The following is a 57,737-nucleotide window of genomic DNA, read 5'->3' as shown; positions in this document are numbered from 1 at the left end:
TCTCCCCCGGACAGGCTTCCCTGAGCTCCAGCCTCCGCCCCAAATGGACACACAGACAGGCTCACAGAGCCTGTGCACCTTTGTTCCACACGCCGAGCCACCCCAAGTGTTTTGGACCCGTTGTTCAGGGGTATGCTGAGCTCCACCACTGCCTTCCCCCAAAGACATAAACCTATAGTGAACACAGCACCGTCCTCCTGAGCCACGCCTCGGGATTGTGAGTCAAAAAGGGTTTAAAGTAGGCTCCAAGGAATGAATCTCTAATGTGAAATTCTGGCCTCACGGCAGGGCACCTCTCGGGAACTCACTGGCTCTTCTTCCTGGGCTGGAATAGTTCTCTTAGGCTACTAAGTGGCAGGATGCCACTGACAGTGACACATCTCCTTCTCCCGATGGCTGATCTTTTTTAGCATCGTCTTGTATTTGGCTTCTTAATGATAGCTGTCACATTCTAGGGGATGTTGCCTGGCATGGGGGCAGAAGATAAAGGGAAAGAGGCACCCAGCAGCCCTGGTGTATGCTTGTTGATGAGCAGACAGAGTGTGTGTTGACAGAGGAAATCCCACTGATGCTCCCTCCACCTTTCTGAGCTTACAGGAGGGAATGAAAGGTTCGTGGTGGGCCACGGGGCCACGGGTCTGGGGAGACAGTACAGGAGAGAGGCCAGGAGCCTTGGCAGAGCAGCAGACAGCCTGGTTAAAAGGAAAAACACATCGGAATTAGACAGCAACTGTGTGTCAAATCTTGATCATTGCGCTTCATTTTTCCTACAGAAGAGGAGAAAGAAATAATGTATCAGATTAAAAGTCTAGTAGCTCTGGAAAAAAGATCATTGACAGCCTTGGAAGAGCTTTAGGTAAACAGAACTTGGGACCGTCTTGGTGACAGATAAGTGTGGAGGACATCTGCTCCTGCTGGGACGTCCCCCACTGTGAAGAGAAGTAAACGGTCTGCTCCAGGGAACTGCTCTCTGGAGGGGCAGGTGACTCAGTCCCTGGGCAGACCGGCAGGGAGCCCCCGAAGGGGTTTCCTGTGTTGTCAGTGCGGGACTCCTGGCCCCCCCGAGTCCAAACCCGAGGAGTCACGGACCACGTCCTGGGTGCGTGGGGCTGCCGTCATACACCTTGCGGCCAGGCCCAGGAAAGTCCCCAAACCTCACTGCAGGCAGCCTCCCACCTGGGGCTGAGCCCCACACCCCCACACCTGGGGCTGACCTGCCTGATGGCGGTCAGGCACCCCTGACCTCCATCCCCTGACCCCCTGCCCTTTCAAGACCACTTCCTAGTTACTGAGGTTGGTCCACAAATTTCCCCCTAGTGGCTTCTGTCCAGGCCCCATGCTTCTCCCTGGAACTTTCCAGAACACCTCTGAGCCTCTTCTCCAGGCCAGTCGTCTCCTGTCTTCCCAGCCACTCCCAGGTAGACCCTGTAGTCACATAGATGGTTCAAATCAACACCTCCAGCCTTCTACCTACCCCACCCCCGTGGTGCACCCTAAGACCGGCTGGTTTTGGGGACGCATCACACCCTAATTTCAAGCTAGTGTTCATGAAGACTTGCAAGGATTTGTAAATGTGACCGCTAAGCCACACGCATCGGCTCCTTGTAGATCCAAGTAGATCCAGGACCAAACATTTAAACCTGGCCAGCTTCGTCCACCTTCACCTGGTGTTTACTGAGCACCTGCCATGGGCCGGGCACCATTCAGAGTTCTCGGGATTTCACACTGCAGACACAGACGGCCCTGCCCTCGCAGAGCCCACATGCCAGGGCACTGTTAGGTCATCTCTCTGCTCCAGCCTGTTGGGACCCTTCTGGGTCTCCCCTCTTTTGTCGCCTGTTCCTCCAAGCCCCCGATCATGCTCAATGCGGCCAGCCTGCCGTCTGGCCCTTTGTGTAAATGCCACAGCCAGGATGGAGTCCCAGACACGTCACTAGAGACCTCCCGGTTGTGAGAGTTGTCACCAAGCACAGCCAGGAGCCACTTGGACGCTGCGGGGCCAGAGCCAGCCCTGGGGCCTTGAAATCCCAGCCCCCCGTCCCCGGTCAGCACCTCCCCCCAGCAGGACTCCCCCCAGTAATCGGAGGCAGAAAGGGAGGTTAGTGTTTGCTCCGTTCACTGCAAATTCACCGACGTACTGACATCCAGCCAATTTCTGCTGCTTTAGGCAGACTTCGTGAGAGACTTCTCCAAACTCCCGGTTCCCTGGGACTGGAGAGTCCTGTCGTGAGAACAATAAAGTCTCCAATGGCTCCAGTGTCTAAGGCAGGGCCTTTCCACCTGATGAAGCCCCTGCAGGCTGGCCCTGGGCCTGGATGTCTGGGGGACGGGCAGCGGACACTCCTCGAGGGCCAGGGCTGGGGCCCCAGCAGTGCATGGACAGGAAGGACCAAGGTCCTTGACCTCCAGGAGCCCGACGTCACAGGAGTGGGTCCACAGCGGGTGCCCCCGAGGGCAGGAGCCCCCCCAGCCCAGCCAGCAGAGCTCGGAGGAGCCCCCACTGGGTCTGCGGGCAGAAGGCAGCGGCAGGGAGGCATTAAAGGGTGCAGGCTGCTCCCCCACCCCGTCCTCCTCTCTCTGTGACTGCCTCTGTGTGGGTCACGGCCTCATGCTCTCCCCAAGGTCCTGCCAGTTCTCTCCCCCACCTGGCTCACTGCCAACCTCACCCGAGAGCCCACACCTTCCCCTTCTCCCTCCGGCAAGGAACACTGCCCCGTCAGCCCTCACCTCTCCGGCTTCCGTCCTGTTCCCTACCACCCTCTGCGCGTCTGCAGGGTGATGTCCGTCATGCAAGCTCATCCCGCCCCCCCGCACCCCTGCCCAGGACCTTCTCTTCTCACGGCTCCTTTGGGAACTGAGGACACCGCCACTTGGTAAGCGGCTCATCCAGGTGCAGTACCAGAGGCCTAGGCTCACGGCCAGGGAGCTGGGTGGTGGCCTGACCCTCGTTCAGAACCCCACCTGACTCCCGACGAGCTGTGTCAACTCAGGGTGACCCTGAGCAGGTAACAGCACATCCTAAGCCTCAGCTTCTTCAACCTCAAAGTGCGTACTCAGAGCACCTGCCGGTGCTGGGGGCTGGATGAGGTGCCTGCACACATACCCACCCGCCTGGACCTGTGGGAGAAAAATAAAATAGAATCACTACTTTGTATAAAGAAGAATCACTTTATTCAAGGAGTGCCAAATAAAATGAACATATTTAAATACTAGGTTAGAGGCAATGTGGTTTTTAAACAACAATAACAAAGAAATGAAAATCTAATTGAGCCTGAAAAATATGAGTGTCCAAAGCTTTGTATTGCCTAACAGGATGAACTTTGAAGAAACATAACCTCAGAATCTATGTATCATCAGGATTTCCCCAGAGAAACAGCGCCAACAGGATACATATAAAACATAGAAAGAAATTCATTGTAAAGAATTGGCTTACACAATTATGGAGGCTGAGAAGCCTCAAGATCTGCAACCGGCGAGCTGGAGACCCAGGAAAAGCCCGTGTTTCCCATTTGCCCATGAAGGCAGGAGAAGACCGTGGTCCCAGTCGGAAGGCCATCTGGCAGGAGGAATCCCTCTCAGTCAGGGGAGGGTCAGGTTTTTGGTCTAGTTGGGCCTTCAGTGGATCAGATGTGGCCCACCCACAACAGGGAGGGCAATCTGCTTTACTCAGTGTACTCATTTAAGCGTTAATCTTGTCCAAAAATAAGAAACACCCAGAATAATGTTTGACAGAGTCTCTAGGCACCTCTAATGTTTGACCACACAAATATGTTTTCAATGTAAGTGACAGTGGAGTCAGCGTGCTGGGTCCCTGGACGATGGCCGAACCTCCCTTCCCTAGAGATCTGTTGTACGAAAAGGTACACACTTTGTGTTTCCTGCTGACTCTCAGAAAGCCAGGGCTGACATCCCACCTCAGCACAGCCAGGCTGTTCACAGCCAGCATCCAACCTTGAGGGCGGTTAAATATTTTGAATACCACCCCTGACGGAAACCAAGATCTCTACAGAGAAAAAAGTTTTCCGATCCTCAGGAAATGAACCAATCTCAAGTAATTTCAATGTGTTGAAATTGCGCTTTCTCAAAACGGAGTAGGTACGGCTCAGGGGGAATGGGAGTACTTCAGGAGCCGGCCCAGCCCGGGTACAGGTATTTTAGCTGAAGGACTTGACCCACCAGCCTGTTCCGGGAGGGCACCCGACCTGTCAGCAGCTGTCAGAGTCTCTTCCAAGGTCTTATATCCAAACTAGTTCTGGCTGCGGGCCAGCCCTACCCCGTTCAGTGTACTGTGGAGACCAGGCTGGAAAGTGCTATTTGGGTTAAAATGTCAGATTGCCCCATTGCTCCAGAAAGGCAGGTTTGGGGACGTTCATGAATCTTGTCTTAGAAACAACTCTGCTTCCTTTGTCCAGTCTTAACAGTGGGTTGGGGTTCTTCCTAAAACACCATTTTTAAAGGCCGTAGGGATCGAACTAAACTCCATTTTTTTGTAACCGCTGGCTGTCCGCTCTTGTCAAGAGAGACAGAACTCGGATCCTCTCTGTCCTGAGGTGAGTCAGCCGTAGTGTGGAGGCGGATTGGAATCAGGGCGTGTTTGTGCCGAGCAGGCTCTCCGAGAGCTTCTGTCCAACCCCGCGAGCCTGGGAACCGGAGGCAGAGAGAGGACACCCGACTCCCGAGTCGCCCAGTCGGCAGGCAGGACGCAGGTGCCCCTGATTTCTGAGCCTTTCCCTCTCCTGCACCACCTTTCTGCCCCCCTCCAGCAGTAAACGGATATCTCAGTGTTCTTGTTTTCTGGGTTTGACTCCTGCCTGACTAATTTGCTCAGTCTGCCGTAGCATCCTGCCAGACAGGGCGGCTTGGACAGCAGAAATTCAGTGTCTCACCGTTCTGGAGTCTGGAAGTCCAGGCTCACGGGCAGGGCTGGGGTCTCCGGAGGCCTGTCCCCTTGGCGTGCCGACAGCCGCCTTCTCCCCGTGCCCTTACATGATCTTTCCTCTGCGTCTGCACCCCCATCTCCTCTTCTTAGAGGACACCAATCAGAAAGGATGAGGTTCACCTCAGTGGCCTCATTTTAACATAATCACATCTTTAAGACTCTCTCTGCAAATACAGTCACATTCTGAGGAACTGAGGGTCAGTGCCTCAACATTTGGATTTTGAGGAGACACAATTCAGCCCAACATGCCTCTCAAGTATTCTTAGAGTTCTTTGTGATTTGTATGTCGTTCCCACGCACGAAATGCCAGTGTGCCCTCAGCTTGGGAGGGAGGTGTTCCCCTCCACGTGTCTCCACTCAGAGGAGTTGGGGGGCTTTCTCATCACTTACTGTCACACGGCCCCTGGTGGAGCCAGTCCTCTGGCAGGACTTCTAACCCAGACAACTATCACCGATGCAACCAGGATATACTGCTGGGCTCAACTTACACAGCAGCGCTGCCTGAGATAGGACAACATGTTGAAAAATTCCTTTCATTACTTTGCTATAGGTTGAACAGATATGCTTGAAATTCACCTCCCCTGTTCCACCTCTAAACTCCATAACATCTCTCATTATAGCAATTTTCAAAACCTGAAAGCGTAATGATTTAATATTGTGACCACACAAAAATGTTTTCAATCTAAGTTCAAGCATCCGGAACAGTGGAGTTGACATCCCGGGTCCCTGGCAGATAGTGGAACTTCCCTTCCCAGAGATGTATTGTACAGCAGTGGAAATATGCTCAACACGGCTGAACAATACATTACAAGTGGCTAAGATGGTAAATTCAATGTTACAGTTTTTCTAACCACAATAAAGATAACGGAATACCTTTAAACATATATCTACACCTACATCATGAAAAATGTGAAAAGAGAACCCACAAAATAAGAGAAATTCTTTGCAATCATATACCTGATAAGGGACTTGCATCCAGAATATAAAAAGATCTATTACAATTTAAAAATAGACAACCCAATAAAAATAGGCAGAGGATCTGAATATATGGTTCTCAGAGTAAGATCTATGAACTGCCAATAAGCATGTGAAAAGATGCTGAACATGATGAGCCATTGGAGAAATGCCCATCAAAATCATGAGATACCACTTCCCACCCGCTAGCAGAGGGAGATACTAGGTAATGACAAGTGTTGGTGAGCACGTGGAGAGCCTGGAGCCCTCAGGTTCTGCAGGTGCAATGAAAGACCGAGCTTCTGCTGGGAACGCAGCCGGACGGGTCCTCCAACTGCTAAACAGCACCTTCCTGCAGGAACCCGCAATCCCACGGCCAGGCTTATATCCGCACAACCATTTCTACACTTCTGTTAATAGTGGCATTATTCTCAATAACCAAAAAAGTAGAAACAACCCCGGGGCGCCTGGGTGGCTCAGTCGTTAAGTGTCTGCCTTCGGCTCAGGTCATGATCCCAGGGTCCTGGGATCGAGCCCCGCATCGGGCTCCCTGCTCCACCGGAGGCCTGCTTCTCCCTCTCCCCCTCCCCCCCTTGTGTTCCCTCTCTCGCTGTGTCTCTCTCTGTCAAATAAATAAAATCTTTAAAAAAAAAAGTAGAAACAACCCCAATGTCCATCAGCTGCTGGGTGGGCAAATAGGCATGCGTAAGATGCAACGCGTAGGATGCAACGTCACCCAGCCAAGAAGGGAAGAGGTCACTGGCGCGCCAAAGTGTGGACGAACCTTGTAACAGTCGCCAGACACAAAAGGCTGCAGAGTCTACGATTCCATCAATATGCAATGTGTAGAACAGGCAAATCCATGGAGACGGTCAGTTAGTGGTTGCCTGGGGCAGGGGGTGCCGGGGTGTTGAGGGGCGGGAGCTAAGCCATGTGGCATTTCTCTTGGGGGGGGGTCATTGAAATGCCCTAAAATCGCTTGTGGCGATGGCTGCAGCACTCTGAATAGACCGCGTTGTACACCTGAAGCCGGGGAGTTGGATGGTGTGAATGATCTCAACAATGTGGTTTTCTACAAGAAAACACGACAGCTGACATCATAGTCGATGTTGAAAGACAGAATACTGTCCCCCTAGAGTTGAAAGGCTCCAACCACCTGGAGAGTGTGGTGTTTGCGGAGGGGTAGACACGTGGAGAAGCGGCACAGAGAAGGAAGAAGCCAGGTACAGACTCACAGAAACGCCTTTGGACCGCAATGCAAGCAGTTCGGTGAAAGAAAGATGGGCTTTCGGCATGCAGCACAGAGCGGTCTCACAGCCGGGAGCGGCACCCTAACCGTGACCCACGTCGCCCACGGAGTGACACGTTACTTCACAGTGAGGGACGGATTTAGTTGTAAAATGGAAAATTATAAATCCTTCAGAAGAGAACACAGAAGAAAAGTCCTGAGGCCTCAAGGTGGGTGAAGGGCTCTTACCCACGGCACTGAAGCCGGGGAAGGGGTGAGGGGAGCTGCACCAAAACTTTCTCTACCAAATCCAGGACTTTGGGCTGTGACGCCCCCCGTGACAACGAGGGGAAGAAAAGCTGTGGACCAGGAGAAAAACTTAGCCAATGACATATCTGAAAAAAGTCCTATCTCGGAGCCGTGCATTCTCTTAATGTTCTTCGATGGTTACTCAGCGCTCACCGCACCGCTTTCTGACTCAGGATCTCAGTCTGGACGATGCAGAGGCGATAGGATGCTTAACCCCCACACCCGTCCCTACACTCTCCGCCCTTCTCCCCCGCCCACACCCCGTGGGCTGTCATCCAGAGGTGGAGGGGGCCGTGGACTTGAGAAAGGACCCCGTCCCCCGTGCTGGCTGGCCCTGCCCCATGCTCAGCGCCGCCAGCCCCCGCTGGGTTGCATCCCCCTGTCCGAGGGCAGGCCTCCAAACATGTGGCACCCGAGGTCAGGAGCCCGGTGAGGGCTGGTTCGTCCTGGCCGGGAGGGGAAGGCATGCCATCTTCCGAGGAATCGGTGAAGGCAGAGAGAAGGAAGACGCAGGAGTCTTGAGAAGGGCAGCGCCGTCCCATGTGGAACGCCAGGGACCCAGCCTCTGCCGCTTCATCCCTACCCATCCTCCGCAGAGTGCAGAGCCGCTCCTGGGGCTCCCATTCAGTCCTGGTGGACACTATGGTTTGAAGCTGCATGCGTCCCTCAGTTCTGCAAATTGAAATACATAATTGTCACGTGGGCTCTGGGTATGAGAGCTGTGGTTTGGGAAGTTGCACAACGCCTCACAAGTTCTATACAGCAGGCTCCTGGTGATAATCCCGAACTACCGCATGACTTCCCTTATTCCTTTCTGCTTCTGGGAAAAGTGAGAATTTGCAGCTTCCCAAGATGGCAGTCTTTCCTACTGCTACTTTAAACTGTTATTGTGGACAGAGGTCATCTAGTATTCGGGGGACAGGGAGTTAGTGGTGATCAATGAGATTTCCTCTTGGAACACAAACACGAAAGAGAGTGTGACAAGTGTATTATAAAGTGAATAAGACAGTGTGGATCAGGAACACCCAGAGCCTTGGCGGAATGGAGTGAGGTGGCCAGAAATTCAGAGAGTCGTGGTGCTGGGTACACACTACGTGGTCATTGAAGAGTTACATGGGAGGAGTGGGGACAGTGCATGAACCTCCTGGGAAAGCATGAAGTCAGCGCCTTAACCTACGCCACACAGGAGAACCAACAGAGATGAGTTAAAGATTTAAATATCAAGGATACCAGCGTCATGATGCCTGAAAGAAAATACAAGGGAATTGGGGCCAACCTGGGTCCAGTCAATAATGTAAACAGAGCAACTTGAACAGAAAGAGCGAGGACATGTGGTTGTGTGGTCGTGTGGTCGTGTGGTCGGGAGTAAGGGTGAGGAGGGAGAGGGAACAGGGAAGGGGCCCCAGGGCTGAGGGAGGTGCAGAAAGACAAACTCAGAGGGGCCTGTCCCTGAGACCAGGGTCCAGGCTCAGTGGGGAAGACAGCCAAAGCTGGCCCCCAGATGCAGGGCAGCAGCAAACAGTCCCTGGAAAGATGGTCCCGGGTGGGGCTGTGAGGGGCTGCCAGGCTTCCAGGTCCCCCTGCCTGTCCCCACCATCCTGCCACCACAGACCCTGCGGAGGGAGGAAGAAGGAGCAAACACAGCTCTCCCAGACCGGGAGGGGAAGCGTCCTCCTGCCACGCCCTCCAGCATCCCCTACTGCTGAGACTCGGTGCCCCGTCTACTATACCTGAGAAACGTCAGAACGTCCCGGGCGTTATGGCAGAGTGCATGCCAAAGCAGAAGCCCAGACACAACAAACTGATCACTAGTGCAGAAGTAGTTTATAATCTCAGCGGACTTCTCCTAGCATGACTCCGAGGACAGACACTATGAAGAAAAATAGGATGTCAGACTTGAGTCCATAAGACAGACAAGACTGGCGAAGCAAAGGAAGGTATTAACACCACTGTGACAACCTGTGACATAACAGAGTCAGTATTGTTAAATATAAAAGGTTCTTATAAATAAGCAACACATTTACAAATAATGCAAGCATACCAACTGGCAACTCTGCGGGAATGGATAACACATGGAACCCTAAAACACATAGACTCTCAGGAGCAGTCTCGTGAATAATTTCAGAATTGCAACCTAACAAGGGCACACAGCAGGTGCTTGGTACATACTTGCTGAATGAGTTATTTCTGCATATCAGATTTCCTAAGTTTAAAAATATGATTAATACCTGGTATTGGCCTAAAATGTGAGGAAAGAGGTAGTCTCCAAACATCACTGATGGGAGTGTAAATTAGCCCAAATTTTCTGTTTGGTAACTTGGAAACGTATGTAAAGCCATTAAACTGTGCCGAAAATTGACCCAGAAATTTCATCTCAGAAAACGAGGCACGTATGCCAAGAACTGTGTATAAATATGTTCACCGCAACATTGCTTCTAATTACGACGAGAAGACGCAGTCGGTCTATAAAGGGTGGGAGGATCAGTCATGCGTCAGGCGCACACTGGCAAACCACACAGCTGTGAGAAAGGACAGTGGACATGCCCACAGCCAGCATGGAAGCTTCCTAAAATTTTCGAGGGCTCCGGAGTGTCCAGTGTCTCTGTGGGTAGTATGTTTCCACTTGACCTGAAAATTGTGGGGAGATAATGTGTAACAATACTTAGATCTCTCTGTGTGTGTATAAACATACAGATCATGGGACCATCCTAGGGGCTTTCATCTCGCATCCTACATTATGGATTTCTCTAAGGTCTGGACTTTGTCATAAGAACCATTACTTCTATCCCCCACCCCTGCAAAAAAAAAAAAATGCTCATTTAAAAAGTCAAGTACTGGGATAATTGGGTGATGGGCATTAAGGAAGGCACATGATGTGATGGGCACTGGGTGTTAATATGCAACTAATGAATTGTTGAACACGACATCAAAAACTAATGATGTACTCTATATTGGCCAACTGAACATAATTAAAAATAAATACAAAATAAAAAGCATATCAGAAAAAAAGTCAAGTGCTATAGAAATATTAAAAAAAAATACATGTCCGCAACATCTCACCCCCCAGAAACTCACAGGGGAAAAGCCATTCCCCACATTTCTTTACAGGGAGATAGAAGCATAAACAGGTATAAGACTACGTGATAGTCACGTTAAACCGACAGGTGTACTCTTGGAGTCATATCCTATGCAAATTTAATTTACTTGCATTTAGTTCCTATCATTTCAACCGCACATACTTAGCAAAGAGGGAGGGAGGAAAGCAGAAAGAAAACCAGAGCGAGCAGCCCAGGATGCTGCCCTCACTGCCCGGGGGACGGAGCGCGGGCCCGCACTGGGACAGAACTCCTCACTCACCCATTTGCTCAGATGCTCTCATTCTCCTGAGGCTCTCAGAGCATTTTACTACCTACCAGTGAAGTCACTCTTCAAAGATACTCATTCCTTTCTTTAAAATGGGCCTTAGGTCAAGCCCAGCACTCAACCAAAGAAATTGCTGACATTTCCCCGGGGGCGGGGGGGAAACTACTTAATGTTGATGTATGGACAGATAATACATCAGCTTCCAACATGCCAAGCTGACCAAGAGAAATAAAATGCAAGAATTGCATATATAATTAAGATTTTTCCACTAACCACACTAAAAACAGTGAAATTAATTTGAATAATATATTTTATTTAACCTAATGTATCCAAAATATTACAAATCGAATATGCACACCATATTAAAAATCATTCATGAGCTACTTTACATTCTTTAATTCTTACTAAGGCTTGGCAATCCGGGTATGGCACATCCAGATTGGAGCACTAAATTTTCCCTGGGAATATTTGATCGGCATTTACATTTCACAGCAGTTAACAGCTGAAAGAGCAGCTACCCATGTTGTTTTTAAGTTGTTTAGACACACTTAAAATTTTGCCAATAATTGAGTCAGTATACGTTTTTAAATCCAAATATAAATAAGTTAAAATTAAATAAAGTATAAAATTCAGTTCCACAGTCTCACCAACCACATCCACATCCGTGCCGTTGGCTTTTCTTTAACCATCAGTGAAAAGGTATTGGCAGGTTCTAAGCCAGTGCTATTGCTGGATTTACATCTGAGGAGGATCCTCTGGTGGCTGGACAGAAAAAGCTGAGAAGAAGGCACAGTGGTTTAGGCAGGAGAGCGTGGCTGGGGTGGCAGGGTGGAATGGTGTGCGTGCACCAGAGAGCCACTGGGATCTGCCTGTGGGAGCAAGCACAGTGTTGGCCCCTGGGTGCTGGACTTGAGCCCCTGGGTCAAGACACTTCTGAGTCCTTCGCAGCAGCGGAGAGCAGGCGGGGGCAGTAAGTGGGAGTAACAGGTGTGGGGGTGACTCGGGAATTTTATTTGGGGTAAATGGAGATGCCTAGTAGAGATCCTAATGGAGATGAGGACTAAGCCTCTGGGTTTATGAGTCTGGGCTGCGAGAGAAGAGGTCAGGGCCAGAGACATGAATTTAGGAGTCATCAGCACATAAACGGTATTCGACGGCATGGGATTTGCTGTGATTGCCTGGGAAGAAAGTACAGAGAGCAGAGGGTCTAGGACCCAGGCTGGGGCCCTTGAGCATCCGGAGGTCGCATGGGACAGCTGCAGAGCCACAGAACAATGTGTCCCCAGGAGGAGCCAGCAGCCCAGCCGCTGCACACCCCCAAACACAAGACTAGCAGAGACTGTGGGCTGGCAAGCATGGAGGCTGCAATGAGCTTGCCAGGAGCTATTCCGAGGGAGTGCTGCGGACTCAAGCGTCAGCCCCGCAAAATGCCAGGCAACAACCACAGCTGATGCTTGAACCTGGAACCGCACCCGTGCCGGACACACGGGGCCTTTTACAGCTCACACTGTACATGTATTTCCTCTTCCTTAGGATTGTCTTAATCACATTTTCTTTTCACTGGCTTACTTTATTGTAAGAATAAAGTATATAATACATATGACATACAAAATCCCTGGTAATCGACTGTTCATGTTACTGGTTAAGCTTCTGATCAACAGTAGGTTGTTAGGAGTTAACTTTTGGGGGGAGTCAATGTTATATGTGAATTTTCGACTGTGATGACCAGCGTCCCAGACCCCAGCATTGTTCAAGGGTCAACCATATACAAATTCTTTGATGTTAGCCCAATGAAGGAAACAGAGAGATGTGCAGTAGCTGGAAAGAGAATTGTTGTCCTAAGGCAGGGCATCCCTGCAAATTTTTGCCCAATTGCAGGATTAATCCATCCAGTAGGACGGGAGAAATCACTGGCTACTAAGTGTCCTTCTTATTGGATATTTATATTTCCTTCCAGTGAATTGCCTGTTCATATCTTTGCCCATTTTTTGTTGTCTTTCATCTCTCTTGTTGATTTGGAGAAGTTCTTTGTATAAGCTGAATATGAATCTTTTCTTTGTTAAATGACTTACAGATTATTTCCTTTGGTCTGTAGCTTATCTTTCACTTTATTTCTGTTGCTTTTTGTCCAAATGAAGTTACTAATTGTAATATCAAATCTGTCGATTTGTTCTTTTATACTTGGGTTTCATGTGTCTTGTTCAGAAATCCTTCACTGCTCTAAGGTCATAAAGATGGCCCACATTTTGGCCCATGTTTCCTTCTAAATTTTTTTCACTCTTGTTTTCATATGTATGTTGAATCCACACAGAACAGATTTGTGAGTATGGTATGAGCTAGAGTGCTGATTTCTCTTTTCTTGCCCCTGCTCCAGGGAGGCAGGCAGGGAGTGGAGTGAGGCCAATCAGGTGAGTGACGAGAACAGCCCTTGGTCTCTGCTCCCTGGGCTGGTTCCCCGTTATTCTCTGTAGGGTGGCAAGTCCTTGCCAGTCTACCCAAACCTTTGGTAAGGTGACAGTCGGCTCTCTGCCGTGCTCTGAGGAATTAACAGGAAGGGGCCACCCTACATTTGGGATGAAGAGGCCAAGGGAGGGCAGTGTCTCCCGGCCACAGGTCAGCATTCCATTATACCAGCTGCCGTGTGGCCTGCAGCGCCTGAGGGGCCACGGGCCCCAGCAGCAGGGCCAGTTCCTGGGGATGCTCAGCAGCTGGTGTGCACTCTGAGTGGGCCAGTTCCTGACCACGCCCCTGGAGGCTTTAACGGCTATAATTTAGCCTCCAAGAGAAATAAAACATCTAACAGCAATACCTCATCCCCGGAAGAACTGGTAACTGAAATTTTTACAAATTGCTGGTTGCGGTAGGGGAGTGTGTGTGCGGGAAATAATAAAGGTACTTTGGAGAACAATTAGTACCTACATCTTCAAAATCTGCATCCGCAATCTCCTCTGACCCTGACGACGACCCTTTTGCCGAGCTGGGGGAACATCGTCTTCCTTTCATGAATGACGAGCTGAAGCCCGAGATGGAGAAATGGCCCCTCCAGCAAGAGAGACCCTAATGCTTCGTCCAGTCCCCAGAGATGGAGCAAGGGAGAAAGGGGGCATGATGCAGCAGTGCCCGGGCCCCCAACGCAGGAACTGCCTCTCCCTGAATGCCCCGCGGCCACTGGAGACATTGTTCCCACGTTACAAAGGCTGGGATCAGGGTGCAGGGTTCCAGCAAGAGCAATCAGAGAAGGCACTCACACCTCTGTCTTCCAGGCAGAGACCATATTGGGACCCAAGTGATGGGATCTTTTTCTCCCAGCTCACCTCCTGGTAGGCCTCTGCGTTCCTTGCCCCCAACCTGGCCTTTCCAGAAGGCTCAGCACTACGGGATTCCCTCACTTAAGGGTCTTGTCTGTTAGACAATGATGGGCGACAGTAGTTTTATGTTTTTGTAAGATTTTATTTATTTGAGAGAGAGAGCACAGAGGAGTGGGAGAGGAAGAAGCAGGTTCCCCGTGGAGCAGGGAGCCCGATGCGGGGCTCGATCCCAGGACCCTGGGATCATGACCTGAGCCGAAGGCAGACGCTTCGCTGACTGAGCCACCAGGCGCCCCTTGGCAACAGTAGTTTTAATTTGACAACCTATTCCTGTTACCTCATCAGATGGTTAGAATCAGGTTACTCTGTCAGACTTTCAGATCAGAGAGAGGTCACCTCTGAAGGCAAGGTCCTTTAATAAACTGGGAAGTGTTCCCTTGAGTTCTGTGAGCTGCTCTAGCAAATTAACCCAAGGAGGGGCTCGTGGGAGCCTCCAGCGGGTCAGTCAGAAGCACAGGAGACAACGGGGCTGGTGCCTGGTGTCGGAAGGGGCCGTGGGGGCGGGCTTGTGGGACTGAGTCCTTACCCTGTGGGGTCTGGTCCCATCTGCGGGTAGACGGTTATCAGACTTGGGTTGATTTGTAGGACCCCAGCTGGTGTCACGGAGAACTGCATGGGAAACACCTTCACACATTTAGTGACCACAAGTGTCAGAAGTGAAGTGTTCTCTGGAGGCAAAGGAGATATACAGGGAAGAAACACAGTGGGGAAGAACTGGGGTTTTTTTCTATGAAAAATCTGAGTTTTTCACTTTTTTCACAAGACACAAGATACAAGGCAACCGCTAAGATTCAGGAATCTTGATGCTCTCTATTTTTTTAAAAGATTTTTATTTATTTGAGAGAGAGAGTGAGCTAGAGAGAGAGCACAAGCAGGGGAAGGGCAGAGGGAGAAGCAGGCTCCCCGCTGAGCAGGGAGCCCCACGTGGGGCTCGATCCCGGGCCCCCAAGATCATGATCTGAGCCAAAGGCAGACGCTTAACGACTGAGCCCCCCAGGCGCCCCTTATGCTCTTTATAATTGAGATCCTCGGTCCATAGCAGGTCTCCCCTTTCTGAAGAGGGGCTACCAGCTGATCTGTCTAAGCCTCCAGTCTGGTGTGGCTCAACAAGTTTGTATCGTAGGCCCAGTATGGGTGGGACTCTGTCCTCCTGTGAGAGATACGGTGACAATGGAGAGTGAGAGACAAGGACAGAGATGGAGATACGGAGAGACAGACAGACAGACAGAGACAGAGACAGAAGTAGAGGGAGGGAGAGAGAAAGGCACCGTCTAGTGCTTTATTCAAGACAGCCCCTGTTTGCAGAGCAAGCTCTCGGCCCTGCCTGGGGGCTCCCTTTCAGATCAGAGAGAGGCCACCTCTGAAGACAAAGGCCCACCTCCCCACCTGGAGCCACCAGAAGCATGTTTGGGGCATGTTTCTACTTGTCAAGAGGTCTGCTGGACGTGAAGAGGCCACCTCAGGGCACACCTCTTCACAATCAAGGTTTTATGATTAAAAACGAGCAACATTTACTTGCCGGGCTTTTTGTTTCATTTAAGGGTGAAAGGAAACGAAAATGCTAGAAACCTGGGAACTCCTGGAGTGGAGGGGAAGGAAGCTTTGGCTGTCATCGGGCGGAGGCTTTGGGAAGGAGAAGCATGTGGAGTTGAGCGCATTCCTGGCAGTGTGGGCTGGGGGCCGTGGGGGAGCCTCCACAGCCCGGCCGAGCCAGTGTCCTGGGGATGCCATAACCAAGCCCAGCAAACGGGGCTGAGGCGGGTGGAATCTATGCTCTGGCTCTGGAGGCTAGGTGGAGGGAGGACCTGTTCCAGGCCTCCCCAGACTCTGCTGTTCCTGGCCGTCCTTGGTGTTCTTTGGCTTCTAAGCTGCACCAACCCCGTCTCTGCCTTCACCTTCCCGTGGTGTTCTCCCCACGCATGCCCCTGCGTCCAAACGTCCCTTCTTTGGAAGGACAGCAGTCACATTGGGTTAGGGCCTGTCCTGCCCATCACTAAGACCTCATCTTAACTAGTTACATCTACAATGACCCCCTTTCCAAAGAAGGTCACATTCCACAGCACTGAGGGGTTAGGGCTGTAACACATGAATGGAGGGGTGCATAACTCAGCTACAAGAGGGAAAGTGAGTGCTGGGGACAGGGTGGGAGAAGCCTCCAGCAGAAACATCCTCGGTTTCAAGGGCTGAGTGGACAGCCCGTTGGCAGGCCCTGGCGGCAGTGTATCAAGGGGCCAACGGACAGATCCGGGACTTGGCTCCCAGGGAACAATTTCCAAGGCACAGTGTAGCACCACCAACCATGGCAAGTGATTTGGAAAGCACGTGAACACGTGCTATTTTGTTGTGGATTTGTTTCAATGAGTAGTGAGAAAATGTAATTGGTACCATAAACTCATTGATGTTTTCTTCATCAAGAGAACATAAATAAAGCCAGTAATTTTAAAAAGTGAACTCATTTTAAGAACATTATTAATAGCACAGATCCTACATGGATACAAAAATCCACATAGATGTGGTGAAAATCCACGTGGGGGTGGTATCTGAATGTCGTTAGTCTGGGAAGTTGTTTGCTATGGACTGAATGTGTCTCCCCAAAATTCATACCGATGTGATGCTCTCTGGCGGTGAGGCCTTCGGGAGGTGATCAGGGTTGGATGAGGTCATGGGGGTGGAGACCCCATGATGGGATTAGTGACCCCAGGGGAAGAAACACCAGAGACGTGGCTCCCTCCGCACCAAGTGAGCACGTAGCAAGATGTCACCTGTGAGTCAGGAAGAGCCCCCCGCCACCGTACCCCCTGGAACCAACCTTGCTGGCTCCCTGATCTCAGACTTCCGGTCTCCAGAACTGCAAAAAATTCATTTTTGTTGTTTAAACCCACCAGTCTGTGGCACTATGTTTCGGAGGCCGGAACAGACCAAGACACTGCTCTCATGTCCAATTTTTAGTCACTTTGCCTTCTTAAAAGATGGATCTAGCCACGTGGAGGAAGGGAGATGGTGGGGGGGGCACAGATGAGAGAACAGTCAGGCTACTGTCCCGCGTGTCCTCCGGACTACCGGTCCCATCGGAGTGGGCTGCCCACGCAGAGCCAGCTGCACGTGGGACGTGGTCTTCCTCAGAGCCCTCACCCCTCAGCTGGCACCACAGCAAAGCTTCTCACCAGTCCCACGTGGTTCCTTAGCAGGGCGCATAGCCTGGGTCCTACCTTCTCCGATCTCATCTCCGGTGGCACAGCCTTGACTGTGTCCTGTTCCAAGTGTGAAAACAGCCCTACTGATGTCTACGCAACGTGTGGGCACTTCTGTGAGTCTCTGACTGGGACATGCCTGCACCCGAGCCCTGCCCCATTTGAGCAATTCCTCGCACAATGCAATCCTCAGGGCAGAGGGGTTTTGTTGTATTTCGCTTTGATACACTGAGTTTTGAGGCTTCCTGCTTCCATGTATCTGAATCATATCTTCAAATACCAAAGTTTGCCTATGTTAAAGAAAAAGATTATTATTCAAAAACATTGTTCAGGGGCGCCTGGGTGGCTCAGTAGGTTAAGTGTCTGCCTTTGGCTCAGGTCATGATCCCAGGGTCCTGGGATTAAGTCCCAGGACCCTGCACAAGGAGGAGCCTGCCTCTCCCTCTGCCTGCCACTCCCCCTGCTTGTGCACTCTCTCTCTCTCTGTCAAATAAATACAATCTTTAAAAACAAACAAACTGTTCAGTGAGACTTGTTAAAGCATAGTAAAGCAGACCATACTCGGGGACTGCGGCAGTGGGAGCAGGAACCCCACTTGTAGTAGGAAGAAAGATCGGACTCAGCTCTGAGTACAGCATGGGCAACTTCTTTACCCGGGTGGGCGACCGAGGGTGAAATGCTACTAGGACCAAACACCAGGGCCAGTGAACCAGCTAGCTCTGGCTAAACTGACCCAGCAGGATTCTTGCTGAAGGCAGGCAGGGGTGAGCTGACATCACCCAGGGGAGCCTGGGGGGTGAGGAACTTGATCAGATATCAGAGATGATCAGGTATGGGGGATGGGAATTGTAGCTAAACCAAGTTAGCAGGAGTCTTGCTAAAATTGGACAATGCAGAGACAAACACCCAAGTCCAAAGTTTAAACCTGGCTGAAATTCGGAGGAGCCCGAGTAGAGTTCGGTCAAGGAGAGAATGTTTTGTCACATATTTATGGTTGTTTTGTCAAATAAATCGAAGAACGTGTGATGAATCTAGTCCCCCCCCCTTCCCCCAGAATCCCGAAGAAAATATATAATTGGTAATACTAATGAGTTGGGCGGAACTTGGGACCCACCAACTAGAACGCTGGCATTTGGAAGCCCTTATAACTCTCATATCCACAATTATCACGCAGGGACGCATCATCATATCTGTGTTGATCTATTTCAGCTACTTAAACGTGTACACAGTCCTAGTAACTGAAAACCAGGAAGTCATGGCATCTATGTCTGGTGCCACTCTAACCTACTTTATTTTCCTAGGCCTTAAGGCTCTTAACGCAAAATAAATTCCAAGGGTAAAAAAACCTAACTGGTTTGGAAACTAGGTCTGGCTATTATGCTCAGCTCTGCCCCAGGCACCGGGTTTGTCCTTGTGCAAGTGCTCAGCTTCTCTGCGTCTGTTTTGTCAACCGCAGCAGGCACAGTAAAGAGGAGTAGTCCCTCCCCCTCGATATCACAGATGACAAGGCATGTTCACGTCCTTTGCAAAATGGGGTGCCTCTTTCCTAGGAAGGATGGAAGTCATTATCGGGGTATACACCTCACAGAGATAATTAGATTAAAATCAGCATGGTCTATGCAAAGAAAAATGGTTGACTTCTGGAGTGGACCGAGCTTGCCATGAGCTGACAGCATAGTTCCACCTTTCTGGTCCAAACAAGAAAGGTATTGCTTCAACTATTGAAATAGCCTTTCTTGCCTCATCTAATAGACTAGAAACCCCTTGAGAGAAGACAGAATCTGTCTCTCGTTCACATTTCCCATGCATTAGTAATTGCTCCCTGAATCGAACCTGCTGCTTTTCCTCACTTCCTGTATCTGGAGCATCTCCCCAAGTGCGGCATTCACATGTCATCAACACACTTGTATGAATAGAGGACTGTGTTGTACATGTACACCACAAATTAACAACTTCCCTTCGTTAGGCATTAGGGGCTCAACTTCTTGTTTTGTTAGCTAATGCTGCCAGGTGGTATCAATGCACCATTATTTTCCCAGACATCTGGTTCCCTACTTAAAGTTGAATTACTGGGATTCCGAATTCTGTGAAAGAAACAAGGAAAGCAATATATACGACGAAAAAGAATATATACAAATGAAACTATATGGTAAGAAAAGTACTGTAAGGAAATAAGCCATAAGCGTTGATAGTGGCTATTCCTCGATAGTAAATTACTGGTTTTCACGTATTACTCTTATCATTAGAAAATCTGTTAAGAAAACTGTGATTCTCGGTCGCTGACCGAGGATTTTCCAGTGTTTTGCTGGCTGCTCCTGCAGCTTGCCCGACAGGCGGGGGCCTCGTGAGGACGGAGCCCGGCGGGGCCTCGGGCCTGGCCGGCAGTGTCCCCGCGGGCCGGTCGGGACAGGGCGCGGCAGGGGTCTGGACCGGGCACGCGGCCGAGAGCCGACCCCACCCGCCGGCCCCGGCCCGCCTCTGCCCTCCCGACTCCCGGAACTCCCCGGGCTCCGGCCCCCGCCTCCTGCCCCGGGCCCCGCCTCCTGCCCCGGGCCCCGCCTCCTGCCCCCCGGGCCCCGCCTCCTGCTCCGGGCGTTCGTCGCATCCCCGCCCAGCTAGGCTCGGTCCCAGGCCCAGGCCCCGCCTCCTGCTCCAGGCGCCGGCCCCCAGGCCCCACCCCGCTAGGCCCCGCCTCTGGCCCAAGCCCCGCCCCCTGCTTCCCGCGTCAGCGCCAGCTCCCCGGCCCAGACCCCGCCCCCCGCTCCCTGCCCTCCTGCTGCTCCAGGCGCCGGCCCCAACCAAGGCCTCACCAGGGCCCGCCCCCCGGCGCTCCATGCCCCGCCTCCAGCCCCCGGCGTCCGCGGGCGCCGGCCTCCGACCGGCCCGCGGCAGGCCCCGCCCCCGCCCCGCCCCCTGTGCGCGCTCCGCTCCGCTCCGCTCTGCAGCCGGCGGGACGAGGCGGCGACGCTCGCGCTCCTTTGTGCTCAGGCGGCGGCCTCTCGGGTCCTCACCGCGCGTCCTCTCGGTCGGCTAGCCCGAGCTCTCCGGTGACGGACCATGTCGACGGCAGGAGCGGGCGCAGGCGTGGAGGCGGGCTTCTCCAGCGAGGAGCTGCTGTCGCTCCGCTTCCCGCTGCACCGCGCCTGCCGCGACGGAGACCTGGCCGCGCTCTGCTCGCTGTTGCAGCAGACGCCGCGCGCCCACCTGGCCGCCGAGGACTCCTTCTACGGCTGGACGCCCGTGCACTGGGCCGCGCACTTCGGCAAGGTGGGCGCGGGCGCTTTAAGGCGCCATCTTCCGCGGCTCTCCAGGGGTGGGCCGGGGAGGGTGGGGGCTGAGGCGCGGGGGGCGCGGGGAGTGCCGGGAGCGCGGGGCGGAAGCGGGGTCGACGGCCCTGGCGCCCCGAGCGAGGGGTCCGAGGCGCATGTGCGGCGGTGCGGGCGGCCCGGGGCCCCGCGGGGGGCGCGGGGAGTGCCGGGAGCGCGGGGCGGAAACGGGCCCTGCGGCGACGTGCCCCGAGGGGCCCGGGGCGCATGTGCGGCGGCGCAAGTTTGAAACGGCGCCGGCTTCGCGGGCGCGCCGCCCCTAGCGGAGGCAGTGGGCGCCTGCGGCGGCCCGGGCTCCGGGGCGGAGGCGCTGCGCCTTGCGGCGGCCGCGGGCCCGCGAGGCCGGGCGCTGCGGGCGGGGGAGTGGCCGCGGCGCGGCGACTCGCCCGCGGCTGGAGTCGGGGTCGCCCTCCGGTGCAGGCTGCGTCCCGCGTGCACCGCGTCGCAGGAGTGCCGGACGTCTGGGACCGCCCGGGCGCCCCCGTCCATTTCCCGAGCATTCGGGAGCGCGCTCCTCGTCGGTCTTAGGTCGAGGTCCCCGCCGCACGTCACAGCCGACACTCTGGCTCCGATTTGTGGACGTTGAACAGTGCCCTCCCTGGGAAGCCGTACGGCCGCGGCTGAGGAGAGCCGGGGTCTCGCAGCGCCGCGTGCCGTGTCTCTCCGGGCACAGGTTGCTCTTGCTGCATTCAGCACAGTCGGAGCACGATTCAGCTCCGGTGTATCTCGGGAAGCGTGCACGCTCCAGAGAGAGGGAGAGCCCCGTTCGTGGCCGTGGAGGCCGGGGGAGGGAGGCGGACCCGCGGCTGGACCCCGCTCTCCCGCCTCCGCTGGGCCTCGCCCGGGGCAGTCGTGCGCGGAGCTCCGCGTCCCTGTCCGGTGCGCCTGGCTCCGGGGTTTTTGTCCCTTAAATCGTGGGTAACTCAGAGCTCGGGTCCTCACCATCTTCGGTCCCCACGTGCTTTGGGGACAGCTGTTTTTGCAAAGGCTTCCCTGTAGGTTGATCCTCCAGTTGAGCGTGACCCAGTATCGTAGGACAGCCCGGTACATCCTGTCCAGCGCTTAAAACCTCATTACGGTGTCCATTCGGGGTATTTACCAACCCAGGGTGCCTCCGGGCACCCCTGCGGATCGGAAGGAGCTGGGACGGGCTTCACCACGCTTACCGTAGTACCCCTCGGGTTGTGTACGTTCTACGAACAGTAAGAAGCAAAACCCCCTGAATTCACTTTCTGGAAGTCTGTGAAACAGACGGAGTAGGTCCGCCTTGGGCACCAGGTGTAACCAGGGGCTGTTCGTTCCTTCAGGGTTGGGGCGGAAGTTCGGCCAGGAGTGGGGCTCCGAGCTCTCCGTTCAACCCCTCCCCGCCCCCGGCCAGCGGCTCCCCCGCTTTTGTCTGCATGTGAGCCTGCCCTGTGCCGGGGCCTGGGCAAGAGCCAGGTTGGCATTTAACGCATTATGAACTCTTCCCATCTTTCAGGCTGGTGTTCCGAGAAATGTGCCCGCTCTGCACGTTACCTGACCTTTCATGAGGCGTATTTTTCCTTGAGAACTAAACATTATTTAAAATCTCTAGTTATACTTGGCTTTTACAAGCTGTCATATGGAACGGTATCGCTCCCAGTTTCCTAAAGTGAACCCACAGGTAACAGATTTAAGTCCAGGGAGCTCTTGCTTGATCTTAGTAAGTAACAGCTTTTGGCATGCCCGCTGGTTTTGGTCCTTGTTTCTTTTTTTTTGGGGGGGGGGGGGATTTGAAACCTGTTGGCCTTCCCACTACCACTGGCACTTTCATTGTCCCCCAGTACGTTAACAACGGCGTTACACAAAAGTGCACCAAAGGTGTGTCTCTTTATCAGCCGTCACTCCCAGATTCTAGTTCCTGGAAGCCCGAGACGCTGTTAAATCTGTGCGCCCCAGCGTGAGAGTCCCTCTCCCACAAATGTGGATTGCAGTGACCTGTCCTTTGCAAGTAAAGGCTTAAATTGCTGACAGAGGATAAGAGATGCGGGGTCACATCGGGCTGTGGCCGCCTGTTCTTCCTCCGAGCTCTGTCCTCTGGAAGAGGATCGTTGGCGCTCAGAGCTTTTCCACTAACTCTGCCCTGTGCCTCGAGGGGAAACGGGCCGAGCAGGATCTGAGGACATGTGGGTGGAGCAGTGTAAGTCTGCGGACAACGGGCCTTGTGGGACCGCGCCTGGCTAGCGGTGGGCACTTGTGGGCTGTGTGTGCAGTGTGTCGAGCCTCCTGCAGCCAGAGGCTGGGATGATATTGGTGCCCCGCTGCAAAGTGTGGTCTTGGCACGTGCGTGGTCCTCGTTCAGCCCCCTGGGAGGCCAGAGCTTGGATGTGCCCTAGGTCTTTTCCTTCCTGGGGGGAGGGGGGGCGTTGGAGGGGCGTGCACAGTGTGAACACTCACTCTGCACATCAGGACTGGAGGCAGGCCTCGGATGAGCTTTCCTCGAATGCGGCCTGTGTGAGGGTGCACAGGGTGCCCTCGTGCAGAGCAGAAAATGCTCTATGAAGCGTTTACTGTGGCTGCACCTCTTTTCAACAACCAGTCACTGATTTTGTTCTGTACCATGGCGTGTGAAAGTGGCAAGACCCAGCCGCGATAGAAGTCTTTGAATATCGCAGTCTTTACTGATTTTGGCTTTTTCAGTTGTAGGAAAAACAGAATGTTTAAATTTGTGTGGCGTCAATGTTTTTGACTTTGTATTCCCGTGTAACAGATTTTTTTTAAAACCAGGATAAGGAAAAATACTCTTTAAGCTTTTTAATTTTTATTTTAAAGATTTTATTTGACAGAGAGAGACACAGCGAGAGAGGGAACACAAGCAGGGGGAGAGGGAGAGGGAGAAGCAGGCTTCCCGCCGAGCAGGGAGCCCGATGCGGGGCTCGATCCCAGGACCCTGGGACCATGACCTGAGCCGAAGGCAGATAGATGTTCAATGACTGAGCCACCCAGGCACCCCTCTTTTTAAGCTTTTTTAAAATTTGTATTGTGAAGGAATGACTTCTGTTGTTCCCTTAAACAGAAAAAAATCTGGGCAACAAAAAATGCCACTTATCTACGTCATAGAATTGAAATTGTTTGTGTAACACGTAAAAGCATATGACACTTACACGTGTGTCATTCCCCTTTGGCCGTTTTCAAAGTTGGAGTGCCTCATCCAGTTGGTGAGAGCTGGAGCCACGCTGGACGTCTCCACTACACGCTACGCACAGACCCCAGCCCACATCGCTGCTTTCGGGGGCCACCCCCAGTGCCTCATCTGGTTGATTCAAGCAGGAGCCAGCATTAACAAACCGGTAAGGGAGTGCCGATGATTTAACTTGGTTTTTATTTTCTTTTTCCAGCTATAATTACATGGTGTTGGGTTTTAAATGGAGGCCTTAATTAGAGTTTGATAGGTTAACCTCGGGGCTGACTGGGATTTACCTGTATGGAGTTATTTGTGGATAATAGGCCCTTCACGGAGCGGTGCGTTCTGTTTAGAGAGCGCTTTCACCTGTTACGTGACTTACCGAGCTCCACGGCGATCCGAGGTGGTTTGCCCACGTCACAGCTGGTAACTGAAGGAGTCTGGCCTGGAGCCCAGATTTCCCGGCTCCCCTGCCCACAGCGGCCTCGGCTTCCTTGCCACACAAAGCCCTGAGACACATCCGTGTTAGCAGAAAGACAGCTGTGGCATCGTCCGCACCGCTGAGGCAGCTCTGCAGCACTAGCAGGCTGGCCTCCGACTGATGGCCCATGAGGAGCCGGGGGAGGAGGGGGCAGCCTCTCGGGGTGTTTTCACTGTTCCTTTCACTTCCTCGAAGAAAACCTCAGGGAGAGAGTTTCGATTCCTGGGGACTTGTGTGTGGGTGTAGAGGACTCGGGGTAGTCTGGCCAGAGGGGTCCCGGGGCGGAGACCCTGCCCTGAGGGTGGGTGCCTCTAGGGGCTTGTTCCTGGGGCTCTGTAGGGAGGCCTTTATGCCTTCCCTCTTTCCTCTTTCCCCTTTTTTCTGTTTTTATTTGCTTTTTCTATTAAGAATCCTCAAGGGCCTACTATGTGTAAAACAGTTTTTATTTCCTCTCTGCTGTCTCTCCCAAGGTTCATCCCTTGCTGACAACCAGCCCCCTCCCTCACCGGCCAGTCAGCCGGCCACCCACAAGGCAGGAATCAAGGACACACGTTTGTGGTAGTGCTTTAGAACAGGGGTCAGGGCAGTGACGGTGTGTGCTGCTGTGATCCGTGTGTTCAGGGGCCACACAGCCCCCCGCCGTGACTGTGCCAGGCCTGCCTGTTCTGGTGCTGCCTTCTCTGTGTCCAGATCTCCTAGCAGAACACCCCGGGACCCAGGGGTGCCACGCTCCACCTCCCCTGTGCTGCTCCCTGGCCTGGGGCAAGTCCTTGTGCTCAATGCCCTCGTTAATGAGATATGAATAATCCACAAATGGGAGTGATTAATGACTAATATGGAACTTCGGTATAGATACTCTGTTGCTTTTCTTTCTTCTTTTTTTTTTTTTAAGATTTTATTTATTTATTTATTTGAGAGAGCGTATGAGCGGGGGTGGGGGGGCAGAGGGAGAAGCAGACTCCTCCCTGAGCACCCCAGGCGCCCCTCTGGTGGTTTTCCATTCAGTTCTCATGGAGCATCTGATTTACAGAGGTCGAAAGAGATGGTCCTATGCTGCCTTTCAGACCGTTCAAGTCTAGAAGTTCTTTTCCACATACCATTGGACAGCAGCCCAGCCTCTGCCCTGGACCAGGGGCTGCTGGGCCCCCCTCGCCGCCCCCCAAGCCCTCTCGTGTCCAAGGCTGTGACCCGGCATCCCTGGGCCTCCTGGCATGGTTGCTGACAGGGTCTCGGCTGCCCCCTTGTGTGGGGAGTGGCGGCCGGCCTGCTGGGAAAGGCACCCCCTGACCTCGGAGGGCATGGCAGCTCTTGTGTTAGCTACCCCCCAGTGGACAGTTTCTCGTCCCCCACGTAAACTGTTAGAGAACCAGATCCAGGATTTCCTAAGCCCGTCTGTGTGCCTGCCGTTTTTCTGGACCTGCCGCGGCCTTTCTGCTCCTGCTCCAGTTTCCACCCACCTTCTGGGCTCGATTTTTGGGCATATTAGTTCCTAACTGTAGTCAGTTCATTGTCCTTGAGTCTAACGGAGACTGTGTTTTCGGTCTACAGACCTGGAGTGAGGGGCCGTCTGGAGCCTCTGTTTACCCACAGAGAAGGAAATCCGTCTCCAGGTGATTTATCCTCAGCCGGTCTGTGGCCACGACCCACAGGCGTCGCGTTCTGCCAGGATTTACAAGTCATCTCTTTACTACTGGCCTAGAATTCTAGAATTTTGGTGACATTTGGTACCACCTCTGGTGTCTTGTAGCCAGATTAGAACTAGACTTTTCTGTATTTGCCATTCACGGTGACTTGTCAGTCTTCAGACTTGGGGCGCCCCTCCCACTTTCCCTTATTACTCAGTTTGCCCACAGTAGTTCTGGAATCATACCACAAGATAGTTGATATTTTTGGAATGTAACTTGTCTGAGCTGGAGACGTGAGTAATTGAAACGGCTCCTCATCGTATGTCTGGGCTGTGTGTTCTTCCCCGTTGGTTCTCCCCTCCGGCCCGAAGCTGTTCTCCTTGGAGGACGCACATGGGGGCTGGTGTTGCTTCCCCCTCTGTCCTCTGTTACTGTCCCATCATCTTCTTGAAGTGATAGAGCAGACTTTGGCTTTTTCTCCTTGTTCCAAAGATAGCTTTAAAAACCTTTCTTTGTTTTCCTGTGGGGGGTGGTTGGGGTCGGCACCACCCCCCCAAATCTCCATGCTGTGCAAGTGTTACTCGTCTGATTACATTCTTCCTGTCTCCCCCCTTTTTGGGAGCATCGGGGTAGGTTTTTGCTTTGTTAAGAATCTGAGGGGCGCCTGGGTGGCTCAGTTGGTTAAGCATCTGCCTTCGGCTCAGGTCATGATCCTGGAGTCCCGGGATTGAGTCCCGCATCGGGCTCCCTGCTCAGCGGGGAGTCTGCTTCTCCCTCTGACCCTCTTCCCTCTCGTGCTCTCTCTCTTTCATTCTCTCTCTCAAACAAATAAATAAAATCTTAAAAAAAAAAGGATCTGAGTTCACTGGATGGCTCCCTGGGTAGCCACGTGGAATTCTGTGTTTCTTCAGAAATGGGCTTATTCTGTGTAGAATTTTACATTACCTCTGAGCTCACTTTCAGTCAGTGCTCACACCCTTCTCTGCGCTACACGCTGGAGTCTTTGAGGTTCCGTGCTGCTGTAGAGGCAGCAAGCACTCTTCCCCTTGGCCTGCGCCCTGAGATCTGTCCGTGAGCTCAGGTGCGCGGGGGCAGGAGCTCGGCTGTGTCCCGGTTTGTGAATGAACTGTCCTCGGGGTGCCACGCACAGTGTGCTGCCGCCCCTCCCTTTGTTACAGGGAGCTCTCTGCTGCCAGGCTCGGCTTCCAGGGACGGGGAGGCGCGATGGCTCGGAACCGTGCTGCTGGGCCAGGCGGGAGGTCCTGCCTCGGGGTTTCAAACGGAAACGGCTTGCTCCTCTTGACGGCTGCATCTTTCTTTCCCTCTTATGAACCGGAGAGCCTGTGAATGGAAGCGTGTTTCAGATTTTGTCCCATTCATACTCCGCAGACTAATACACCTTCTTCACTGTCCTGCCCAGCATTGGCTCACGTTCTCGGCCTACTGCAGCGTTACTCTGAAGCGTGAATCCCGCTGCGATGCACCTTTCCTCGGGGTCCGTGGGTGCGGCTGGCTGTGTGTGGCCCCGGGTCCTCTTCCTCACCCTTCCGGGCCTTTTTATCTCTACCCCCTGTGTCTGCAGTGACTCGTAATTGGGATTCGAGGTACAGGGGGTACGGGCCATGTCTCAGCTCAGGCCCGCCCTGTGCTGGATGTGGGCACTCTTGGGTAGACCAGACGCTGGACGGTGTGTGCTGTACCTTGGACTTGGTTCCTTTTTTCTTTTTAACCTGTTACAGGGTAATTGTTCTGGGTTTTATATACAGTGCATTTGTGCTGAGATCCAGCATAAAATGATTTCCCGACGTCCATGTGAAGTGTGTGTGCTGTCCCTGCCGGAGAGGCCCCATGACTCTTTGCTCTTGACCCAGGAATTCAGGAGAACGTGCCCCTTCCATGGCCGACTTCTGTTTTCCCTCCCGCATCTCTGGCCACGGTTCTGTGTGCTCTCCGTCAACCCTGACTCGCCGTGTTGTTTGGTCTCCAGGACGAACGAGGTGCACGGTCTGTGTCCGTTATGTTACTTGAAAATGTCCAAGTCCTGTTGGATCTGATATGTTGTGTGTGCCTTCTGTTGTTTCAGGACTGTGAGGGCGAGACCCCCATTCACAAGGCGGCTCGCTCTGGGAGCCTGGACTGCGTCAGTGCCCTGGTGGCCAACGGGGCCCACATCGAGTAAGTGCCTTCACTTATCCGTCCTGCCGAGATGCAGTCAGGGCACTGTGCTTACAGACAGCATGCACTAAGAACAAGCAGCAGTCCTCAAGTGGTGTCTCCGTTAGCAGAGCTCTGCTCAGTACATCAGTTGGCGATAGTGGGCCGGGCTCTGGTGGGGGTTGACGGCCAGCGGAGAGAGAGCTGCTGCGGGCTCGTTGCCATGACGGCATGTGAGGGTGGAAAGAGCAGTGAGCTCATTACATTTGGAACCTGGCATTTTTGACTTGGCCACTAACTAGTTGTGTCACCACGGGCAAGTCGTCAAACTTATTTTGCCAGTGTTAATTTTGAAATGAGGCCCTTGGATTGGATTAGAACATCTTTTCAGGCCTCTCTGGCCCCCATATCCTGACAGCTAGCTTTTCTAAGTTGTAATTTTCTCATCTTTTAGCAGATGCAAGAACGTTATGTTTTAAAGCATATTCTGACTTTTAATGATTTATAACTTGTAAAATGGAACCATATACATTAAAGACTTAGACTCCCTCTGAGCTCTTGATACCGGTGACATTATTGTAATCTTGTTTTAGTCCAGTTTACATGAGCTAGTTTATTCGTGGCTTGATAGAACAGTATTAATAGTTAAGTGTATTAATTTAAAGATGTGGTCTTATATGCAAAAGTCATTAGCTAGCCATGGCATTAAACATTTATTTTAGGTATTAAATTCATTTGTATTAACTTTTTCTGAAAGATTTATATTGTAAAAATTTTTCTTCTGCAGTTCACAGCATTAACAAAATGGATGCGGTTTTCACCCCTAAATGTTGAGTGTAAGCTATAGAGCTGTAATAACCAAAATAACTATAATGTTAGCTTTTTTGTTCTGAGTGTCTTGAATATTTCATAAAAATTAATTAGAAACCACTTTGTTCTAATTGGAAATGTGAAAATCTAGACTTTGGGAGATATAAACCCACAAAACTAACCTAGTTTAACCCTTTGGTTTCCACTTCATTGTTTTGACTCTGTGTTATAATAAATTTATTGAAAATAGATCCTGGATAGCAAAACCATATAGATTAATTAACGCAAGGCCTAATACCAGGGGCTGTCATTTGGCTCCTAGGATCTTAGCTTCTGTTTCATTTAATTATTATGTCATTAAAATAAGTCATTAGTTTGGGCTTGGATCTTTTCCATAGAAATTTATTATTGTAAATATGCCCTGTATTAACTATTACATTGCAGGGTACCTTGTGACTTCATATAGATATGACTTCAGGTAATGTAAAAATAATGGATAATATGAATATATATTATACAATTTGAGATGATTCTCAATGAATTGCTTCACAGTGAAGTTATATGTGCATTTTTTTTAGCTGTGTTTAGATTAAAAACTCAAATCTTTATTTTAATAACGGAAGCTTTGATTATGAAATACAGAGTCATATAAAATCAATGATTACATTGCTTGTCATTTATTGAAATAATAATTAGAAGTTGACCTTTTTAATGACTTATTTTTCTAAACAATAGTCTAATTGACCCTGAACATTTTATTACTAAGATGTTAGTTCTCTTCGTTTCAATGAATAGCTTAATTCTTTGAGCCAATAAATATTTATCTCTATATCCTTTTTTTAATAGGTGTCTTTCTTAAATGAGAATCTTTTGTTTACAATTCTGTCCTTGGTTACAGGACCCTCGAGTGTCTCTTTCCCACCAAGTGTGACTGAGCCTGGCCTCGAGTGCCAGGCTGTTTTTCCTTCTCAGTATAAGAGCCACTCCCTCGAGACCCTGCATTATGGTGATTTCCCTTGCCTGAACCTTGAGATGTTTTTTAGAAGAAGTATTTAGCCCGAGCCACCTAGCCAAAAGCGGTTCTTAAAATTCTAAGTCTTTGGCCTGGAGACAGAGCACAAAGAATCAATTGTATTATGCGGTTATTTAGTTTTAACATCTGGAGAAATTGCCAGTTTTGCTGGGAAGCTGATTTGTAAATTGCTTTTTGATGTCTGTTCTGCACATTTTTATAGTTTAACACTTTTAGCCTACCAACAGATGATAGTTTGAGTCCCCCAAATTATGGTACTTAGATCTGTTTTACTTGTACTGCTCACACGGTAAAGAGTAGTCCTAGCAAATAAAATGCCTTTTTGTTCTGTTTTGTTTTTTAAGAGGATCGAGGGGCACAGTATTAATTTACTTACCTAAGGTGATTTGTGTTTTTTCTAGTTCACAATGGGCCAGATTATTAATTCTTCATATTACATGCTATAATATGAACCTTTTCCTTTTCCTGTGAAGAGATTGAAAGCTGTCTCATATCAGTATTTTGTCACACTTGGTGGTGATTATTAATTTTGTTATTAATTCCTACTTTTTTTTTTTTTTTTTTATGTATCAGCTGCATAAAGTGGCCAAAATCTTAAGTTGCTGCTTTTTTGGTCACTGGGTAGATAATGATGAGGGCAAGCGTACCCCGCGTCTGTGGCTAGAGTGGTTTGTTGTGTAACTCACTTGCCAATATAGGCCGCGTCTGTACGATAACGCATGTCAGCCGCTGGGCACCGTGTATAACATTTTCTAGCACCACACGTGAGTATGTTGATGGAGTTTTTTTTTTTTCTTCTCTTATTTTACATCTTGAGTTTTGGTGCCAAGTTTTCTTTTTCTCATGAGGTTTTGTTTCTGGCTTATATGATGGTCATTATCATTTGCCATTGTTTACATCCAAAAGTAAAAATACGTAGGATTAAGTGGTAACTCTGTGACCAGGTTCAATGTTTGCATACTTTAAATCTCCTGAACTGAACCTCTGCAGACTCTTCTCGTTCCCATTTTTCTCCAGTGCGTCAGGTATGGACTTCTCAAAAGTGAGGTTGTCCCCATCCTTCACCTGCTTGTGTGACGGTTCCGTCTGTCACTGCGGCCGTACTGACTGCTGCCCTCTCTGAGGGGTTTGCATCGGAGGTGGGGCACAGACGAGCCTGCAAACTGCCATTGCCTTTTCTTCTTTTTGATGATCAAATAAGTAGCAATGTAAGATGAAGTCTTCCTGTGATTTTGGAGAAAGCAAGAAAACTTGCTGACTATCTGCTGATAGTTAAGACCTTTTAACTACTGACATTGTAAACTGCAGATTTCAAGCTTTGGATTATCTTTACTTTCAATATTTGGGCACCAATTAATTTGGGTTACTTTGTTTTCTTGAGAGGTAAAGTAAACGTTTCCGTATCAACCAGATATTGAAATAGCCTTTTTTATGCCTCTGAGTAGAAATACAGGGACTCAGTGGGATTTAGAGTGAAACTACAGTTGCTGGGACTTCAGGCAGATTTGCTGGCCCATTTCATGCCCTGCCACACGGGTGCTAGTGTTTAATGAGGTCATGGCAGAGTCTCATAGCTTCCGATAGAGCATTTCTATGGAAGCCACTGATTCCGTGGCAGCCAGATCTTCAAAGGGGCTGTGTATATTCCAACTGAACTATTCTGATCCCAGGAGGAACTTAACTGTGGTCATCAGATAACTGGAGAAGCATCAATAAATAGCCTTATGTAAGCAAGTTCAGTGACTCACTCTAAAAAAATCCTTCTGCCTAATTTAGAAAACAGGCACAGTTGGCTATAGTCACAAAAGTCTAAAATGTGATCTTAATAGATTTTGTTTTAATTTTGCAAAAGCATCTACACTACTGAACTTTGAGACATTCTTAATTGAAATTGAGTTGATTTAGTTTGGTTCGTCATTGGTGGTCACATTTATGACCCAGCCTTGTGCACTTACCCAGAGAGCCCTCTCTGGAAGCAGAATTCCCTTTAGGGCACATACGTGCCATGAGGATATGTCATATTGCTGTTGGGAGTCTGTTCGCAACTCCTGCCCAAGGCAAAATCTAGCCCACACTTACTCTGGTAACCATTCATTCATTCATGTTTGAAATTTGTGGTTTCTTTCCATTGGTTCACATATTTGCCCCTAAGAATAATAGTCTATGAAATCTGTAGAATTGTAACTCTGACTTAGTTTCTGATTTTGGACCCTCTGCGTTCCCACCTAGTCTTGCCTCCTGTCCCCCTCAGTGTCACTCCGGCACACTTGTCCGATCTTGCTGGTGGCTGGCTCTCTTCCCGCTGTATTGAAGAGCTGCCGGCCTGGTGGACGAGATGCTTCCTGCGATAGTGCTGCATGCCGACAGGAGCAGAGGTGGACAGCCAGTCCCCTAAAGCTGTGGACACACTTAGTTTAGAATTTTGATTAGTTTTGTAACACCTTGAATAGCATAGACTTGGATAATTGTTTAATCACCGCTTTTCTAAATAGTGCTTTCAAATAGCCAATGATTTCCAAATCCAAATATCTTTTTCCTCTGCTAAATTATAGTGGGAGCACATGAAGCCTTTTATCAGCCTCTCTGAATGACACTCTTCTGTTTAGCGTATGCAAACATGATTGGGGTTCGGTTGCAAGGTAAAACTACCCACAGTGATGTTGACCTTAAAATGAAAACTTGGCACCAAATTTATTCAGGTAAATACTTTAAAAAATAGTTTCTTCCTCTTGTTATCTGAAGACTGTATTTAAGAAAGTCTTCATAATTTAAGTTTGGATACCAAAGGGTTAAAAAATACACGTGTTTTTCTTTTACTGAAGAAATCTTAGATGTTTGCTAATGTTGTCTGTACAAATGGACATTTAGTGATGTTTTTTTTTAATCTTTTTTTTTTTTTAACGATTCCATGTATTTGCTTATTTCCATCTAGGAATAGTTACTAATGTATTTGAGATACAGCATACCAAATTTTAAAGTAACCAGAATCGTGAGTGAATGGTTTTTAGTCCATACTGTTAAACTTTTGTTGAAGTATTGACATATTTAAATTGGCTTCATGCTGAAAGTGGCTGCAGGTGGTTGGAAGGCAGCGTTGCGGAGCCGGCCCCCGGTCCAGGCGGTCACGTGATGGTGGCTCGCGCTCACTAACCGTGCCTCTGCACCCATGTGTGTCTATGTATTTTTAATCCAGATGTTGCCTGCGAATATGTGATCCCTTATTATTTCAGTGTCCTGTGTCATGAACCATTGCCCGTTTTAAATCACAGAGAAGATTCTGAATCTGTAAAACCTACACGTGTCAATGTCTTACAGCTACGTAATTCGAATTGACTTGATTTTTTCAAGTAATCCTAGAAAGGGGGAGCATTCCATATAGAAACTGCTGAGAACTGCCACAGGTGCCTCTCCGAACCTTACGGTTGTGGCATTGAATGCTCAGTATGGCTTCCTTTCTCCACACGAGGCATACTGTTGAGGTATTTGTTGCGGTGATTGGTTTTAATGCTAATCTAGGAATTCAGATATAGATTCTTTAGATTTGCATGCTTTGCTTACCCTAATTTATGATATCTACCTTTTATTTGTAACTAACAATAGTTAAGTTGAGATCAGAATTTTAACAGAAATATTATTTATATAAAAATTGTGGTTATCTTTTTATTGTCACATGGCATTAACAAAAAGAGAGCATCCTGAAGGAGATGTGACAACTCAGATACTAAACATTATATTTCAGTGATTTCCTGATCCGTGGTTTTTCAAATGAAAGAAAAAACTGTTCCTACTAGAACGGCTTCTCGTCTATTCCAGGGGCGTGACACTGTAAGTGGAAAATAGACGGAGGACTAGCTGGCCACACAAGTGCTTTGGGGAGGGGTCCCTCGGTACAAGACACTTCAATATTCTGTTCAGAACTTCACTGCAGAAAACACAGTATCCCAGCGTTTACACGTTAGCTTTAGTAAAGCTTAAAAAAATAACAGTTTCTTTGCCAGTTATTCAGCGGAAGAAATAATTCACAGTGACGGTTATTCGCTGTCTTCCGTTTTTCCATATTGCACTTTGGAGAGAATCCTAGGCCCCCGAGACAACATGGGCGGCCTGCTCCGAGATCACTTTCACCGCCTCAGGGTCACAGGCGCTAGAACCCGCAGGTGCCGGCGCTGGCAGCAGAGTAACCGCCCCCCCCCCCCAAATCTGATCGTGTCAACTTTTTTTTTTTTAAGACGGTTGACTTTGAAAGTTCAACAAACTAGACCCGATTTGAACATCAAGTTGATGGATGTCTAATTTTTAAAATCTCTGCCCAGTTTCAAAGATTTTTCAGCTGGATATCAGAGCGGGTGAATGGAGAGCTTTTAGAAACGACCTCACAGCGCGTCCACGAGGTTCTCGTCTTCCGAAATGGACAGAGGTGAATTTCACACATAGTCTGCGTTCACCCAAGTGTATCACACTGAAGATGCTAAATTCAAGAGTATACATTTTTTTAATAGATTGGGCTAAAAATAATGTGTATGCTGCCATTATCCCAGTTTTCATGTAAAATACAGGTTTTGAGAGTATTTTTGAATAATTTCTTCTAGATACTTTAGAACTTTCCCTTTGGACTAGTGTGTGTAGACTGCAGTTGAGATTGACATTTGTCCCAGCACCATACCTGAGCTCAGCGATGAGTGCGGTGCCACCACGCCCCGCACGCCCTAAGTTGGCGTCTGCAGACTGAAGGGTGAAGGCTCGGCTCTTTAAAAAGTACTGTGGCTCAGGTCATGAGATGGAGCTCCGGGCCCCACAAGGGCTCCACACTCAGTGTGTGGGGGGGGGTCTGCTTGGGATTCTCTCTCTCCTGCCCCTCCCCCTGCTCATGCACACTCTCTGTCTTTCTCTCTCTAAAATAAAGTAAAAAGTACTGTTCCACACCCAGTGCGGCATAGGGATGGGGAGCCGTCCTGCCCCCTTCCAGTTTACAGTCACAGCCCCTGACTATCAGGAAGCTAGGGGAGGGAACTTAGTTTTAGTTTCTATCTGAATTTGGAACACAAAAGTTTAAAGATTTAATAAATTGATGGTACATTTTCAACAGGATCACTATTTCAGCTCTTACAACATCAAAATTGAAACATGCTCAAATGAGTCAGAAAAAGGATTGATTAAAAGACCTGAGCCTCTTTTGTTCAAGGTTCAGGTTTTGAGAACAATTCCATTTAATGATTCTTTATTCTAGCCCTTGACGTGGAAACCCACGTGATTTTCAGCCTCTATAGCACGTTTGAAAGTCCCCTCTGCTTATTGAACAGAGGGGACTCTGTGAAAGTGAAAAAGTGGCTTGAGGGATTTAGACTTGTAAAGGCCATTTCCACCTCCCTCGTTGTAAGTACATTGCCTGATTGTAAGACACCAGAACTTTTAACAGAAAACACCCCAGTGGAACAGGGATGACCGTCTTGTTCCTTTCCAGGTGCTCTCGGGGCTTGGAGTTCCCTCTAGATCTTTTTCTTGGTACTTAACATTCTGTGATTTAACTGACTTGGCAGCTTTTTAAAAGTTGGTTGTTTGAATTGAGCAGTACCTAGAATTTCTCGAAAGACAGCTTTGAGGAACCCATGGACAGATACGTTTTACAAAACTAGAGGACTAGTTAGCAGTATCATCTGCTGGTTACATGTTACTCAGCAGATCTTGTCTGCTGCTGGTTTTTGTATGGCCTATAACCTAAGAATGATTTGTACATTTGTAAATGGTTGAACAAAAATCAAAAGAAGAATGATTATTTTATGACAAGTTAAAATTACATGAAATTCTCATTTTAACGTCCATGAGTGAAATTTCACTAGAACCTTGCCATGCCGTATGGTTTACATATCATCCATGGCCGCTTTCAGGCCGAGAGGACAGACCTGAGTCGTGAGCGGGAGTGTGGCCTGGAGAGCCTGCAGTCCGTAGCGTCTAGCCCTCCGTAGAGAGAGCGCCGGCCCCGGGATCAGTGCGCCCCAGCTCTCCTGTCTGTGCGCTCTGCAGTAGGGCAGCCAGCCACTTGGCCGTGTTTCAGTGTAAGCAGAGCAGAGTTAGGGAGTCGGACGTTTGTCACGGTAGACGATGGAGGGGTGAAGGTACGTGAGTGGGGTTCCTGTTGGCGTGTGAGTGAATCAGGTATTCAGAGATCCTTCGGCTTGAGAGGAGTATAAACTGTGTTGTGTACATTCAGTGCTTAGTGACAAGAGAAGGAATATACAGTTGACCCTTGAACAATGGGGGCCTGAACTGTGCATGTCCATTCATAGGTGGGTTTGTTGTTTTTTTTAATAAATACATACATACTGTAAGTGTATTTTCCTTATGATTTCCTTAACACTTTTTTTCTCCCTCTGGCTTACTTTATGGTAAGAATACAGTATATAATACACATACAAAATACATGTTAATCAGCTCTGTGTTATCGGTAAAGCTTCTTCTGGACAACAGTAGGCTCTCAGTGGTAAAGTTTTGGGGAGTCAGAAGTTACATGTGGGTTTACGACTGCACAAGGGTTGGTATCCCCAGCCCCTCCTTGTTCAAGGGTCTGCTCGTGTCAAAATCTGTAGCTTACTGGAAGCAGAGAGAGAAGATAGCATGTGCCCCATTACTGATAATCTTGTAGGGACGGTGCCAAAGTTATTAGCTCTCAGTTAATTCTTCCACAGTCATCTTATGTCCCAGATTTTGCCCCTACATCTTCTAGAGTGATCTCCCTTTTGGATCCCTTTTGGATCTCTCTTTTGGATCCCTCTGACTTCTCGTCCTGCAAAGGTATGTGTGGAACCAGCATCTGTTCAGTCTGAGCTGTGACTGATCCTTCTTCCCTGTTTGGTCCGCACGTGGGGAGCATGTAGCATGAGTTGGCCACAGTTCTTCTGTTTAGTTTTGAAGATAATAAGGTGCGAGTGTTCAACTGCGTTGTTATGGGGAGACCTTGCCTTCTGGTCTCAGGTCTCAGCACGCACCCCCACTCAAGCGTCTCCAGAATCTCCAGATGTCGGCCCCAATTTGTTGCTTTTCTCTAACGCTGTATTTCCTTGGGAAAACAGTAAACTTGCTGTTCCTACCTAAATCTAGTCTGATGTTCTGTTTCTGAATGGAAAGTGAAGGCACTGAGCATGTTTCGGAAATTCTTCTCTTTCGTGACTTGAGAATGTTGGCTGCTCCGTAAGCTTCTCTGTTTTCCTCAGTGAAGTTGATGATGGTAAATGCCATCTAAAAATGCGTGTGCTGTTCTTCATCATTCTCTGATCTAAAGAGTCCTCTTTACCGTCAGCTTAGTTCTGTGTTCTCTGATTTTGGAGAGCAGCTCCATATTTCTATATAGAAATGATCATTTTATAAACTTTGCATATGTTCTAGGTCTTCATTTTTCCAAATTTTGAAGAATTAGATGTGTTTTTTTTTTCCATGTGGCTACCTATTACTCTGTTCACATTATTTTTTTTTAAGTTTTTTATTTATTTATTTGACAGAGACAGCGAGAGAGGGAACACAAGCAGGGGGAGTGGGAGAGGGAGAAGCAGGCTCCTGGCCGAGCAGGGAGCCTGATGTGGGGCCCTATCCCAGGAATCTGGGATCATGACCCGAGCTGAAGGCAGACACCCAATGACTGAGCCACCCAGGTGCCCCCTCTGTTCACATTCTTGATAGAGTAGACCTTTCTGGATGACGGCACTTGGGGCAGTCCCTGAAAATTAAAAAACACCCAGTTAAACACTTACTTTACTGTTGTCATATCAGTAGTAGATTTCAGAAACTAAGTATATGATCATTTTATATACATGTAATTAAGGTAGTTCACGCTGCCCAAACGTTGGCATTTCCTTTCCATTTAATTCATACCCAACTGTAGAAGAATACTCATCAGAATTCATAGCCATGAAATTGAAATGGCAGGTTGAGTCCCCATTAGTTCTGCACACAGCTGCCTTATGTTCTTAAGAAACTTGTGGGTTTCTGGGATTCTCAGGTTTTGTCTGTTTTGTATCTAACCCAACTGAGTTTGGGCTTTCAGCTTTCTTCGAAACATAAGATGCATTTCTTTATCTTGAGCTTTAAAGAGTGGAGACATGTTTAGCAATTGTCCAAAAATATACAGGTTTTTCATTTCTGAGGTTGGAGCTTTAGGAGTATGATGGCTGGAAAGGCTTATTCTCTTTACAGAGGAACCCCCATCTGTCCCTGATGTTTCACTGTTACTCTTGAGTGGATTTTTGCGTTAACGTTAACCCTGGAAGCAAGCATCACGCGTTCTGTGTTGGTTATTATTCGGTGACGCTGTAAGGCCAGTGGCCTCGCTCGGCAAAGCAGGCACGAGAGCCGGCCCCCGTCTGGTGCTCACGTTCTCAGTTCCTCAGCCTGTCTGTTTCACTGGTTTGCAGCTTGACCTCACAGGGCAGGATATTTTTCTTGTCTTTCAGGGGAACTTCAGGGAGTTGCTTTTGTTCCTTTAGTATTTATTATTTCCTAGTTGAGGTTTACAGGTGGTTCTTTCATATCCGTGTGATTAAGATGGTTCACGTCACATTCTGCTGGCACTTCCTACGTTAGTCTGTGTCTTGGGTGCTGTAGGAGACCCCGACCTTCATCTGTTGGCCTGGCCGGCCACACGAGCTGCTGTGGTGTGGACTCTTAAGGTGATAGAACTTCCCCCCGCCCCGGGGATGGGCTTCCAGGAAACCCCCATGCAAGTGCTCTCGAATGCGGTGTCCTACCACTGCAGGCTTTCCTAAGCAGGCCAGAAAGCCACGTCAAACACACACAGAAACTTGGCTTTTCAGAACTCCCCCGACGATAAGTTCCTCTGATGTCAGGACATCCTTCTAGACCTCCACTTACAGTGTCACGTGCTAGCATCAAATCTGGCTTGTCGGGGCGCTCTTTTGAGGAAGCCGATCGTTACAAATGCCATGGACAATTTCAGTACATGTTTGTTATGATTTTACTCAAGCTAAAGGAATGGATTATTACAATTACGAAGATAATATAGAATTCAGTTTCAGGTTAAGTCTGAAGTTAGCATAAATTTAGGTTCTTCAGACTGACCTAAAAAATGATTTTGAGAAGTTAAATAGGAAGATGCCTTTTTTAAAGTTTAGTGTGTTGATTTTTAAATGCCTATCCCGAATCTCGCTTAGTAATGAGATGTGCGCAAGAGCCAAGTTAGTTATGCAGCAGGACGAGAGCCCCCCCGTAAGGGAGACTCACCGCACATCTGTATTCTCCTGCCGCCCCCTTGAGATAGTCAGTCAGGTCAGCAGGAGCAGAGAGCAGGTGAGCACTCGGCGGGGTGTAATTCGGTGTTTTTGTGTCACACAGCCTGAGAAATGCCAGTGGCCTGACGGCAGCAGACATTGCTCAAACCCAGGGTTTCCAAGAGTGCACCCAGTTTCTCTTGAACCTGCAGAATTGTCACCTGAGCCGTTTCTATGATAACGGCCCGGTAAATGGGGGCCATCAGAGCCGATTCCCTAATCATACTAGTGCGGGAGCCAGTCGCAAGAGATGCTTGGAAGATCCGGAGCCCTTTGGAGTAAAGAAGGCTAGAACCGAAGGTGAGACCCCCTTGGTGGACGGGAGGGGGGCAGACTCTCCTCTCTTCTGTAACGTGTGCTCTTTTTTATGGCTGGAAGCACCTTCAAGATGAGACCTTCACTTGAGGGTCCTGTGCCCGGAGGAGCCCGGTGCAGTGGTGGCGGTGCTTTCCCCGTGTGGCCCCTTGGAAGATTGGCCCTTTAACAAAAGGGGAGCAGATAAGAGGGCAGTGTTGACAGCTCAGATGGAAACGTGTGTATAACTTCTGCACACCCAGGGTTTTCTGCCACGAATTAGAAAGATTTTTCTCATTTCCTGTACCTGTTTGAAATATAACTATTAAAAAACTCTGCCACCGTGCCTGATTTTTTTGTTTCCTGTGAATGTTCCCGAGCTTATGAATAACATTGCTGGTCTGGTAGCCAAACACGGTTTCCTGTCTGGGCAGGGAGAGGTTTGGCCCGGCTGGTCTCCGCACCCGCAGTGTGGTGCCTGTGTCACAGTGAGACCTGGGGTGTCAGGGCGACATGAGGCTACGTCTAAGGTAAGTTAGCTATAAGTATTCTCCCAGCTCTCTGTCTTCAGACGACTTCAGAGTTCTCAAAGAAGTGGAGTCACCTAGTCACTGTCAGATGAAAACACCTCCCCTTCATCAGGAAAAAAAACTATCTGTATATTCCTGTCTGTAAGATATCTTAAAGACAGATTAATAGCTGGGCAAGAGTATTTAACGAACTTAAACAGGGAAGGACACTTAGAGATGGCAGTGAAAAGTAATCACGTTGAAATTATGAACTCAGATGAGATAGCTGAGCATGAATACAAAATTGTACCCTTCAATTAATAAAAAAAAAAAAGCTATACAAGTGAAGTATGAGAAAAACCTGAGTGGCTGGAGGTTTTAGCTATAACTACACTTCATGTGGGTCAACATTATCCTCTCCCAGTTGCTACACATTTTCAGTTTAGCTGGATGGCATCCAGATGAAAATGGGCTCTTTTTTTTTACTATAAAGTTGATAAAATTGTGTTACCTACTTTTAAATACTTAGTGACTATAAAAACTTGTGACTTTTTTGTGGAAATGAATGTATGAACTTAATGTAATGGTTTGCCAAACTCGTAACTTTTATAAATTACCTAATTCTCTAAAGGTGCGAGAATGATCATAAGCACAAACAACATGAAGGTGTGTCTAAACCTCACAAGTCGTGTTTTTAATGGTGACGTATTGTTCAGTGTTGTCATTTATTTGTACCATGTTCCAATATATTTTTTCTAACGTATTTTAAAAGCCCTTTAAGAGCATCCACTTTTTAAAAATAGTCTTTTTTGTCCGCTTAATGCCTGGTTTAATATTTTGGAATGGTGTGAAGTGTCAGCTTCATTATGCCCTCAGGCAAGAGTCCTGTATGTGTCCATGTCCACGTGTGTTGGTTTATAGCATAAATCTTAAATTCTATCTAGTAGGGTAAGAAGGATGTCACTGAACATTCTAACAAGACTCAGACATTTACCGAAGAGGTTTTCAAACCAGTCTCCTAAGGTGTTCAGGCCTGTTGGATCGGCCAGTATCTCATTGTTGAAGCATCCTGAAAAGACTTTCCGAGGATTCCTCAGACTTGAATTTAAGTTTCCTAAACCTTGTTACTACACAGACTGGGTTTGAAGAATCATGCGGGTAGATAGATGTTGAGGGGATTTTATTTCCCTCCTCCAGACAAGGATTCACTTTGGTTGACCAGGGTAAGAGATTCATGTTTTGCCCACGAAACTCCCTGAGCAGCTTTCCCGAACTGCCCATTCCCGCTGCTTAACCCCAGGCACCAGGTCAGAAGAAGATGCAGCTGGAGCCTGGTGTTTGAGTCGAACAGCCCCAAGGCTGGGCTCTCCTCCACACACCTGCCCTGGTCCCGTTCTGTCACCACCGCGGGAGAAATCTGGGCTCGACACAGGATGCACTGAGCCAGACCGTCCTCACTCCCATGCCCCAGGCAGCGCTGGTCCCAGGCAGTGTCCCACATGTCACTGAGCGTGTGTGTGTGTGTGTGTCCATTTATGTCTGTGAGCACGGACAGGTGCTTTCATGCCTCTTTTCTCAGGGGGAAAGCGGAGGTAATAGCTTTCATTTTATTGTTACACGCTTGCTGTGAGTGGGGGTTGGGGCGTAAGTCTAACGATTTTTCCCCAGCTATCTGGGTTTTCTGAAAGAAGTTGTGTTTGCCTGCACAGTTAACTGCCCCTCTAGGATGGGGTTCTAGTATGCAATTCAAGATGTGTTGCTGTAGTTCATTTTCACTTAATCTCTGGCATCTCGTTTTGATTTGCTATTTAAATGTGGGAGCTTAAAGTTTTGCTCATTCTGAATTATTCATTTTGTGGATAAGTTTTTGGTTCTCACACTAGAGTAAAAATAAGTATTTTTTTCCTTATATAATATATGCATATAAAGTACTTTTGAATAACTTCACATGTAAACGTATTTAAAAGAGTTTAAAATTGTCTGTCTCCCTTCTTTCTTCCCCCAGTACAAGTTAGGCTGTTGGTTTTTTTTTTTTTAGGTGCCAGGAATGCTATCCAGGCTGTATGAATGCGTAGCTTGGACCTTATTAACGAAACTCAGTCCAGTCTTTCTACAACTTAAGAATCACACACACTCGTGTTTTTAGTGTGGAATTTATGTTCATAAAAGCAGTTATTTCCAAAAGATTTTCTGGCTAAGCCAACTTTTTAAAGTGTGCCTTGTGAAATTTTTTAACTTTTTTCCTTTTATTTTTACTTTGGAATCCTGAGACTGAAAATTCCCTACTCCACAGAAAGTAGCCTCTGTCTCCGCTCTCAGTAAACTATTTTCAGATATTTTAAGGTAACTGGCATGATTTTTCCCTTGGAAACTCGGATGGAAAAGAACTTGAAGGATTAGTAACACATCCTTTCCGTGTGCCGCTTGACCATGCGCTGTGCTTTGGATGTAGTCCTGGAAACACCCTCTCGCCCCGCCATTCACGCCAGGACCCCATCTGCTCTGCTCAGAGCACAGACGTAGTCCATGGGGCCATGAACTAGAGTGTTAAGTCCAAAGTCACTTCAGTGGTTGATTTTGACTAAAAGTATTTTGGCATAAAACGGGGTTTTTTCATTTGGGGTAGCACAAGGAAGCACCAGTATATAAGTGGGTTTTGTGGTGTTTTCCCCCAGTTTTTATCAGCCGTTGGCTCCAGGTGGATGACATGTCCTTCAGTAACAGCTGCTCCATAACGGTTCTGTTCATGTTAACCCTCAGGAATAACAGTAGTTACGTGTGTGTGTGTGTGGTTCTGTTCATGTTTGTTAACCCTCAGGAGTAACAGTAGTTACGTGTGTGTGTGTGTGTGTGTGTGTGTGTGTGTGTGTGGTTCTGTTCATGTTTGTTAACCCTCAGGAATAACAGTAGTTACGTGTGTGTGTGTGTGTGTTTTCCTTGGAACCCCGTCCAGATTACGGGGTTAGGAAAGAATGCCCGTCCCATCCGTGAGAGAGACTTTGCTCTTGTCTTAATCAAAATTGTTTGGGGTGCAGATCCCGAGTCTGGAGTGGGGAAAGAAGCAGTGTGAGTTACAGACTGAGCCAGTAGCCTAGGGTTTGGTAATTGCAAACAGTTGCCAAAGGAAGGAGGCTGTGTTGATACCAGATCTCTTGTTAAATTGACTTCGCAGTTTTGTTTTTAATTCAAATGGGTATATTACTGATCTTAGGATTTCATACATAACGTATAGGTATTTAATTCATAAAAAAAAACCTTTTAGGAAAACTATGGCATTATGACTCCATTTAAAATTAGCAGTGAGAAGTTTCTCAGCACACTTTTCCCTTGGATGAACTTCACATTAAAGAATCTCCACTTTCTGGTCTTCATTATTCATCTTGACCACATGTAAAGACTGGGGGAAAGGGAGAGTGGATGTGATTTCTGTGAAGTGATACATCTGAGTAATTAGAGCCTGAGACTCAGGAAATCCCTTACCTCCCCAATTAAAACTGTAGTTCCTTCTAGTTTGATCCCATACGTTAGAGACGCGCACACGGCACAGTCAATGACAGCTTTTTAAATATTTGACCAGAGCAAGAGAACACTGTGTTGGAATAACAAATGATCATTTTGTCTTAATCCCTGAAGACTTGGCATCTTGTAAATATGATCTGAGTGAGTGATACTTGAGAGCCAAGCGCTTTCTGTGATTTGCACCGTTGCCTCGAGCCTCGTCTGTTCTCAGCGGTGTAGTGGCTGTGGCGGGAGTCAGCCGTCCCGGGCACCTTCCCTTCTGCGTCCTTTTCACAAACCCCAGGCCCTCCGTAGAGTTTCCAGAACTCAGTGCTGCACCTGGGGCCGTGGCAGGAGCTAGAGTCTGAAAGGTCCCCTGTAGTAGAACCGCCTTCATTGTGGCCCAGGTCCTTTTTGGGGGAGGGGCGCCTGGCTGGCTCAGTCGGAGCCTCTGATTCTTGATCTCAGGGTCATGAGTTCAAGCACCACGTTGGGCATAGAGCTCACTTTAAAAAAATAAAAAATAACTTGTTTTTGTTCTGCTTGTGCACCTTCCCGGCCGTACGGAGCCAGCACAGAAATAAGCTTCCTGACAGCGCCCTCCTGTAACGCATCAGATGCTCCCTGGCTTCCAAGAGCTGAGTAATGCCCTCCGCATGTTTTCAAACTGCTTGGTCATAAAATAAATGTGTAGCTTTAGAATCTTGCTAAGAACTGGTTTTAGGGATCTCCAATGGAAGCACAAATGCGGATTTCTGTGTTTGGACGGTGGTCAGTCACACTTGATTGCAAAGTTGCTTCTGCAAGAAGGAAGCTGGGAGGGTTTATTTTGAGCCAATCCTAGGCAGTTTTCTATCATAAATATTCAGCCTCTAACTAGTGCTAGAATCTTGTCTCCTCAACAAATGCCTACTTTGGCCAAGTAAAAGATAAGGACATTTTTTAACAAAATATTTAGCGATTTTTCCTTTTAACTATGGAAGTCAGCAGGAAGATGGGAAGGGAAGGTCCTTCTCCAAAGTGTAAAATGGATCAGAATCGATAACTTGGAAAGAAGACATTTCGTTTTCTGTGTATAAGGCTGCCTTTCTCCAACGCAATGTGGAATGTTTCCAGTGCTTCCTTTGGCAAAGACGGATGGGTATGTGGGAGAAAGGAGTCGACTTGGATCCAATGTTCTTACAATTCTGAAAGGCCAGTGTTAATCTCATGGTTCATAAAATACAGTTTTAAAAAGTAAATTGCACCTTTAATACCTCCATCTGGGTAATTAAGCATGTCCTATTCACAGGTGCTAGAATTACCCAAGGTTCTGGGACAGCTGGATTATCGGCCGAGGAGTTAAAAGTCCTTGCAGATATTTTATGGCAGCAGTGCATTACAAAGACTGCCTGCCTGTAGAGAAAGAAAATTCTGGGCTGACTGCTTTAGCTTATGCTTCCCACATTAAAGAGTTTCTTGATGACTAAAATATGAGAGCCTTTGGTCTGTTTAATTTTCATCCTGTTCTGTAAATGAGGAACCATCAGCATTAACGGTGCACCTGCGAGACATGGAAAGGTTGCAGAGTCAGTGCAGCCCCCTAGTGCACTGCGTGGGTCTCTCACTAAGGGAGTCATTGACTGGTAAAGTGGCCCTGTGCCCTGGCTCCTCCTCTTAGTGTGACCTGGGATGTCCCCAGACTCCTCTGCCTCCTAGTGGCAGGGTCGGCCCCGGGTCCCACAGCATTTCATAGCCAGCCTTCTCTGGAGGCCATGATCCCAATTTTATTACTGGTCATTCCAGTTACTAATCGTTTTTGTTTGCTTTCTATGTTTGTGCCTTTTCAGACTGGAGAGTGGGCTTCATTCACGCATATGGCCACTCTTCTGGGCCCTGGGCTTAGGGGACGAGAAGACACGTAGCTCTGCTCTCAGGAAGCACCTTTTGTTCGGTCCTCTGTCAGGCTTTTTTTATAAACTGCTTTGCTTTTCAGAGATGTGAAATTGCACATTTAGCCTAGTTGTCACCTTCCCGAGGAGCACTGGCCCCTGAATCCTGGAAAGCAGGTCTTAGGCGTACAGACACCGAAAGCCATGTCATACCCCAGCGGAGTCTCCCTGTTCGCGGAGGCGTCCGTGGCTGTGCCACGCTAGCGTGCGCCTGTTCTCCACCAACCACCTGATTTCCCCGCCTGGCTTGCCGGGCATGGGAAGGAGCAGAGCCTGACCCCACGCCGACTGCAGGCTCCTTGTCTCTGAAATGACTGGCTGAGGTCTCCCCGAAGGTCCTGAGCACTTGCTCTGCGGGCACCTGGGTGACGCACCCCCCATCCCCCTCGTTAAGGCGGCCTGTCTGCCACGGAATTGTTGAAAGTACCTGTTTGACGGGGAAGATCGCACCTCGCCTGTCGCTGATGTGGGCCCTGTGGAGGAATTAAAAAAGCCTTGAGTGGGAAAAACGGAAATCCATGGCTTAATGCCTCTGGCTTAAAAGCACCCGTCTTGTCGACTGCTTTTGGCCTTGTACGTGTGCAGACCAGCTACACAAATCACACTGTTCTGTTGCCGTTTCTCCCACGTGCTCGTCTTTCAGAACTTGTGCTTCTCTGTCATGAAGACCATACGTGATCATCTTTGGTCTCAACGGTTTGGGTTAGGGTTAGTGATGCTCTGGAACTGGTACGCTCGTTCCTTTTACATGTATCAAAAATGATTCATGCCTCCAAGATTAGAAGTAATTAAAGCTGCAGGGTTTGTGTCTGTTTTTAAATGTTTATTGGAAAGATTTAGCACCGAAAGTTGTTTATTAAGTATATATCCTTTGACCCAGAAATAATTCTCAGTGTTTATCTGAGTAAAGAACCAGAAATACACACAGAGGTGCGTTGATAAGCATGTTGATTGTGGTATTCATGATAGGAAAGCCAGCCAGCCAGCGGCGGGGAGTTGGGGCAGGGGGTGAGTTATAATGCAGCCCTACAGCAGATTATTATTTGACTTTAAAAAGGTTCTTTTGAACTTCGCTGATGAGCTGCGTTCATGCCATGGTAAATGAAGAAAAGCAAGGCATAAAAGTGATTTGGGGGTCCGTTTCTGTAACAGCACGTGCTTGCTGAGACTAGAAAGCCATGTGTCGAGTGGGAGTGGTTGCTGGGAGAAGGCGGGGTTCCCCGGGAGTGTGCACTGGGGGAGTGTTTCCATACGGTGAATGCCATTCTTGCAGGAGACGTAATTAAATGTGCATGTTCGTTTTTCTCCCAAGATCCAGAGAATGATCCTTTTTTGAAGAATGTGCATATATAACTTCAGCTCCAAAGATCTGGAACTAAGACTTTAATGTTTGTTTCCAGTGTTATTTGGTGCACGGGACTGTGCCCCCAGGACAGTATCGAATCTTGGCTTTTACCTTATTTTTTGCTTCTGAAATTAGTGAATTTTTTTTTTAATTTGAGGATAGTTTTAATGGTTTTTATTCAAAAATTGTCTTCATATTTCTTTATCAAAAACAACTGAAGGAACATTTGAGGGCATAATACAGAGTACACTAAACTTAACGTATTTAGAAACATCTCTAGATTGTATAACTGCTTTATTTTGTCCACATAACAGCCATAAAGGAGAATTTGTGCCATTGAGTATAGAGAGAGTAAATGTCCGAAATCCTGTGACTTTTCATTGAAACGGCACACATCGGGAACTATTTTTTTACTGTGGAAAAGTAAGTTTCCCGGTAATGTACACTAGGCTCCTCGGTAATCTGTAGATTATTAAGTTGTTTTGACACTTTTGGAGCCCTCAGTGCTCTTGAGGAAAAAGGAGTGGGAGGTAGTTGTCTTAAAAGCTCGTGGATGCAGGGATCTGAAATTGTCTCTGTGTTCTGTGCAGCCCGGAGCTCGGGTCCCTGCAGGCCGCTGGGGAATGGCGACGCGGATGACGAAGCTGACAGGATGCTGGTCGATAGAGAGCTTGCTGCTGTAACAGGTGGGAGTGGACAGTTCCCTGTTAGCTGCGGCGGCCCCATGGTCGAAGACATCAAGCAGCAGGAGGGTGGTTCTGTCGGACCAAAAGAAATAGAAATATATACTGTTTCAGCAATGCAGACCCCTTGTCGTTGCAAGAACCAGTATGCATATTATTTCTAACCTGAGTTTCTCTCCCGATGTTTGCACTTTGTTGTCCGGCGTTTTAAAGAATGTTACACTAGAGTTTGCATATCTTGGGCAAGTTTGTAGATACAAGGATAAGTGTTTTGGGTGCATTCTATAGATACGAAAAGTTTAAGTGCAATCTTCTATTTTGGTTTGAAGCTTCCGCTTAACGTGCCTTGTTTAATTTCAACGAGGTTTCGCATGCTTACTTTTCTGACATGTGACCTTTGGGTGACTACACCAAGCAAACATCTATTGCTAGTAGTTTCGGCCTGGGGCACAGCGAGAAGGATGACTTGCTGTGGACACGGAGGACGGGTGGATGCTGTGCTTTTGACTTGTGACCGGTCTCGCCAGCGTGGAGCCCCCTGCTCGCCGCTGCCGGTCGCTGTGGTTTCTGGGACATGGACTCCAAGTCTAGCCAAACGCTGAGCACCACTTCTCACAAAACATGTTTTACATGTTAAAAGTGTTAATATCTTCAAACAGTTGATAGTCATTTTCAGTTTTTAAAAGTCAAAGGTTGTTCTTTCAGCGTTTAGAATCTCTGAAGGCTTTTCCTTTGAGTTAACGCTTCTCTCTGCCATTCTTTTCTTCAGGTGACCGTGAAAACATCTTAGCCATTTTCTTACCGTGTTAATATATGTAGAAAAGAGATACTGGTTTTTTTAAGGTTTTATTATGTCTCTATGCTAAATTCTTCACTGGGGTAAAAGATTATGCGATATGCTTCCCAAACATACATGAGAAAATCATTTCTATTTACTAAAATGAAAGGCAAATGTGTACATCTTTCTAGAAGCTGCACGGTTGTTACAGGTGGAGTCACCTTCTTGCCAAATAATTAAATGGGTTGATTTTCTAAGGAAAATTCTGATTGGATAATATACTTAAGGACCCTGGCTAAAGACAAATAACAAAACTCAAAGCTTTTCAAAACAAGCGACATTGCTACCTGCTATTAAAAAGGCAGAAGGAATCACTCTTTAATCTTCGAGCATTAATTCCCTGCATTTTCAGGCCAAATTTAATAGAGAGCTGGGGCGTTGCTTTAGTTCGAGCTCAGCTCATCCTGTGTAACAGGTGCCATGCTTCCTGTCACTTCACGTACAACACACGTCCTCCTGCGTGCACAAAATGGGCTAAACTCTTGGGGCCCGTGCAGCGGGTGGGCAGGTGGTGGGTGGGAGTGCGGGCCCTGAGGGGTGCGGGAGCAAGGAGTGAGGACAGTGGTGGAGGCGGCCAGGTGGGGTCACGAATTAGCCAGTCTCTAGGATACCTGCCGTTCTCATGCTCAGTTTTATTAGATTTTCCATAACGACATGAGATTATCAACCAGCCTTGACTTCGAGATTGCATAACGGCACTCGTTGACACCCCCTGGGCACTAAACCACGCGCACACGCGTGCACACGGAAAACGCGAAATGAAAACAGCGAGTCTAGGCAACGCCGGTTTCTGAGGTGGTGCTCCCGGACCTTTTCAGGTCCAGGCCTCTGGGAAAGTCGTTTCCATATCTGTTACTAGTGCACAGTTATTCATCTTAATAACTGTCAAGGTCGCCATCATAGTCATGAATTTTACCACCCAGAAAACACTGTGCATACTTTATTTTTTTAAGAAAATTGATAAAAGTGTTTCTCTGGGAATAGCTTATTTTATTTCTATTCTACTTCATGTTTGGTTCTTGAAATACTTGTTCTCTAGCCTTGAGTTTTAACTAAATAGAAGAGATGTCCTTTAATTTGAAAAAAAAATCCCTTATCCTCTGAAGAATTTATAGTAGTTATTAAACTATGATTATCACTTAAATTGCCAGAAAAATGGATGAATAATGGAATGTGTAGAAGGTGTTTTTGTTCATTGAACAAGCCGTGATTTTTTGTTGGCAGGAAGATTTGCGGGACACACAGAAACCTATGTCCAAGTGCAAATCAGAGGCACATAGATGGTGACGCGGAAAGTAAGCCCTTCCGGGGGAGTGCCACGCTGTGTGTCAGGGTGACTGGGGGTCCGGAAGCGTGCCCTCGTTCCAACGGTCGTGGGACTCCGCTCTTGTGTATTTAACATCATACCTTGCTTTAACAGCGCAGAACATTGAGATAAAATTTCACATTACCAAGCACGACATGATTTGCGATCATCCTTTGTACTGTTCTGTGAATTCCTGTGAACATGAATATTGAATCCCGAGCTTCCCCGTGGGCCCGAGTGTGTTGTGATTGACTCTTTTTACCCCTGTAAGACATCCTCCTCTTGATGGATGTCTACATATGCAGATTAAGCAAGCAACATTTTTCCAACCTAAGTGATTTTTTAAAGTAGCCTAATTAGGTGAAGCCTCGGACATCGTAGTCACTTTACTGGTGAACTCGGAAGACCCTCCCAGAGCTCGTGCTGTTGCGCTTAGTGCCCGTTCTCCCGCCGGCCACTGCCGCGGGCCGAGTCGCAGAAGTGCCACGTGGATGCGAGTGTCGCTAAGGTTTGAACTCCTGCGTCCCTGCACCTGGCCTGAGGGCGGGCCACCGCGCTCCCCCCACCCCCTCCCCGGAGCTCTTGTGGGGCTGTCTCGCCTGGTCCCAGGAGCCTCTCCAGGCCCCTGCTTCGGCGGCCGCCTTTTTCCCTTTTCTTAAGAGCTGGAAAGGTGTGGGGTTTTATTTTAACTCTGTGGAAAACCTCACACTTCGTTCTGCTGGACTTTTTCACGGGTGATTTTTAAAACTTCTTCCTGAAAGTAGTCTTAAAAGGAGAGCAGTTTTTTGATTTTTGGGTTTTTTTGACAGCTTTTCGGGACCGTTGGTATTTTTCATGCCGCGTGTTTGTCAGCTTAGGTGTTTACACTCAGCCACTCAGTGCTGCTGAAAGTCATAGATGTTTCCTGTCTTACCGGGCAAATGCTGCTGTGGGTTCTATTTTTAAATCTGCCTATGCACAGTTTTTTACTTCCAGAAAAGGAACTGGTTTGTTTAAAAGGAAAAAAAAAAAAAAGCAGCTAAATAAATCCTTTAAAATTGTAGCAGCAATGAAACATTTTTAGTTTCTCCTCCCCCTGTGGTTCTGAATTTTGGTGACAGGTGTATTTCTTAATGCAGATATGAAAAACAGTAGCCCCGTGTCGGATACATTGACAAATGGATGTGTCATCAATGGACATTTGGACTTCCCCTCCACGACACAGCTCAATGGGATGGAGAGCAGGAATGACCAGTGCTTATCAGGATCTAATGGAATTAGCAATGGATTAGTTCGAGGACGGCCTTTTCCAAGTAGCCAGGGTTCTGTTTGTGTTAATGGGACTGAGGACCCAGAAAAGACCATGAGCGTTAATGCGGAGATGTGTGGCTCTCTGCACCTGAATGGGAGTCCGAGTAGCTGCGTAGCTAATAGACCTTCCTGGGTGGAGGACATTGAGGAGAATCTGCACTACGGGCATTACCATGGGTTTGGGGACACTGCTGAAAGCATCCCCGAGCTTAATAGCGTGGCGGAGCACCCCAACTCCGCGAAGGGGGAAGAGAGACACGGCGGTGCTGCCCTGGGGGCCATGCACCTCTACCACGGCTCGTAGAGACCAGCGGCCTGACTGTATCTGGACGCACCCATCCCTCCTAGTAGCCAACTCAGAATACTCACATAGCATCCATTGGAGGGAATGCCACGACTTGTACTATTTTTTTTATACTTCAGCTTTCTGAAAAAAAAAAAGCTTTTATTTGAAAAGTTCCTCGTGAGTCCTATTGTATGCACGAGTAAGGCTGATTTAGCGCCCAGGTGTTTCTTCCCGTGGGGTGGCGAGCCTCTTTCAGAATTTGATTTTTCTGCTGCCAGCCTCAGTGTTTTCCTTTGAACACCGTCACCACAAAATGCCGTCTTTCCTCTTGTCAAGTGAAATCACATCAGATCAGCATAAATGAGAGGCAGTAGGTGAGGTGCCCGGTGACTCAACTCCTTGCACATAGTCATTTTGAAAAGCTTGCTTTTACTCTTCCCTGTAGAATTTATGACCGAAGACCGCTCTTTCCCTATGCAAAGTACAGCCTTACAAAGATTTCTTGAAGAAAAGAACATTTGTCTTTTTCAAAGTCTTTTCACTGAAACTTTGCAACTTGCCATGTGGTGGGGTCTGGCTTACAGGCACACGTGGTGACTTGGGGATGGAAGTGGCCCCTTCAGCGGTGTAACTCCCTGCCCCAGGTTTCACTGAAAACACCTGCAGCCTGGGACTGACTTCTGAGCTCTTGTGATTTTTATTCCACATTTCTTGCTTTATCTCTACAGTTTTTACCACAGATAACGGTTTTCTTTATATGTAGTGGAAATTACTATTTGTAGGAACTGTCAGGTCAGAATATTTAACTGACTGTTTTGACTTGTATTTTCTTTTTTCCTTGTTTTTGTTTTTGGGGGTTTTCTGCTTTAAAATATGTACCACTATGTATATCCAGTCCACTGAGAGAATTTTGGATCTCTCTTAATAAAACTGCACTAAGTTTATGGTTTTATAGAAATTAGCTTTTGTTTAAGCAGCTAGTGGTCACACTGTGCAAATATTGTAATGAATTTTTACTTTTCTGATTTTTGTAATAAAAATTGGTGGAGACAGAGAAAATGTCAAATGAACAAGCCAATGTTCTAAGAGTGTTACTAACATCTTGTTTTTAAACTGTACTTTACAAGTTGAATAAAAAACTCTCAACTCGATCCTTGCCTGGGGTGTGCTTTCTTTCCAGGATGTGAGGAGTGGCGGATGTCCGCACAGGGGACAAGTGGAGTATTGCCTTTTATTTTGCTTGTAAGATTTTTCTTTGCTCCTCTGATCCTGCCCATGTAATTTCTGGCCACTTTTGTTAGTATATATACTTTAGTCTTACGGATGCTTCATCTCCCTGGAGCTCTCTTGGGGGTTATCCGTTGCTCTCAGCTAACGGTATTGTCCCTGCATGCTTATTTTCATAAAAGACAACAACCATAATTTACTAAACGTTGGGCCAGCAGACATTTATGAATGTAAGCCTTTTAAGACTATAAATTATAGTTAGTAAATGCCAACAAAATAATCTCTCTGGCGTGCCTGTATATGTTATTTAAAACACTGGTTTCTTTACACATAATATTGCAAAACTTAGCAGACCAAAGTGAGGGGGCATTAGGCCTTGGCAGTGTCACAGAAATTACTGGAGGCTGAGAACAGAAGCACTGCTGCCTAATCCCGTGCCCACAACAGGCATCAGTAATCGAGCTCTGAGCCCAGATGGCCCCAGCCGCCCTTTTGAACAGCTGCTCTGAGAAGCTGCCCAGGTTGCTCTGAGTCTGCAGGAGAGGTGAAACCATGCCATCCCCTGCTTGGACTAGCATTTCAGAGACTGCATAGTGAGTTAATATTTGCTGGAAAACATTAAGTGAATCTCTTAAGATGAACTAAGGATCGGCCATTCGTTTAGTCTTGGGAATTGTTGGACAGACTATGACTGCTTCTCGGGGTAAACCTACCATATAGAATCTAGAGGAGAGCAACAGCCCCATGCAATGGTGATGGATGCAGTTTGCTTGTCTTGTTCAAAGGCACTGAGGTGAGCACATGAAGTTCCCGTTTCGAGATTGTAAGGAAATTGTTAACAGAGTTCTATCATGCCTGGAATTTGCTTCAAAATGACACAGGAGTGTTAGAGTGGACAGAACAAAGCTCACGTAAGATTAAGTGTGAGCTGATGTTGACACTGGGTATGTGAAGGTTCATTGTTCTACTTTGTATATATTTGGGGAAGTTTTTTGTACTTAGGGCTTGAAAAAGAAAAAGTCCTAGTACTTAAAAAACACGTGGACATCATTTTAACACTGACCCAAGAATAAGCTGAAATTTTGCTCTGCATATCTTACCAAAATTAAGTGCATCCTAAACTATTATAATAGTTTACTCGTTCTTAACTTTTTTGGCCTGAAGACCCTTTTAGGTGCTTGTATACTTAAATAGTAATGGCAAACAATTGGAAAATTAAACTTTAAAAAGTCCATTGACAGTAACACCAAAACCATAAAATACCTAGGAGTATACCTTAAAAGATGTTCAAAACCTCTACACTGAAAAACTAAAACATTTCAGAGAGAAAGAAGGTTTAGACGTTTTGGTTGAGAAAATCTATTTGCAGATGACGTGATACTACATAGAGAAAACCCTAAAGACTCCACCAGAAACTATTAGAAGTGATGAATGAATTCAGTAAAGTTGCAGGATACAAAATTAATGTGCAGAAATCTGTTGCATTTCTTTTACACTATTGAAGTAGCAAAAAGAGAAATTATGAAAATAATCCCATTTACAGTTGCACCAAAAATAATAAAGTACCTAGGAATAAACCTAACCAAGGAGAGGAAAGCTCTTTACCCTGAAAACTATAAAACGGGGGTGAAAGAAATTGAAGACGACACAAGCAAATGGAAGGATACCCCATGCATGTGGATCAGAAGAACAAATACTGTTAAAATGTCCATACTACCGAAAACAACCTATAGATTTAATGCAGTCCCTATCAAAATACAGCATTTTTCACAGAACTAGAACAAATAATACTAAAATTTGTATGGAACCAGAAAAGACTTCAAGTCGCCAAAGCAACCTTGAAAAAGAAGAACAAAGCTGAAAGTATCACAATCCCAAATTTCAAGGTATACTACAAAGCTGTCATCATCAAAACAGTACGGTACCGGCACAAAAATAGACACAAATCAATGGAACGGTATAGGGAACCCAGAAGTGGAGCCCATGCTTATGTTATCTATAACAGAGGAGGCAAGAATATACAATGGGAAAGTCTCTTCAAACAATGGTGTTGGGGGGACGGGACACCTGGATGGTGCAGTTGGTTAAACATCTGCCTTAACCAGGGGATTGAGTCCCACATCGAGCTCTGTGCTCAGCGGGGCGTCTGCTTCTCCCTCTGTCCCTCCCCCTGCTCATGCTCGCTCTCTCTCAAATAAAATCTTTTTTTAAAAATGGTGTTGGGAAAACTGGATACCTACATGCAAAAGAATGAAACTGGGCCACTTTCTTAGAGCATACACAAAAATAAACTCAAATGGATTAAAGACCTAAATGTGAGGCCTGAAAACATAAAACTCATAGACGAAAACAAAGGCAGTAATTTCTTTGACAAAGGCCATAGAACCATTTTTCTCGGTATATCTCCTCAAGCAAGGGAAACAAAAGCAACATTAAACGATTAGGACTATACCAAAATAACAAGCTTTAGCACAGCAAAGGAAGCCACCACAAAACAAAAAGGCAGCCTGCTGAATGGGAGAAGTTATTTGCAACGGATAAGGGATTAGTATCCAAAATATATAAAGAACTTATACAACTCAACACCCAAAACAAAAACAAACCAAAACAAAAAATCCAAAAATGGCAGAGGACCTGAATAGACATTTTTCAAAGAAAACATACAGCTGGGCAAGTGGCCAACAGACAAATGAAAAGATCATCCTCACTCAAGGAAATGCAAATCAAAACCACAATGAGGTATCACCTCACACCTGTCAGAATAGCTAAAATAAAAAAACACAAGAAACAACAGGTGTTGGTGAGGATGTGGAGAGAGGGGAACCCTCTTGCATGTTGGTACGAATGCAAATTGGTGCAGCCACTATGAAAATATTATGGAGTTTCCTCAATTAAAAAAAGAACTACCATATGATCTAGTAATTACCCAAAGAAAATGAAAATACTAATTCAAAAGGATACATGCACCACTATGTTGATTGCAGCATTATTTACGATAGCCAAACTATGGAAGCAACCCGAGTGTCCATTGACTGAAGAATGGATAAAGAAGAGGTGATGTATATACGATGAAATATAACTCAGCCATAAAATATGAAATCTTGCCACTTGCAACAACATGGGTGGACCTAGAGGGTATAAAGCTAAGTGAGATAAGTCAGAGAGAGACAAATAACATGATCTCACTCATATGTAGAATTTAAGAAACAAGACAAAGGAAGAGAAAAAAAAAAAGACAAACCAAAAACAGGCTTAAATACAGAGAACAAACTGGTGGTTGCCAGAGGAGAGGTGAGTGGTGGACGGCTGAGGTAGATGAAGGGGATTAAGCACGCTTATCATGATGAGCACTGAGAAATGTATAGAACTGTTGAGTCACTGTATTGTACACCCAAAATTAACATAATACTGTAGGTTAACTATATTCGAATTGAAAAATTATGTTCAAGACCTCTACACTGAAAACTATAAAACATTTCAAAGAGAAAAGGTTTAAATAAATGTTTTGGTTGAAGTATGTAAAGAAAATCTGGTCTCATACAGATAAGTAATTGAGAAAGGGGTGGATATTTTAATAGCCTTTGCAGTTAATTGCGGGCATTTGATACAACACCAAAACTCTACATTGGTAGTCTCTTCTCAGTTGCAGTGTTGAATCAGGCTATTATCAATGGAGTTCTTATACCCAGTTATTAAATCTGTTTGTCTTGCCCACCAAATGGGCCTCTAATCCATGCATGATTGTATAACATCCTGCATTAACTATTTGGAAAATATTGTTTAACTGAGTTCTGTACATCTTCCAGGTGTTGAAACATTTCATTATAAAAAAAAAATCACCTTAAAAAAATCACTTTAATGTCATTAACAATCTCATAAAAGTTCAGAGCTGGAAACTGTCAAGTGCATGGTGGTGGAAACAAGTTTGGAAATTGTAATTTTTGCTTGAAAGTTCACATGTTGGGGCGCCTGGGTGACTCAGTCAGTTAAGCATCTGCCTTCGGCTCAGGTCATGATCTCAGGGTCCTGGGATCGAGTCCCGCATTGGGCTCCCTGCCCCTGCTTGTGCTCTCTCCCTCTCTCTGACAAATAAATAAAATAAAATGTTAAAAAAAAAAGTTCAAATGTTATCATTAGACACAAATACTGTCTGTTGTTCCCCTTGAAGCAACAGGCTGGCTACTCGGTGAACTGCATCAGGGACATTCTTAGGCAGAATTGGCTTTTTAAAAACTGCAGCTCTGAAACATACAATAGTAACCAGGAAAATTGTTGCTGAGACTTTCACCATTGCATCAGTGTGCTTGTCAACACAGGAAGGAGTCCGATCTCCTAGCTTATATGGCTGTGACCTTTTGGGTCCCCGAAGTGGTCCCAGCATCCCCAAGGGCTTGCAGATCACAGTTTAAGAACTGCTGGAATAGGGGCGCCTGGCAGGCTCAGTTGGAGGAACATCCGACTCAATATTGGGGTTGTGAGTTCAAGCCCCACATTGGGTGGAGAGATTACTTTGAAAAAACCTGCTGGAATAATGATGCCTTTAGTGTTTGGGGCACTGAGATCTCAGTGACTAAATGGTAAACATGGGGAATCTAGAAGCGTGTTCCTTGCTTTCCTCTTTAGCTTTTCTATAGATTGAAATTTGTTTTAATGAGGAAACAGAGAATGGAAGTAGACTACTTGGAGACGGAAAGTAGAAACTTTTTGAAGAATTTTCCTGAAAGGGGGAGCCAAGGAATAGGCAATAGGGAGAAGGGACGTGTCTTCTAGCGAGTCTGAGGATGGGCAGATAGGAGGGGACCCTGCCAATGTGGGGGCAGTGGGCCTCCGTGAGGACGTGAGGCGGGTGAGGTCCCTCCCACCCTGAGGGGCGGGTGTCGGGGGCTGGAAGCCACAAGTTGGTGCTGGAGGAGAGGAAGGTGAGGGAGCAACTGGACACATGATCCAGGGGGAGGGCCTGGCATCCCGACCTCAGTAATTGCAAGTCCAGGTGATACTGGGTGGAGGGTGGAAAGGTTCGTCTGCATCATGGCTCCGTGAAGAGGGGACAGCAAAGATGGTTGCTGGGATGCCTGGGCTAGTGCACCGCCAAGGAGAGGAGCTAGGGGCCCTGAAGACGGCAGCTTGATGGAGGTGATAGAGCAGCTGTGGGGGTGATGGCGGGGTGATGGTGGAGTGACGGAGGTGACGGCAGACGTGACAGAAGTGACAGACGGGGTGACAGTGGAGGTGATGGAGCACCAGTGTAGCAGGCAGGAGAGCAGCACGGCAGCGGGCGCACCGTGGAAGGGGCGCGTGGCTGGCCGCGGCAGTGGGCATGCTGTGGAAG

At 47.8% G+C, this 57,737-nt stretch overlaps 1 protein-coding gene across 1 annotated transcript; it reads left to right on the top strand.

Annotated features, from left to right (window-relative positions):
* The first annotated feature begins 20,273 nt into the window (after positions 1-20,273).
* Positions 20,274-51,344, top strand: ANKRD10 (ankyrin repeat domain 10). The gene is made up of 6 exons (XM_025874601.2): positions 20,274-20,619; positions 23,837-23,989; positions 28,013-28,104; positions 39,266-39,501; positions 47,369-47,464; positions 50,724-51,344. Exons 1-6 carry the CDS (start codon positions 20,410-20,412, stop codon positions 51,197-51,199), a joined length of 1,263 nt encoding a protein of 420 aa, XP_025730386.1. The 5' UTR covers positions 20,274-20,409; the 3' UTR covers positions 51,200-51,344.
* Positions 51,345-57,737: the final 6,393 nt, after the last annotated feature.

The sequence above is a fragment of the Callorhinus ursinus genome, unplaced genomic scaffold, assembly GCF_003265705.2.
Source record: "Callorhinus ursinus isolate GAN/ISIS: 27379988/994484 unplaced genomic scaffold, GSC_fseal_2.0 scaffold79, whole genome shotgun sequence".
Lineage (NCBI taxonomy): Eukaryota > Metazoa > Chordata > Mammalia > Carnivora > Otariidae > Callorhinus > Callorhinus ursinus.
Note: the sequence above shows the minus strand (reverse complement) of the source record. Positions and strands in the feature narration are given on the sequence as shown.

Bases quoted from the DNA above. Each gene is read 5' to 3' on its own strand.
- ANKRD10 (XM_025874601.2), top strand. From the start codon at position 20,410: ATGTCGACGGCAGGAGCGGGCGCAGGCGTGGAGGCGGGCTTCTCCAGC. The intron at 20,620-23,836 runs GTGGGCGCGGGC...CCGTTTTCAAAG, and splicing joins GGGCCGCGCACTTCGGCAAG to TTGGAGTGCCTCATCCAGTT. The intron at 28,105-39,265 runs GTAAGTGCCTTC...TGTGTCACACAG, and splicing joins GCCAACGGGGCCCACATCGA to CCTGAGAAATGCCAGTGGCC.